This window comes from Prunus persica, chromosome G3 (genome assembly GCF_000346465.2).
Source record: "Prunus persica cultivar Lovell chromosome G3, Prunus_persica_NCBIv2, whole genome shotgun sequence".
In the NCBI taxonomy this organism is placed as follows: Eukaryota; Viridiplantae; Streptophyta; class Magnoliopsida; order Rosales; family Rosaceae; genus Prunus; species Prunus persica.
This window is the reverse complement of record NC_034011.1, coordinates 4,142,606-4,211,657: the sequence shown is the minus strand read 5'-3', so window position 1 is coordinate 4,211,657 and position 69,052 is coordinate 4,142,606. Positions and strand designations below refer to the sequence as shown.

The following is a 69,052-nucleotide window of genomic DNA, read 5'->3' as shown; positions in this document are numbered from 1 at the left end:
TGAAGACTTTGCGAACCACAATGCTTTTGATCTGCTGTCAAAGTATGGTACAACTCATCTTGTTTTTAATGATGACATTCAGGTAAGTTGCTGGGGATTGTTGATATTTGTAGTAATTCAGAAAAAGCGCATCTCTAATGTTTGTGTAATTAATTTATTCCAGGGGACAGCATCTGTGGTTCTTGCAGGACTTGTTGCAGCTTTGAAGTTAGTTGGGGGATCATTAGCTGACCACAGATTTTTATTCCTTGGTGCTGGAGAGGTGAGTACGTTCCCTTAGTTGAGGATACTTTTAATTACTTTCAAAGAGTAATAAAGAAGGGGTAATTCTGTGTATATTCTTTGTGATTGGTGAAGTTGAAAATCGTAAATTCTTGGGACTTAGTGGTTCCCTCATCCAAAATGCACCTCTTCTTTATATATATATTTTCCATAGGAATTCTCTCCCCTGTCCTCTAACCCTAACTGATGTCCCCTGTGCTAGCACTTTGTTGTTGTGTTGTGTCTCACATTCTCATTTGTTTAATGTGTTTCACATTCTCATTTGTTTAATGGTTTCAGGCGGGCACTGGCATAGCAGAACTGATAGCCCTTGAAGTTTCCAAACAGGTTTTTAGCTTACTATTTGTTTGATTTAACTTGTACAATAAAAGATCCTTGGTATCTTACCCAAGAGAAAACAAAAAAGATCCTCAGTAATTATTTATTATAAAGAGTGGTATTAGAATAAATCTTGATACATACAAAAATTGCACCCAAATTATTGCAGACAAATATCCCAGTGGAAGAAACCCGGAAGAACATTTGGCTTGTGGACTCAAAGGTAGGGAGAGCAGATGTAATTTCTTTCTGTCTGAAGTAGAATTTTGTTATCTTTCCATCAGTTTTTTCATTTGGTAAAAAATTTATTTGCAGGGATTGATTGTCAGTTCTAGGAAGGAATCACTCCAACATTTTAAAAAGCCGTGGGCTCATGAACATGAACCAGTCAAGGAACTTGTAGATGCTGTTAATGTGTGAAATCTCTCTCTCTCTCTCTCTCTCTCTCTCTCTCTCTCTCTCTCTCTCTCTCTCTCTCTCTCTCTCTCCCCCTCTCCCTCTCCCACACACACACAGAGATGCTTATATGTTTGACACCATAGAGTCAACATTATAGTGCATATAGAGCAGAAGTTTCTTAGTCACTATACTTTGTTGTCCTTTTTAATCAGGCAATCAAACCTACAGTGTTAATTGGAACGTCAGGAGCAGGAAGAACATTCACCAAAGAAGTGGTTGAGTCTATGGCCTCCCTCAATGAGGTACTCTATTCTCTATATTTGTTATTAGGTTGTTCTATCATTTGGGCGCAGCATCCCTATTGGGTGTAAAATGCTCATGCACTCATAACACTTTTTGCTTTTGTGTTGGCAAGACTTGAGATTTTACATCTTAAGCATGTCAAACATCCATACAGGGCCTATCATTTCAGAATTTTCCTCTGTTATGTATTTGAGAAATTGCATTTTTTTTAATGGCCTTATTGAGAAACTTCACGTTATTCAATGGCCTTGTTGAAAAATTGCATTTACACCCTCTTGAAGGTAAGGGCTGACCATTTTTGTGTATGACCTGCTAATAGAGACCTATTATCCTTGCTCTTTCCAACCCAACATCACAATCTGAATGTACTGCGGAAGAAGCATACACATGGACTCAGGTAATACAACCTTGCATCTTTTGCTTTAAATTGTTTCATTCACTGTGTACTTGATGGTTAGAGAATGATTTTTTTTCTTTTTTTTGGTTCTTATTCCACTATAATTATTTTCAGGGTCGTGCTATTTATTGTAGTGGAAGCCCATTCCCGCCTGTTGAATATGAGGGGAAGGTTTACACTCCTGGCCAGGTATTAATGCTAGAGAATCTGACGATGTCCCAAGTTAACATAAATAAGACTTTGACATTTATTTTGACATTTATTTTCCTTCTTCATTCAGGCAAACAATGCATACATCTTCCCTGGATTTGGTCTGGGTTTAATCATGTCTGGTACCATCCGTGTTCACGACGACATGCTTCTGGCAGCCTGTAAGTGCACAAAAGACATGAAATTAAAGGATTTTTTTGAAAGGATTAATTACTAGTGCCCCTGAAAGTATGATGAGATACTACATTGCCCATAAATATCACAATGATGTACCTTGATCCCTTGGGTGTTTGGCGTCTCGTTGTGCCACCTACTATCAAGTCCCTTAAAAATTATGTTAAAACCGCTAATGTGCCTCCTATGTGGCAGAAAATTATTGGGGCCATGTAGGAGCCACGTCATCGGTTTTGACACAGTAATTGACGAACTTGACAATGGGGGACAAAGTGTGACGCAAAACGATGGGGCACTAGCATAGTTAACCATTTTTCAAATTATATAAACAGTATGCAGAAGTTCTTAGTTTATAGTAAGAATTAACTAACGAACAGGTCCTTGGTCCATAATCAGCCATTACATCTTATGCCATGTTTGTTCCTTGGAACAGCGGAAGCTTTGGCTTCACAGGTATCCCAGGAAGACTATGACAAGGGACTCATATACCCTCCATTTACAAACATTAGAAAGATTTCGGCACATATTGCTGCTAAAGTAGCTGCTAAATCATATGAACTGGGTTAGGCTTTCTCCAGTGGCTCTGCTCTTGTAAGATTTCTTGTGACTGAATAGGCCTAAAAGTTAACATTCTTCAATTGGCTTTTGTAGGTTTGGCTACTCGCCTCCCTGAACCGAAGGATCTGGAGAAGTATGCTGAAAGCTGTATGTACAGCCCTTCCTATCGAAGTTTCCGGTGAATTTTTGAAGTTTCTGTGGGGTTTGTTGTTCCTGGGTTTACGGTTAAACGAATCAATTTTTTTTTTCTTATCTTTCTATGGTTTATTTATTTTTGGTTTCTCCATTCGCATTTGTTCTATTATGTAACCAATTTGTTGGATGAAAAGTAGGATGGGTGCAGGTAGTTGGGTTAGGGCTCAAAAAATATAGTTGGAAAATGATGTGAACCGTCAAATTTTAAATGAAATAAACCTTTCAAGTTACCTCCATACATGATTCAAACTCAGAATATTTTTCCATATTATAATGGGAAATATCACTAAACCAAAAGTTAGTTGATGATGATTACCAATTCTCAATGCTGAGACTAAAATATTTAACCCAAATTTTGCTATGTTGTATAAATCAAGTATGCTTATATCGTGGTTCCTCCTAATTCAACCAAGAAAGTAGTAGCATATCTATTTGTAGATTATTTGTGAGAAATTTTTTGGTGTGACCGTCTGTGCATATTATAACACGTGTTTTATTCATTAATATTATACCCTAAAATATAAACTCAGTGCTCAACCATATTAGAACATTTGTATTAGCAGTACCACATGTATTCATAGGTCCAAGAATTGCCTTTACGCATGTATTCATGTTTTTCCAGAAAGTTATGCCAAAGAAAACCTTTAACTTCATTAAAGATAAGTAAAAGCAGCTTCCTTAAGAGAGGGGGGGGGGGGGGGGGGAAGGGGGAGAGAGAGAGAGAGAGAGAGAGAGGGTTTCTTACAATATCCAAATGCCCCACCAGGAACTCCAGGAGCCCCTCTAAAGTGTAGATTGAAGTTGTTTCAGGAATATTTTCTGTTTTTGGAACGTCCGGAGCTCCAATTCCATGCTTCCACCACTTTTTACAAACTGGTTTTTCAGGCGTTTGAGGGATACTAGCCACTCGAGCAATCGAAGAACCCTGAGGTTGATCATGAGATGCAGTTTTAACCAGAGAAGGCTTCTTATGAAACGTACCTTTAATGGCAGAACCAATCCCACCAACTTCATGACTAATTGCATGAGCAATTTTCATTGGATGTTCAACATAAGTAGCAAATGAGTCAAGGGATTCAGCTCATGATAACGTCACAATTGCTAAATATCCACAGCACTTTCTTGTCATTGAAAACGTAAAGTAAATCGGTTGGTTACAGATGATCCCCCCCCAAAAAAAATCATCAAACATCTTACCATAAAATTCTCATCTTATCCATAATTTCAATCTCATATTAACCTTAGTTAATAAAAATGTTAAGACATAAAATATTTTAAAATGAGATTAAATTAGTACTAGCCTCTCCGCACGCGCTTCTGTGCATGCAAAAGGCTTTTTTGTTTAAATTTAAATTTATTTTAGAATTAAAAATAATAATGGGTAGTTGTGTTCCATAAAAATAGAATCCATTATCTGATTTTTTTTTTATAACTTTTTTTTTTAATATGAAAAAGTGTGAATTTATCATATTAGCCTCATTTAATTAATAATTTCAATTCTTAATATTTGCATTAACCGATGACATTTTCTGGTATTTTGAATGTTTTACCATCCTCTGCCTTTTGCTTTGCTCAGTTCCGATCTCTTGGACTACAGGGGTTCAAGAGATTTGTGGTCACTTACAGTTGGATGCAAATTCAACGGTTCACTCACTCTTATATTCCTTTTAAGAAATTTCCATAACATTTTGAACTCCTGTGGTCTAAGAGATTGGAATTATTGCTTTATATATATATATTTATATATGTTTAAATTTAATTAAATAAAAAATGAAAAGAAAAAAAAAGCATTATAGCCCATAAAATTAGGAGATAAACCACTTCCGAAATTGAAACATTTTGAATCTATATATAAAGCAAAAGAAAGAGAATGGTAAAACATTGAAAATGCCAGAAAATGTCATTGACTAATGCAAACAAAAAATATTTAATAAAACATAAGAAGAAATTCATTTGGACAAGACACTATATATTACTTCCATCATCACAAACTTATCAACGGTGGTGTTAGATTGTTAGTGTTTGAGCCCAGTTGAAATTTGGTCAGGTCAAGCTCAAGATCCAAGAAATGGATTACTATTTGTATCCAAGCCATGTTTGAACGACTCTAAATCAATAAGGATGCCTATTTTTCGTTTATTTAATTTTACTTTACTGTTAAAGTTTTTCTGTTTGTTTTATTTGTTAAAAGAAAAAACAATTTTTTTAGTAACAGGCCTTGCCCAACTTCACAGCATTGGACTCCAATATTACAATTTAGATTTTTGGATTGTCTTTCTGTGATGAAATCATGAACCAATAAACTTAATAAATATTATTAACCAAAAAAACCCTAACTTTGGGGTTGTAGGGGTGTGACTTCCAGAGATAATTAAGGCGAGCAGAGCTCATGGACGAAAAATGGCATTCCGGCAACTGCCAACACGTAGTAATATCACGTGATGGTGTGATGATTAAACTCAACTCTTTTTTTTCGTATTTAGAATTATTACTGCCTTTTAACATCATTCAATTTAGAATGTGAGATCAAACTCAAGAATTTAAAATGACCAGATATAACGTATCATCTAAAATAAATAAATACCAATATAACATTTTATTTATAGACTTAACATATCACTTTACGGGTGTTTTTTTTTTTTTTTTCTGGCAAACACCACATGCAGATTGCCATGAGCAGCAAACAAAGTATCAAAAATCCACGTTCACACTATCCCAAAACTTTATTAACTATTCATGATTGGAAAGTTAGGCTCAGGATTCCTGGAAGTTCATCTCCAACACCAAGATAACTTACTTTATTTCTTTTCTCCCTTCAAATTCAAAGTCTTCATGGAAAAGATAAAAAGTTTGATTGTGTATCTGGGCTTTCTATCTTGTATCTGCAAAGCTTGACTTTGCCTTCATCTCCTATATCTTAGCTTCACGTGTCCGTACAAATCGACTTTAGGCTTTGTCATATGATAATGTTGTTAATGTTATGATTGGAGCTCAACCAATGTATGTGGTCCAGTGGAAATCTATGCCTGCCTGCCTTGTGATGATCCTCGGGAATATAAAAGCAACTCCACCAATTTGCCCTTTACCATGACAATGGGAGTTATGGCAGCTATTATTCATGTGAATAGTGGCTGTCCTTACAAAAAGCAAAGTGTGTTTCCACCTATTGCTATGGCAACCACTATTCACATGAGATATAAGGAGAGGAATTTGTATAGAGTTTTGGTGTGGAAAGTGAAAAATATGACTAAGTATTTATTTTTTAAAAAAATTCTGAAAAATTTAGTATTTTTTAAAAAAATTTCAGATTTTTTAAAATTATTTTTTGGTTGCTGACGTCATCGTTGACGTCAGCAAACCCAGGTTAGACTGATGGCTGGTTTTGCCTGAGGGCCAAACCCCCCCTTTGCCCGGGCACGCTGGAGTTGCTCTAATGGAGCTCTTTGTAGGTGCTGTTTTCTTGCTACAAAACATTGTTCTAGCCAGATTTATCGTAACTTTGTATGAATGTGGGGCAATCTTATCTTGATCAAGTAATTTTTACGTTGTGATGGTAATACTGTCATGTGATTTTATCAGTTCACTTGTATTATTATAACATGTGATTGTAAATATAAGCTTAGCAAAATTGACGGATGTGCTTCCCATTCTGCACTTAAGTACGAATTCTCTTTTTTATAATTTATTTTGAATTAGAATAAACTAAAAATAAATAACACATGATCTTTTTAATATTATATTTCTTCCAATCCAATTTTCTTTGAAAACTGTAACAATCGAAATGTGGAAACCAACTTGCACTCTGTTATAAGCATGCATGATTGGATAATCTAGAAAAAAGAAAATTTCTATTTTTGACCTCCATAATTTAAGGGGTAGAAAAAGACAGACGAAGATTGGCTGGTATAATTAAAAGATGAGATGAAATTTAGCCGCTAAGAGAGAAATCTTTAGATTCGGGTGGTCTTTCTCCCAGATTCTATTGAATCTTCAGTATCCTTCGGTTTTTGGTGGACTTATGTCGATATACTCTTTCCTTGACAAATATATTGTCTCATATATGGATTGACATTGTCTCATATATGGATTGATTTTGGTTGTGCCTTATATTGCGAGGCTGCTATTTGAGGTGTTGTGGCTTGGTCATGGTAGATTCACTTCTCATTCATGCTTTGAGGCACAGGAATAACTAGGTGGCGCTTTCTATATCATGTCCTAAATGAAGACTAGAGGCAGTTGATTTTCCTTTTGCCAACATTGTTTTAGCTTTTCATTTTGGTTTAGTTGTTTCAATAAAGTCTAGAAATTCTATGAGTTTTCCGTTTTTATTTTTTCTCTTATAATTCTAGAAACTTAGTTGAATTTATTGGGTGTTCTTAGTCTCTCTAGGAGAGTCATGCTGATTAGCAGCTAGTTTTTGTCTTTAATTCCCTTGGACTAGATTCAGAAAATTGTGACAGTGAAAGGGGTTATTGAAAAGTTATTTTTTAGAGTCATTCTCATCGTTTAAGTTTTTCGGCTAACTCAGGTTATTAAGAAAGTTTTACTCACGTTTGTCATATTGTTATTGGGATGACTACCTATTCTTTGTACTATTATTCTTATTTATCTAATAAAATTCTATCATCTTTTTATAATTTTTTTATTTATTTTTTTTAAAAAAAGAGGAGATGAATTTTTAGGTTATCAGTTTGATAGCTAATAACAAAATATAATCATCCCTTTTACAAGGTTATAAATTTCTTCCAAATTCTTTCCCAACTCCAAAGTCAGCTTCTTTCCCCTTTCCTCTATGCCCTAATTGACTTCATTAATTGACTTCATCTCTTATAATTATTATTACCGATCTTGATTTGACCCATGATTTACTTAATATATGTATTTCCCAATCTTGAAAGAAGTTCAAAGTTCAAGTCAAACACTCATTTCATAGGAAAAAAATTCTTAAATCCAAATTAAAAGATAAGATATTTCTAACTAGATTATATTTACAAGTCGATAACGTAGCCCCAACAAAAAAGATACACCACTACAATATGACTAATCACAATAAGTATCGTACTTATCTCTTCCAACTAAAAAGAGATAATTATTAAGTACCCCTAGATCAAAGGTTAGACCTTTCTACATGCGACTCTTTGTAAACTTAAGCACTTTGTTGTATTTCCTGTAAAATTTTAGAAAAAGAAAAACTATGTTTGTTTATAGGGAGAGAGTTTATATCTGATTTCCAAAGGAGCTTCACCATTTTATTCCCTGACCATTATTGGACAAGATTAAAGCTTTTTTATGTTAACTTGTTGTGACAATCAATCATATATTTTTGCATCTTTAGGAGACAAAGCATGATTAGAATATATTCTTCTCTTTGTGCATCAGATAAATATGGAAAAAAAAGAAAAGAAAGGGAAAACACAAAGTTTGATTTTGGTGTAACCTATACGTTAGGATCAAACCTACAGCAATGTGGGTCACCACCAATTCCACGTGGCATCTTTTGCATGGCCAAGGGATCTTATCGTGGGCTTTCCATGTCCAAATTGATTTCTAAAACCTTTTATTTTTTGACGGCAATACAACAGATAATATACCAGAACGGCACATTTTTCATTCCATAATTCCAAATGCATCATTTTGGCAATTTGGTCAGAAAACGAAAACGTGTTTTGTATCTTAAGTTAAGTGTCACCAAAATGTTTTTTAATTTTTTTAATTTTGGATAACCTTCGTTTAGGTGTTTATATTCAAGTCATATGTTTTTGTTGATAATCACGCACGAAACTTATCGTTATCCAAGTTGACCATGGATTTGGATATACTAAAAATCATTCAACGTATCTAATACGTTTGAAATTCTTACTAATTTGAAAATAAAACGCATGTTATAACGTAATTGAACAGTCATGATCTCTACATGGGTCTAAGATATTTGTGGTCACTCACCGTTGGATGTAAATTCAACGATTCACTCACTCTTACACTCCTTTTAAGAAACTTTTTTGAACCATTAGATTAATATCCAAAGATGGGTAATCACAATCTCTTGAACTCCTGTGATCTAAAAGATCGGAACTGCGTAATTAAAATCAATACAACACATTAATATGTCACGTAATATAATAATTTAGAATATCGGATACACAATAATTTCTCGTGATATAGTAAATCAAATTTTATTTTCTATCCAAAAATGTACATGATTACCTTTATCTACTCAGAGAATATCCTACGAACATATCAACATCCTCATTTCTCACCAAGAAAAAAGAAAGACAAAAAACCAAAAAAGACCCAAAATTGCAAAAGCCAACACCAACCAAGATCCAGAAAAGAGACCCAAAAAAGTAGAACATTATCCTAAACAGGGATAAAATCGTAATTTAACCGCGAAGACCCCGCCAACAGTAGAACCACCGCGTTCTTCTAACCCTCTACTTAACCCCCATTTTTAATATTTCCTAAATTACCCCTATCCCTTCCCAAATAAAACCCCTCTCTCGTCTTCTCTCTCTTCCCACATTAACACGGACACAATCTCTTCCTCTTCTGTCGCTCGCTCGCCGATCTTTGACTCTGTCCGACCCGACTAGTAATCGCTGACCCGTCCGAGTCAGGGACAATGACTCGGCGGTGCTCGCACTGCAGCAACAACGGGCACAACTCGCGCACGTGCCCGACACGTGTCGGGTCCTCCTCCTCATCCTCCGCCGGTGGTGGCGGCTGCGGAGGCCTGAAGCTGTTCGGTGTGAGGCTCACCGATGGCTCGATCATCAAGAAGAGCGCTAGTATGGGGAATTTATCTAGTGCGGCGCACTACCACTCCTCATCGCCCAACCCGGACTCCCCAAGCTCGGACCCGCTCCACGACCCGGTTCACGTCCCCGAAGGTTACTTATCCGACGACCCGGCCCATGCCTCCTCCTCCGCCAATCGCCGCGGAGATCGTAAAAAAGGTATTTTTCATTTTTCCAAACTTATTTCATATTAATGAGAATGGTTTTGTTCATGTTGTTAATTTAGTTATTGGGTTATGCATACATGCATGAACTAGTCATGTTGTGTTTTCAGAATCAAGTCGATATTTTGATTGGAAATTTGAAATTTATCTGACAGAATAACATTATTTTATGCGCATGTATTTTTGCATTTATTATTGCTTTGCGTAAAATTTAATAGAAATGTATCTGTGCTTTTGTCGAGGAAGATGAGCTGTTCGTTTCGTTGTTTCATGTTGACTTGTTCTTCGTTTCTTCCTTTTTATTTTTATTTTTTAATTTAATTTATTTGTCTTTTCTGGGTTCTTTTTCTCTCCTTTCGTTTTCATTTGGGTTTTGCATGTATTGTCATTGGCTTTGAGTTAGACTATAAACAAGATAACCTTAATTGACGCGTAAAAAAAGTCCTCTTTGAATCGTGTGTTTTACTTCTGTTCCACGTGTCAAAAAATTGATTGTTTTCAAGTCATAAACTTGATGGCCCTCATAGGTAGATGGGGTTTCATTTTTCTTCTTCTTCTTGTCTGTGTGTGTATATTTGGTACCCTTTGCTAAATTTCGCCACTTGAAAATGGGTACTAGATAGTTGGCTTTTCTTGTATTTTTTTGTTAAAGCAGTTTGTGTTTTGTATTGCGTTGAAGCTTATAGTTCAATGGTCTTTCTACAACAATTCTTCATGTTTGCATTTTTCAATACCCCATAAGCTAAGAGATAGTTTCAATGTTAATGTTTATATGATTCATATGTTGGGCCGAAGGCTGCATTCAAGAGCAGAACTTTGGCTTCTAGTACCTCAAAGCATCCTGTGAAAGACTTAACTGAACATCCTCTTTGAAACTCTGACAGTATGTGGTACATTATGTGAATGTTGCTGTCTTGTTCATATAGTAGTTGAAGCAGTTGTCCCTAAATGGAATTTATAAGAGAAAATATATAGGGGTGTTTGAGAGATACTAAACAGCTGGTAATAAAATGTCAGCATTGTTGAATTGCAAGTAGAGTGCCCTTTAAGGGGTGTTTGAGAGATAGTATGACGGGGTTAATTTATTGATTTCATTCTACTACTTCTGTGAATAGCATACTTACTGAATAAACTGCTGCCACGATACAGGATTTTATTAGATTGGCACTTCTTTCTTTTCCTTGATTTTGAGGAGATATGTTACTTGTTTCAGCTCTTCAATTTGCTAAGTCCCCTAATACCCACCTTGATTTTGCCTGCCGTCAAAATAGTGCTTTACTAATCCTGAGTTCGTAACTTCCAAACTCTTTTGAAACTAACCTTTTATCTTTCAAAATGGGTACTCATGAGACTAAAAGTCATGTCATGTTTGTGATTTGTGAGTTATATCTGAACATGATAGTTCTTGGATCACTTTCCTCATAAACGTGATTGGCATAAGTCTATGTAGAGCTCTCGGAGCTGCCTCATTAGAAATTAACCTAGACAGTAGAGAGGTTGCTAAAGATCTTGAAGGGTGACATTATCCGGTGGGTCAAGCTTATGCAGTTAGCATTTCAACTCTATTATGATTTACCCAGGAATATGGTATCTTTTTTATCATATCCTGAACGATGCTTGGAAACTTGCTTATCACTTAAGAGTACTGTCAGTTTTTCACATCTTTGAGCATGCATTAAAAATTTCATGAAAATGTATGCTGGATCCATTGGCAGACATGCTCTCCATCAGGATTATTCAACCAAATTGGAGGCAACTTTTTGCCCTACCCTCTGCAATTTGAGGTGACTTCTGTTGAAAATTTCTTTGGTTGCCGTGCAATTATATATAGATAAATTTATGCGTTAGGTTAGCTGGGCTGCAATTGATTTGAAGTACTAACTTCGATTCCACCCAATTTTTGCATTCCAACTAAGGATTGCAGATGTGTCTGCATTCCAATTGGTTGCCTGCTACAGAGGTGCCCAATTCATTAAGTCTGTCATCATACTTTTATCAACTATTTCGGTTATCTTGTCAGAGCTTGAGTTGACAGATGGTTGCTTGCGTAAAATCATTGTTAAATGTACTAGAAATTGCTTGTGAGATGTGATGTATAATAAGAACAATTACACTGCAGTCTAATCTTCCTAAAACCAACAAAATTTTGTGACCCAATTCAGTTTTTGTGATTGATCAATTGTTGGGGTTTCTAATTATCTTTATTGGTTTTGGTTCTCAGGGACCCCATGGACAGAGGAGGAGCATCGAATGTTCTTAATTGGTCTCCAGAAATTGGGGAAGGGAGACTGGCGTGGAATAGCACGAAATTATGTAACAACTAGGACTCCTACCCAGGTGGCAAGCCATGCCCAGAAGTATTTTATTCGACAGAGTAATGCTACCCGAAGAAAGAGGCGCTCCAGCCTATTCGACATGGTTCCTGATATGGTTTGTCTTACTCTATATTCTTATGCGTTTTCAAATATTCTGAACACAAATGTGAGCAGAGTGTCAAACACAATTTTGTTTCCATGTTAGGCACCTTATGGTTATGGCACCCACCTTCTCTTTCACTACCAGGATGGGATTTAGCTATTGTTTGTCACTTCTTCAGTGCTATTCTGCTTATCACTATGTAATTGGTCAAAGAAAATAGTGTTAGGTTTTGTAATAAAATTTAAGATAATTATATTAAAATTTAGTTTGCTATTTATTTGCCAGGCCATGGATCCACCTCCCGTGCCAGAAGAACAAGTTTTTCTGCCTTCTTGTCCGGAAGAAGAATCTGAAGCTGCAAGTTCACTACCTTCATTAAATCTTTCCCTCAGCTCAGAATGCAAACCGATGGAAACCACACATGAAGAAAAAGTAAAAGAACCTGATCATGAGCCTGTAATGGGATCGAACGGTTTCCCACCAATGATTCCTGGTTTCTTCCCAGCTTATTTGCCATACCCTTTTCCAGTATGGCCACCAAGTGCAGGGCCCATGAGAGAATTAAAGGGTGGGGAGGCCTCTCATCAGCAGGTTTTAAGGCCGATTCCGATCCTTCGCAAGGAGCCTGTCAATGTTGATGCACTGGTGGGCATGTCTCAGCTCAGTCTAGGAGACACACAGAGAGGCCACAAGGAGCCTTCACCTCTCTCCTTAAAACTACTAGGAGAGCCCTCGAGGCAGTCGGCATTTCACCCAAATGCTCCAGCCGGTGAGCCGGACTTGAGCAAGGGCAAGAGCAGTGCGATCCAAGCAGTCTGAATTGGGGAAATGGAGCAGTGTCTCCCTCTCCTTTTTGGGCCGTTTTGTACAATTATAATGTTCTATTAGGCATCCTATTCTATTTCTTCAATGGTCCGAAGTTCTTATAAATAACATAGGTTAGATAAGTTTCGTTGGAAAAAGTTATTCTTTCTAATTGTAAACAGCTAGAATTTTAACATTATTGAATGAATTTGGTAACCGAGTGCTGCTGGCTTTTGTTGAACCCTGAATTTCTTGTCTATCTATTCTTACCATACAACCTGATAGGGGTGGCATTTTAGACCAAAAAACTGAAAAAGCCAACCGACAATTTACTGCAATGGAATCGTGATCGCGGGAAATCAAACAGCATTTGTGGTATGAAGAATCAAACTGCATTTGTCGTTGCGGTTACGGTATTGGATTTTCAAAACTTGCGGTTACCGCAAACCGCAACTAGAGAGTAGCCGCACGGCTATACTCTATACATGCTTAAGTATACTATTGCATTTTATTATCTGTAGCCTTGTGTCTCTAGCCGTAAGATGCGATCAGACCTAAGCCTCTCTTCTCTCCTTATGCGATCTCACTCTCTCAAATCTCTGATTCTCATTCGTCTCTCTCTCTCAACTCTCAAAGTCGGCTTCTCTCTCACAGTCCCGAATCGAACTCATCTCCTCATATCTTTCTCGATCTCAGTTCTGTCTCTTCTCTCTCAACTCAACCTCCGCCACGCTCACTCAACTCATGATGTCTCTCTCTCTCTCTCTCTCTCTCTCTCTCTCTCTCTCTGTGTCTCAAGCTTAACTCAAACTCGTCGGCCACCACTGTCAATAGCCACTCTCAGCCGCTCCCAACCTCTCTCAAGTCTGTCTCAACTCAAACTCAGTAGCTCTCAACCTCTCTCAAGTCTGTCTTGGTTGATCTGAAGGTAAATTATGGTGTTCCTAATTTTTGAAATTGATTGTTTCACAGATAGGGTTTCGAAATTTAGGTTTTAATTGGGAATTTCTAATGTCAAATTGATTTTTGCAGGGATTGTTGCTTAAGTGAATTAACTGTTTGGAGATTTCAGTTTTGAGCTTGGAGCATTTGGTTTTGTAGGCCTAAAATGTGGAAGATTGGATTTTTATGACACAAAAAGAACTTGCAGTTTTAAACTGCTAATTCACGGTAACTGACCGCATTGTAAACCGCAAAAAGTGGTCGGTTTGCGGTTTCAAAAATCACCATACAGCAAATAGTCGGTCGTTTGCGGTTGGACAAAAATTCGTTGTTACCGAACCACAACCACCCCTACAACATGATATAACAACACATGTCAACGTGGCAATTTCTTTTCTTATTTTAATTTAATATTTATTTTTGGTCAAGGCTGTCAGAATTTTTTTACCAAGTGGGAAATTGTGAGAGAATGCATTTTGCTTCCAACTTTGATATGTTTAAAAAAAAACAACCAACCAAAAGCACGCCTACTTAAACCTACAATACAAATATGTCATGCATTGGCAGAAGTGACAAATCAGTATTGAAAGTCGAAAACAAAAAAGAAATAAAACTAACAAACGACAAGAAGCTCCTTAAGAGTTCCTGAAAAATATTAGACAAACAAACTAAGAAGCGGGACCACCGCTCAACATCCTAAAGTTCTGTGAAACTAAGAAGCAGGACCACCATAGCGTCATACCAGTTAAACCTATAGTGTCGTATAGGCTAAATTTCAACCTAACTCAACCTGACATCTTCCCGTCATTGCAGCTCCAAACCCATGTTGAAGGCTGACAACTAGAGCCAAATCCTCTTGCAAGTGAGCTAAACAACAGTGACTATCACGATGACAACAGGGTTTCACGACATTCGACACCACAAAACAAAATAACAAAGCAATATAAAGGGGAAAAGGGAGGGGATGAGAGAGGATAGGAGGAGATGAAAGAGGAGAAGGGAAGGGGAAGGGAGGATGGCCACCAACCCCCAAAAGGGACAGCGGCTATGGTTTCTTTTTTTAAGCTTTTCTCAAAGAGGTTTTTTCTTAAGAGAATACCTAATCTAATTTCTAATCCAACGGGAAAAATATTTTTTAAAGGCTAAATTGTAGCAATGGATCCTAAATTATACCATATTTTACATTTTCGTCCCTGAATTTTAATAGTTAATGTCATCCTCCAATTCGGGTAGCACTGGTAGTTCTTTCCGTTAACTTTGTTAAATTTTTTGTTAAATTCATGGGTAAAAGCCTAATAAAAATGAGATAAGGAAAAATAATTATATATATTAAAATAAAAGAAAAGGCCCAACCCTTCCACCCACCACTCCAAACTATCAATAATCAACATAAGTAATTATGATGTGTTTACTAATCAAGAATTAGAATTCGAATAAGGAATTGAATTCTAATTGTGGAGGATTTTATGTTTACTTCACATTAAGGAATTAAAAAGTAAGTGGGGCCCACATAGAATTTGGAATTGAATTATTGATTTTGGAGGAATTTAATTCTTGGGTGGAATGTAGTATTCTAATTCCTGGAGAACTAACCCATTATGAATTCATTTTTTTACCCATTATATCCACACACAATTTTTAAAATTTTAAAATTGTCATCTAAACCCTAAACCCAACAAGAAGGACATTTTAGTAATTAGTAACACTCCTACCCCAATTCCATATAGTTTAGTAAACAACTTCAATAGGAATCTGGAATCTGATTCTCCTCAATTCAGTTCCTCATAATCTAATTACGAATTAGTAAACATGTTATTATAGTAATTACTAAAAAATAAATAAAAATCTCATCTCAGTCTTGGTGGTGGTGGTGGTGATGGTGGGTTGGCGGTGTCCATGGGAAGGCCATTAAGGTTGGGAAGAGGCAGGATTGTGGATATTGTGACTTAGATGAGAGAGAGAGAGAGAGAGAGAGAGAGAGAGAGAGAGAGAGAGAGAGGACGATGGTGGTCGTTTGGCAGAGGCCATGACACTTTGTCTGGTGGTGGTCGTTTGACGATGACTATGAGAGTGCAAAGCACGACGAAGAACAGTTGACTTCAAAAGTCTTATTTGCCCTTAAAACAAGATCATGTGCCATGCACATGATCAATTTTGACAGTTAGTTAGACATATTTGACGGAAATGATAAGTGGTGCAAGTGCAACGCACAACCTAATTTGAGGACGACAGTAACTATTATTTCGGAATGCAAAACAACGTATAGTTTAGGGACCATTGCTACAATTTAACCTTTTTAAAAACAATGGCTTGTCATTACTAATTTTCAATTTCGGATAGGTCAAGAATCATGTCGAGTCCTAGGTTGTGTCTCGAGTCCCTGTATTTGGGAGTATTAAAGGAAAAATAACAACCAAGGGAAAAAAAACACCCTTCTAGAAAAAGTTTCGGAAATTTAAATTTAAAAGAAAATTGAAAATTGAAAATTTAATGATTACCAAGTCGGTCCTAACTGAAACTTTAACAATGAACATACATAGAGTAAATACACATAATTTGGACTTGTAATTTGTTATAGGTTGACGTGTTAGATTCAATCCAATAAAGAAATCAATGAAAATTAGTAATTTTACATGTTAGTCCGAATCAAAATGTGACAGTTGTCTAAATATGACACATAAGTTGAACCCTATTCATGCATCATTGCCAATTTTCTGGAGCCATAAGTTTTGGAAAGATCATGGGTAACATTATATAAATAAAGTGTCATTTAGGTCTCACATTCACATCCAGGCTCTTCCCCAAATCTTTATGCATTGCAATTTATGTTGCTTTGTAACCGCACTTGTTCTCTGGTTTATGTTCATCATGGTATATGTCTCTATTCAAACCCATTTTTACTCGAACACTACCTCCGAGATGTTAGCAAGAAGACTAATCGAGCCAGCAAAATCAATCGAATCGGTGATTTACCAGAACATTAGCCACACATATGTAAACCACTAACCTTCAAATAAGATTCTTTTCAAAAGCATGTTTGGTATTGTCCAGACCTTTGAAACATCGGACTTGCTTTTGAATTGACCTCATGTGAAAGTTGCAAGCAACCTTAGGCCTCTGCAACAACATGGAAATTGAAGCCAAAAAATCGATGTAGCAGAAACCAAGGCTGGGGAAGTGGCTAAAATACAAGGGAACCTGAGTTGCTTCATCATATATATTAAAGATCATTGATCAAACAAAACACATGTTCGTCTTGGGGTTGTTTTGATGATGATGTGATAAGGAAATATATGATGTAAGGTGCTAAAGAATTTGTAGACTAATTAGTACTACAAATTTTGATGATTTTACAAACACTCATTTTGTTGGTTTTTGTATTAGTTACGAAGCCATGTAAACTTAATTGTCTTGAAGGTGTGCAATATTGAAGTATGAAGTGTCTAATGATTGTACACTTTTTTATTGACCTAATTTTTTCTCAATTTGGGGGTTTTTAAGGCAAGGTTTTAACGAGGCCATAATTGCTCCATCACGGATCCGTTTTTGTTTTTGTTTTTGGGCAGTAGTGTTCTTTTTTTTCTCTTTTTCTTTTTTCATCGTGATTGTTTCAGGTGCGAATCTTTATAAGTTCCCACTCTTGTTCCTAGGCTGTCATGTTGGGTTTAGGATGTTTTCATCCTCTCCTCTGTATAATCTTATGGTGTTCTAATAAAGCATATATTCCAACAAATATAAAAGTGTCTAATGATTTGTAGATTAATAATGAGTATGAATAACTATGAATTCACATAATTGTTCTCTTTTTTAGTTTGGGTTTTTCACATGCAAACCCATAAATAGAGCCCAAAATCTAGAAAAACCCTACGAAATCTTAGGAAAAATTCATTTGACTTTTCAAATGAACTAAATATACCATACAACCCTTGAAAAACCTATAAATTACAACAATGTCATCAATGTTTTTTCTTTCTAAAAATCATAATGCAATGATAATAATGGTATTTCACACATCATTCAAATTATTAAAAAAAAAAAATTACAACTAGGCTATTTTTGGATATTTTTTTCTTCAATAAGTTTTAGGTTTTATATATAAATTCAATGCAAAAAAAATGAGTTTTATTATAAATTTCTCTTTTAGTTGGGGTTTTCACATGTAAGCCCTTTTTTTTTTCTTCCCAATTTGTAATACACTTCTACAAGGGTGGAGCCCAAGTAGGGATGGCAACGGGCCGGTTCGAGGCTGGGTATGACAATATCATCCTTGTCTCTGCTTTCCATCCCTGGTTAGAATTTTCGAGGAACCCCCGTCCCTTCCCCCATTGGGGGAATGCCTCCCAAACCCGCCCCAAATCCCCGAATTTTATATTTAAAAATTAAAAAATATATATTCTACTTATAACAAATGATCAATATTCAAGGTTAATAAAAAGTAAAGAACTTCAGGTGAGTAACAAGAGTAGGCAAGTCTAAATAGTATATCTATCAAGCAGAGGACCTAATTGGTGCGATACGTTCCCGTTGATAAAATAAAGCATAAATTTTTTTATAAAAAGAAAAAGTAGAACTCAATTGGCGTTAATGAAAGGCATGCATATATGTTTGCTCTTTAGAGTCGGCAAAAGTTTAAATAGAATTTTAAACAAACCTGGGTTCTATGAATGAGCGACTAGAGTTCTTTTTTACTTGTTATATTATATTATATATTTATTAATTCGAAATAAATATGACTTATCAGGTCGGGTTTGAGAAATGGGATAACAATATCATTCCCGGCTCGTTACTGATCTGGTATTTTACAGTTCGGGAATTCCCTTACCCGCCTCCAATTTTCCCCTGAAATCTCCCCCCGTTAGGACCGGAGACCCAACCCATTAGGGGTTTTTTCCATCCCTAAGCCAAAGGTTGGAAGGATTATTGGCTTTTCCTTTTTCCCTTCATTATTTTTTTTTTCCCAATCTTTTGACATCAATAAATTTGGTGGCTCCATTATTACCAACTAAGTTCTTTCTTTTTCAGATTTGCAACCAGGATCATGTCTCATTCAGTTTTATTTGGACAAAAATTTGGCAAAAGAAACAAAAATCATGATCAGCAGCGGCAGCCTTATAGTGAGGTTTCTTTCTGCATTTAATAATGTGTTATACCAAATAATGGATTCTTATAATGAAGATGTGCAGAATTGATGCTGCAAGAATATCTGGAGAAAGGTCATCAAGAAAGTAACCTTAAAGCTTAACTTGTGTATGATTGCATCAATGCGCACAAAATTTGGATTATTCCCAGAAGCACATTCTTGTTCAGGACTATTGAAAAAAAGGTATATTTCCCCCACATGGTCCTGTCTTGTAGCAGCTAATTCTTTCATCCCAAATCCATTGCATTTAGGGCAGTGTCATTGTAGCTGCACTCCCATTATAAGCTTAGTTTTGTTTGAAGAGAAAAACTGTAAATTTTCTCACTAACCAAACATGGAAAATCCTACTTGGTTGGCAGAGCAGGATTTTCTCACTAACCAAACATGCAATTACTGATCAAATCTGTCTAACACAGCATTGTCCAAAGTACTTGGGGGGCTTTGAGATTTTTGGTTCCATCTTTTAGAAAAGGAGCCATCCAACACTAACATCAAATGGCTTGTCTTTTCTTGCACTAAATGGAATATTGTGATACAATAAACACAAAATCCAAGAACAAATCTATACTTCATAGAACTTCTACTTTCTTTGAAAAATAGATTTGAACTTAAAAATTTTCTCCTGAACTATCAAATCCTTTAATCTCCTAAAAGAAGCCGATTAGAAGTAAGAGGGACTAAATTCTTATGTCCTTTTGCTGATGTAAGTTTCTTTATGGTATTTGATTAAAAATAATAATAAAAATAAATAAAATATCATGCATGCATGAGCACTGAGCAGGCATTGATCATGTTCCAAGGTGAGATTCTTATCAACATAGAAGAAAGTGACTGGAAAAAGAATCTCAATCTATGCCAGCAAAAAAATAACACATTATAATAATATTCTGATCCCACTCCACTCTTTTAACAAAGCAGACACAAAGGAACAGATGTGACCAGACCTTTTGCAGGAGAACAAAAAAGTTGGAGAGAGAGAGAGAGAGAGAGAGGAACTGTATAAATACAGCTTTTGCTTTCTGCTCTCATTTGGGTGTGGCAGAGGAATAAAGGCAGAATCTCTTCTTAATAAACACGTCTTTCTCCTTTTAACGTCTTGCTGAAAGAAATTGCAGGCAGAGTGAGAGTGAGATCTAGAGCCAGACATGACAAGGACCACTGCAAGGTGAAGTTGCTCTGTCAATCATAATTTTTTGGGATATATTTCTATCAAGTGACATTTTCCTAATTTGGTCACCAATATTCTCTACCCGCCAAATCTTATATTTAACACTGTAACAAGGATTATTCTAGACAGCGACAAATTCAGAATTTGATAACCGATTAGGTGAAATTTACATATTAAATTCAAGTGAATAGAGCCGATCATAGTTTTCTAAGGCCCAAGGCAATTCTAAATTGTGGCCCCGCTGTAATACAGTCAACACTAAGTATGTAATTTTCTTTAAAGAAAAGTAAGACCACTTTTGGGATTAAAAAATATGATTAAATGTTAAAATGATCCACTTTTTTTTTTATTATGTTGGCCAATTTAGTCCTTGTGTTTTTAATTTGGCCTCTTCGGTCTCTATGTTTAAGACCGTTAGCCAATTTGATCCATTCAGTTAAAATTGCCGTTAAATATGAACATGATAATCTTTTTTCTTTTCTTTTTTTGAAAACCTATAAAGATGTTTTATTATTTTTTTAAGTTAGATTTATTTAAAAATATATTAAAACTTCAATTAAACTAACATAACATTAGATTAAAAAAAAGTAAAAACTTGAAAAAATAAAGGATGGGCGTAGTTTGAAAAGGAGAAGGGCTGCTTAGCGAGTGAGTAGGAAGAAAGGGGGTGACTATTGCAGGGTTGGGGATGGTGATGAACGAAGGCGTACGACAGAAGGGGGAGAGATGGGGTGGAACATTTGGGGTCCACGACGGAGGATGGGGCAAATGGCTACGCAATGGTTGGGTTGGGGAAGATCTTGCTGGGAGCTAGTCGGGCAAGGGCCTTTTTTTTTTCTAAAGAGAGAGAGAGGGGGGACCATTTTAACGTTTAAGTCTAAAAAATATCATACATTCATTTGAACCCAAGTAAACCATTTTGACAAAACAAAAACAAAAAAATCATTTCTTTTGGGCTTAAAAGAACATATCAGATAATTTCTCCTACATTAAGGAATCTAATTCACAATTCAAAGCTCTTATTTCACAAGTCCCAATTCAATTTAGAAATCCTAATTCAACAAGCCATAAATTCAATTTATCAGAACAAACCCAAATTCTACAAGAGAGACACATTAAAGAAAAAAGAGAGAATCAGGTAGAAGATGATTGGAAAAAAAAAATTAAAGGAATGAGAGAAAAGTGATGGGGAGAAAGAGAAAAAAGAGAAAATGTTCATTATTTAAAGGAAAGTTTCAGTCTACAAGAAAAGCATGATGAGAAAAGTTTCAGTGAGACAAGTGAAGCGTACTTACAATGAAGATAGAGATAGAATTTATTTATTTATTTTAGCTGGGTAAATAGAGATAGGATTTCAACATTTTTTTTAGGCAAAGATAAACTTATTTAGCTATTTGTCTTTTTTGAAAATTTTGGGCTGGGCAGCAGCTCACTCTGCCCTATAGATAGAATCGCCCCTGACAGAATCACTTCCAAACATGCCCGTAACCATCAGCCTTCCCATCAATTGTTATATATATATATATATATATATATATATATGCATTCTTTTGGCTTTAGTTCATGCTAGCTTTTGGGTTCTTTCAGTTTCAGGATGAAGTGTTTGTCTCATATTCATGCATGCTTGAGGTGGCCACTAAAATATGCGAAAGAGCCGCATCAAACCATGGATTTGCTTCTTTTTTTTTAACCCAACTCTCACTCCTCCTATTGGAAATATGTACCTTTTGATTAATGAGCACCCTTCCCACGTTAGTGAAAGCAGAAGACTTAATTAATTGTAAAGGGGAATATATTATCGTACCTCTTTTTCAGCCAGATTATTCGAAGAATTTAACCAATTCATGACTATAAAAACTCAGAAGAGTATATATATAAATGCAAATTAATTTTGTTATAAAACCTTTACACATAAAAACTGTAATGTCATTATGCAAATGATTCACTAGTATAGTGGTTTAGAGTATTTACTCATTCAGACAAGATCTCGGGTTTCAATCCTAACATACATATAGTGAGTGTGAATTTAATATACTGTCGCTCTCCTCAATATGAAATGTTCTAAAAAAACATTGGAATGTCATTGATATATTTTTTTGAATCATTATATATATGTTGCTATCTAATCTCCCTTTTGGTGTCTCCATTGGAGAATATGGGCATTTTAATTCAACTCATTTCAATTAAAAAAAATGATAATATCTAAAATGAGGGGGTATTTACTATTTAGAATCTGTCTACGTGCAGAAGCAGGTCATTCCAGATTTAACGTAATATTCATAAATAATTAATATCAATAGTTTATTTATTTATTTATCACTTAGTACCAGAATCGAATTTGCCAATACTATCCTCAAACACTCCATGCTCTTCCCTTTTCATGGAAAGTTGTCCACGTTCTACCCTCAGCCTCAGTTCCCCTCCTACATACACACCCAACCAAATATTATATAAACCCTTCCTTGCTCCTTAACAATTTATCTCATCACACATTGTTCTTCCAACTCTTTCTCTCTCTCTCTCTCTCTCCCCAAAATATATCTTCTTTATTATCCTTTGCTTTTCTACCCTTCTAATAAAATGGACAAAAACCAGTCGCGTAGGCAGGTTCGTCTCATGAGGCAGTCCCTCTTTGATCAGGTTTTTCTTTTTATTTTTCATTTTCCCTTTTTCTTTTCAAATTTAAATTCCTCACTTTATTAATCTTCAAACTCGTAATTTATATTTTACAAGGTACTAATGCAGGGAGACATTGTTCATATCGTACCTACATGTAATGCAAATGACACCATTAAGTTCTCCAAAAATAGCAAAATAATCCCAGAACAATAAAATGGATACGTGCATGCAAATTTATATCATCCATTTTCAAAATATTCTTGGGAATTTCAGGGATTTCTGGACGAACAGTTTATTCAATTGGAGGAGTTGCAAGATGACTCTAACCCAAATTTTGTGGAGGAAATTGCTACGTCGTACTACCGAGATTCATATAGATCACTCCAAGCCATAGAGCTGGCACTGTGAGTCAAATTATAATGTTTACTTTTAAAAAAAATTTAAATGACAATACATATATATTGGTTGATTATTTCATATATATATATATATATGCAGAGAGAAGACCCCTCGTGATTTTAGTAAGTTGGACAGCTACATGCATCAGTTCAAGGGAAGTAGCTCAAGGTAAAAAAAATAAAAATAAAACATCCTCATTTTGTTATTATTTCAAGAGATATTAGAAAGGAATCTGTAAGAATATTCTGTGTTGGCTTTTGAGATGACAAGATTTAATCCCAACTAAACATTTCTCTTAATTGGTGCAGCATCGGAGCCAAAAAAGTAAAAGCTGAGTGCCAACAGTTTAGGGAATATTGTAACGCAGGAAATGGAGAAGGGTACGTATGCAATATTAGCATCAATTACTAAAAAACTCTTATTATAATTATATTCTCTTAACTTGAGTTCGAATCCTCTCTCTTTATATTCGTACAAAATATATAATAAATTAATAATATGGAGAATAAATTTTAAAAAAAGGGGGAAAAATGTGTAGATAAAATTGGTAGGTCACTTAAAAGTTTTGATGGTAAATCCAGATGCATGAGGACTTTCCAAGCATTGAAGAAAGAGCATGCAACACTAAAGAAGAGGCTTGAGGCTTATTTTCAGATGGCAAGGCAAGCTGGGCCTATTGAGGCAGCATGTCGCCCCAAGTGAAGATAAAATTATTAACAGCGAGAGAGAGAGGCAGAGGCTACAATTAATATGAGTGGTTGGTGGATTTTGTACTATGTATGTGTACCAACCTCCGTTTAGATTAATGAAGGTGTATTAGGAGACGTAATTAGGTAGTTTTGGATTCTAATATCCATGTAAGCTATATTATATGTTCAATGAAAATGCTATGCAATTAAGTTTTTTTCTGCTTGATTGTCGTGTTTCTTGCCAGAATATGAAATGGGCTTTATTATATACAATGAGAATGCTTCAGAATTTCTGAGGTTGGATCGACTCACCCTTGGCTTGAGGCCCAAATCAATGCCCACTAAATTTGTATCACTCTTACCAGATAATTAGTTTCTTTCTAATATTTTGTTGGGAGAGAAGAGGGGGGTTGGGGGAGGGGGAGGGGGAGGGAGGAAGGCAAAAGCATAGATGAAGAGATATTTAAGGTTCGTCCCGTAACGTTTTACAATTTTCAAGATTTGAGAATGTGTTTGGTAGTTTAAATCGAGAACAATTTTCTACGAGCTAAAAACAGTAAAAAACATTTTTGATACCCGTATTTGAAAATGGGAAAGGATTGTATGCCCCTGATGATTTTGGTAAAGGATTGTCATACCCCTGATGGGATGTATGCTGAAATTGTTTAACGGAAAAATTGATTCCAGTTTTGGGAAACTTGATAATTGTCTCTTGTAATTATGAGGTTACGACCTCTAGTCATATGGCTTAGGTGAGATAGAGAAAGGGTAACTCGGAATTAACATTTTCATACCAAAACTACCCTTAAGTTGTTTTATCATAAATACATAAATGCCTTTTACCTAGTGGCTAGTGCAACACTATCTCGTTTGTTAAATATCTCCTACAACAAAAAATTTAATTATTTAATTTCTAAAGATCTTTTTTTTTTCCTTTTCTTTTGCTAGAGAAGGAAAATAAATATATTGTGTAAAAATTGTTTTCATTTAGAATATAGTGTAAACGAGCAATTAGAAATATGAAAAAATTTGCAAAATATTGTAGTAGGCTTTTCATTGCAAAACTAATTGTTGGAACTTAAAATATTTCAATAATAAGTAGTTGAATAAAAATATTTAGGCCATTTAGTAATCAAATTGATTTCGATTATGATTTCTTTTTATTTCTATTTTTTCTCATCGTGATTCCCGAGCTAAATATGACAATTCAATATTTTTTCGATAGACTTGAGACAGGATAAAGGTCAATATATCATGATTTTTGCTTATTTCTTGTTTAATTAATACCAAACACGGAAGATTCATGCTTGATTTCACCTAATCATCTTTGATTTTAAACTTTTTGCGCATGTGTTTCGTGACTTGGAATGATAGGGCTTCGCAATCTTATGTCTTGTTATGATTCTGCAGCTATTGCTTATATTAGCTTGTAATTGGGGAGTTTTGGTGAGGAGGGGAACAGTGGTAAATTAGAGTTAAGTTATTGTCCAGGTGTCAACAGATTAGCTAGGGGACAGAGAAATTGGGGCCAGAGGATTCGAACTCGAGCTCACCAAACACTCCGTGTGCCAGGAACAAGCGTCTCCTTCCCTCCGATCTATCTCTCCGGTCACTTGCTTAGGGTTTTCGCAGCCTCTCTCCAGCTGAGAATTTAGGGTTTTGAGCTAAAGCTGGGCTTCTATCTCTCTTCTAGGGTTCACATTCAAATCTGGTTTCAGCTATGCCGACTGCTTCATTCAATTCAAATTTTCTATCTTCCAGGTTCTGGTATTTATTTTGTTATGATTCCGCAGCTATTCAAAATATGTAATTGCATATATAGCTTATAATTGGGAGTATTTGGCTGTTTAGAGATTTGAGGCCAAAAAGAAAAAATTGCTGCTTTAGGGTTTTTATCAGTTCGTAGAGGCAATTTGAAAGGGACTGTTTCTGGTTGTGGTTGATTGTTTGGTGTGCTTGAGAATCATCATAGCTATGGCTTCATACAGGCCTTTCCCGCCCCAATCGTCATTCGGGCCGCCGCCGAATCAAAACCCTCTTACACCAACACCACCGCCACCTCCTTCACAGAGAGGCAATCAATATAATCAGAATTGGGGATATAATGCTAGTAGTGGTGGTGGTGGTGGTGGTGATGGGGCTGTGCCTGCAGCTTCTTCTTCGTATCCTCAAAACTACAATTACAATCATGGTAATTACGGCCCTCCAAGAACTCAACACCCTCACCCTCCCCCACAATATAATTATCCACCACCGCCTCCGCCGCCCGAGTCTTCATACCCACCACCTCCGCCCCCTCAAGCTCCTCCAGTGGCACAAAATAAAATGCCTTTACAGCCTCCACAAGCCCCCATGTACTACCAGAATTCTCAGTATTCACAATATAGTCACCAGCCAATCCAGCCTTTACAGCAGCCGCCACCTCCACCCCCACCACCTTTTTCCCCGAGTTCCTCTGTCCCACCACCACCCCCACCCCCGGGTTCACCGCCACCACCCCCTCCACAAAGTAAGGATGGTGGGGTAGATAGAGGATCCCATGAAAAAGGGGCTCCCAGGGATGTGTCGGTGTCGGGGAGGCGTGAACATGGGCATTTGAATCATGGGGTTCCTCAAAAACAGCATAAGCCCCCTGTTCCTTCAATGCCAGTGAAGAAAGCGAATGGGCCTCCAGGGAGAGTGGAGACAGAGGAAGAGAGGAGATTGAGGAAGAAGAGGGAGTTTGAGAAGCAAAGGCAAGAAGAGAAGCATAGGCAGCAGCTGAAGGATTCCCAAAATTCAGTTTTGCAAAAGACACAGATGTTGTCTTCTGGGAAAGGACATGGGTCGATTGCGGGGTCGCGAATGGGGGAAAGGAGGGCTACTCCATTCTTGAGCGGCGAGAGGACTGAAAATAGGCTGAAGAAGCCAACCACATTTGTATGCAAGTTGAAGTGAGTATGTTAACAATGACTTACCTTTGTTTAGAAACACATTTTGCTCTGCTTTAATTGAAATTAATCTTTTCCTGTTTTGATATAAACTGACTACATGATATATCAATAACAGTTTTATTATATATTTTTTATTAATTCCCTTACAGCTTAAGTTTAACTTGTACTTTCTAGAGTTCGTCATGTTTATTAGAACACAATGATCCAATTTTAGCAATACACAATGTTTTGAATTTGTCTAAAGCTACCGGTGGTACGCTGAACCTAATAATAGTTGGATAAGACTCCAAACTTTTTTTATTCAGCCTTTTATTTGTTTATCGTATTGTGAAACACCATTTGAGATGAATCTTATATATACTGTGTGGCTAACTAATGCTCTTTTAGTTCAGGCCAAAACAGAACAATGTAAATTTAGTTAAAAATAGTGTTTGTTCATCTCTCTGCTTGTCAAGTACTTTCATTGTTTACTCCGGTAATGACTCCAATCTAACTTGTATGCTCTTTGAAGATTTCGGAATGAACTTCCAGATCCAAGTGCACAGCCAAAGCTTATGTCTTTGAAGAAAGACAAAGATCAGTAAGTCATCTCTTTTGTTGCTCAACCTTTAGAACATTTGTACATTTAGGCTTATATGTGTATGCAATGCATGTTTTTTGTCCATGGACCTTTGTAACCTTTTTGAGGTTGTAAGAATGAGTAATTGGCATCATATGACTGCAAGCAATCATCAGGGTGGTTTTCAGATGGACGAATTAATCTTAGCAAGTAGAAAATTGTTTAGGAAAGAAGATGAATTTCTACTGCACTTATATGGAAGATGCGGTTAATGGAGATAATTTTGTGATACTATTTTTTACAAATTAGAGGGGGGAGGGGGGGTATTTCAGTAACTGTGCAAAAGGGGAAGAAGCTTAAGAGGAATGAAAAGAATGGAAAAGAACAAGGGAAGAACGATTTACTGATGAGATGACCCACATAGCGTTTATCTTACGGGGTATATGGAAGACTAGAAATGAACTTTGTTAGTCTGGTGAAGCTGCAAACCTATCAGTATTTATGGACTGGATACAGCCTGAAACTGCATGCATCAAGTTGGGCGATCAAGAAAATATGAACAAGCAGAGCAGGTTCACATGTCGTTCTTGATGTAGAAGATAATATCCAGAAAATGTTGGTGTGGTGGTGGACATTGACTTTCATAGGTCAGGTGTTATTTGTTATTTGTTTTTTTTTTGTGGGGTGGGGAGTGGAGAGAGGATAGTCCAGGATGAGTTTTTATCTTGTTTAGCACTCATTACTATGGCATAAATTTGATTGAGAGTCTGGAACTCAGCATACATGTTTGGTTTTTGTTGAAGCTCGCACTATGGAAATCAAATCTGATTGTTGAAATAATGGCTTTATGACACATGAGCAGGAGTAGAATTATTATCCCTTGATATCTTATTATCAAATTCCAAAATCAAATCAATTATTATTTTGTGTTAACTTTTGCAATCTTCCCTCCCTCTCCCAGATATACAAAATACACAATAACATCGTTGGAGAAAACATACAAGCCCAAGCTTTTTGTTGAGCCAGATCTTGGGATACCTCTTGACCTGCTTGACCTCAGTGTATACAAGTATCGTTACTCTACAGCCCTAACCTTTTTAAGACATCAGTAGTTTTTATTGCATGATAATACTGAATATCTGTTTTTTTCATGGATCAATCAGTCCTCCAAGTGTTAGACCACCCCTTGCTTTGGAAGATGAGGAATTATTGCGGGATGACGTAGCAGCAACCCCTGTGAAAAATAATGGCATCAGAAGAAAAGAGCGGCCTACCGATAAAGGGGTTGCATGGCTGGTTAAAACGCAATATATATCTCCTCTTAGCATGGACTCTGCGAGACAGGTAGTCGATTAATGCTTCATTTTAGATGAGCAGTCTTTCTTGAAATATACTGGTGAGCTATGTTATAAGTACGTGCATTGGCATCTGCAGTCTTTAACTGAAAAACAAGCAAAAGAACTGCGGGAAATGAAGGGAGGTCGCAACATTTTGGACAACCTTAATGACAGGTTTGCTCTTTGCCTACCTACCTTTGTGATCGTAAAACCAATGTCCATTACTCATGTCAATTAATTGTCGTGAATCATTTTTCAGGGAAAGACAAATCAAGGACATTGAGGCATCATTTGAGGCCTGCAAGTCACGCCCTGTTCATGCAACCAATAAGAATTTATACCCTGTCGAGATTCTACCTCTGTTGCCCGATTTTGAGCGGTATGGAGTATCTGATTTTCTGTTTAAATAAGGAAAACATTTATTACTTTAGTCATTCGTACACAAGCCCGTTATATGCTGATCTTAATTAGTAAATTTATCATTCGTAGTGCCAATGGCTTATGGTTGAAGTCGAGCTTGAGCTCTCATGAAAAGCTTGTTATTTCAGAGTCCAGACATTTTGAAATCAAAATCATTTATATTCATGCATGAGCATGCATGCATGCAGATTATAGATATTTGTCAATGATGACCAATTGGGCTGGTGGCTGGTTAATTGAAAACCTAAAAACATTTATTTGTGGCAATCATATTGCATTCTAGAATATTCACGCATTAACTTGGGGCTGTTATTGATGATGCTTTTGTAACAGGTATGAAGACCAATTTGTCCTTGCAGCATTTGATGGTGCTCCTACTGCTGATTCAGAAATCTACAGCAAATTGGACCAGTCCGGTCATGACGCTTATGAATCAAGAGTGAGTTGGCATGCAACCAGTTCTGGCCATAAATTTAGATTCTTTTTTTTTTGTTGGTAAAATAAAATCAGATTCTCAAACCTTCAATTTAAAGAAAATCTTCATTTCTAGGATTCTGCAGTCTGCATCACATTATAATAACAAGTGAAAGCCCCAAAACAGTGAACTGGAATTGAATCCAAAAGACTAATAGACGACCATCAAAATTGCATGAATTGATTTAGGTGAAAGGTTTGGAAAACAAACAAAAGAGCTAAAATAATCTGTATCCACCTGTACCCATAATTGAAGCAGTATTCCTTCATTATCTGTTAGTGTGTGTTAGATGGTGCTTATTCATTTAGAGGGAAATAATTTAAGAGTTGCCTTTATCCCTTGATTACTTTAATTTTACCTGAAGTGTGTGTTGAATTGTTGCAATTTACTAATCAAGTTTTCATTTGGGTTGGGAAAATAATTTAAAGAATTGTCTTTGTATTAGGTAATCATGTCATCCCACAACATAATATCCCTTTGTTTACATGAAGTTGAACCTTTCTTATCTATGTTCTTTATGTTAATTTTTCCTGGCCGTTCTACTCTCAAATTGAATGTATCTGTAGATTGAGCGGCTCTTTTGCTCTTTACTTATACTTTATCCGAATCCACCTTTCATGTGAATTGGCCAAAGAGAACTGCCAATAATGCTACTCCTTTCTTTCTACTATCTGTTCATATCCAAATATCGTGTTTTCTTTTTCTTTATTTTTTCAGTCAGACAACCTGGCTTTGGAAGAAAAATATTGAGTTACAGTAAATATTTTGTGCAAAAGATGCGTTGGCCTGACAGAAGTTTTAATATGTCATGGATTTTTAGACTGTCATTTACATCAAACTTAGTCTGCGTCTTGGACATTGTTGTACTTGAATATTTTCATATTTTGTCATTATCCTATTAAGTGGCAACTGGTGCATTATTGTCTCATCCATCATCATCTACTACAGGCCATTATGAAAAGTTATAAGGTAACAGGCGCAGATCCAGCTAATCCAGAGAAATTTTTGGCTTACATGGTCCCTTCTCCAAATGAGGTAGACATGCTTGTTTTGACTTCTAAATCTGAAGAAGATTAGCATTAACAGTTCATAGGCTGATCTCATGGCTCATATATTATTTATTTCAATGGTGGCAGCTATCAAAAGATCCGTATGATGAATCTGAAGATGTTTCTTATTCTTGGGTTCGCGAGTATCATTACGATGTATGTACCATCCCCATGGTTTTGGGAAGTTATTAAGTTAGCTTTTGATTGCATATTTTAAGATATTCCTTTTGATGTCTCAACAGGTAAGAGGTGATGATGTGCATGATCCCACAACATACCTTGTTTCATTTGATGAAGAAGAAGCACGCTATGCGGTATCCCAATGAATTAATATTTTCATCTTTATTACGTGTGCATTTATTATTTGCTCTTTGCTTCTTCTTTTTTTGGTTTTGTTTTGAGGAATAATTCATCAAGATTGTCCTTCTTTATAAATTTTTCCATTCACAACGCAGCCCCTTCCCACAAAGCTTGTCTTAAGGAAAAAGAGGTCCAAAGAGGGAAAAACCAGCGATGAGGTTGAACATTTTCCCGCACCTTCAAGAGTGACTGTCAGGCAGAGATCAACTGTTGCTGCAATTGAACTAAAGGATTCAGGGGTATGGCGATAAGCTATTTGTTGAAATTTCCTTTGGTATCCGGTTTTAGTCATCAAATGATTTGAATAATTGTATATACGCATAATTGGCTTGCTGCTTTCAGGATTATTCAAGGGGATCTGTGTCAAATTTGAAAACAAGACGCTTTGATGTTGAGGATACCCTTGAAAGACCACGGAAGATTGCACGACATCAAGATATTGATGAATATAGTGGTGCTGAAGATGATTTATCTGATTAATTTATATTTTGATGTAAATGTCGCCGACTGTCATGAAGGCTTGTAGACTCGTGTCAACTAATTTGGGATTATTCCCAAACTGCGATCGGATGCTGCTTTAATGTAAAGGCGAGTGTGAACTAATTTGGCCGCTTGTTGGGATGTCCATTCGACTCAAATATCACTGTATCTTAGCAGAAAAACATTTTTCCTTAGATACCATATAAGGGTAAGATGAAATAAGAAACCCTGGTAAAGAAGTTAGGACATGTTAGAATGTCTAAAAATAACAGCAATAGTTTTCTACTTGCAACGTCAATTGTGAATATTGATTTGTTATGAATAATATTCCATTCTTTACGGTTAGTTTTCTACTGCCCCATCAATTTGTGAATTGTCAGAATCATTGTACATTCTGAAAATGTCCATGAGCATAATCAGTCCATCTTGCATTGCATGGTATAAAATAACAGCAAAAGTGACAATTCTTGACACAACGGGAGGACACGGCTGAGTGATGAACCCAAAAATGAGAAAATCTTGATTTGGATTTATTAATTTTGAACCCGAAAATGAGAGCTTATTAACACAAATAATAAACAAGTTGAGTTAGTGATGGTTTTGATATTGTAGCTTCTTGTGTTGGGCCTTTCACCCCCTTGTTTACCAAAAACAAAAACAAAAAAACGAATTGGGTTATTTTTCAACACTTTTGACATGAAAAAGGAAGAAAATTAAAGGGTATTTCTTGGTCCAAAGTAAGGTGGAACACCCATTTGTTGATAGAAATGGTCATGATTTCAGCAAATGAGAGAATCAATGTAGCATCTGAGGAAGGATGAGAAGTAAATAGATTAAAGAAAAAAAGTGAGACAAAGTAAGGAATCCACAAAACATTAGACCTTTTAGCTGCTATGTAGGTAAATGCTCGTCAATGCTAAAATAATAATGGAAAGAAAACTGCGAAGGACCCATAAGTGTAATGGTTTAGAGAAATTGCTACCCATAAAAAAGGTCCTAAGTTCGAGTCCTAGCATCCATATAGTGTGTGTGAGTTTAGTACACTTGTACCACCCCTTTTAATAGAAAAAGTCCTAAAAAAAAAGAAAAAGGAAAGAAGACTAAGGAATTTGTCTCACTCCCAAATGACAGCACATCTTTAGTGCCCTTACTATATTAAACAATGTAAAGTATTCTACAGAAAACTATGTTGCCTTGTTCAGATAATCACCTAGCTACCAATCGAAGTACATCATGTATTCCCAATATTTACAAATACTCAAAATGGCAACACTTGATAAGAGCGATCCCACATGGTGAAAGCTGTAAGTATTGCATGGATCTGTGCCTTCCTTTATATAGTTAGATACAAAATATCTATTTTTGAAACAGGAATTGTAGTAGTTGATTTTCAGCCCCTTTGTGAAGGTAGCCTTGGCGAAAACTCTATAACTCTGCACCCTTCTTTAGGAATCAAGATTTCTTTTACGCAATTGATGCCCTGCTCATTGTAAATGGAGTCAATGCTAGTGAATGGATAAAACTACAAAAGGAGTAAAAAATATATTTAAGGCTACAAAAGTATTTATTTAAAGCACTAACCATGCTCGCCTACACCTAACAGCTTCCTGACGAACAGCCCTCTTTGGATCATCAAGAGCCTTACATATTGCTTGTAGTACCTGAATAAATATTACGCATAAGATGCAAGCATGCACACACATGCGCACACACAAATTATAACTAGAAAGGCAATTTTCATCAATGTCAGACAGACCCAAAGTTGGGAGAACTTTTGTATCATCCACTCACCAAGAGAACTAATGATAAAACACCAACTAACCTGTGTTCTCATGGGAAAGATTCTTGCATATGGCAGCTCAGATGTTGCAATAAGACATTGAAGTGCAGTCTCTCTAACAAACTTAACATGTAAAAGAAAGATATATCAGCCAAAACATATAAATTTCAATTTTAGCCATTTGGTTTTTCAATTCTGGCTTTATTCACAGTACCAAGGCTACTGTGGATAAAGTAGGAAATGGGGTGGCAAACTGAAATTGACATTTTATGACAGTTAATATTGATGCCTGAAAGAAATACTGAAACAGAAAAGGTGTGGCCGCACTTTCAAGAGCTCAAGTAAGCAACAGAACAAAGTTGGTATAACGAAGATTAGGTACCATCATATGTGGGTAGTCAATAAGTCTGGTGAGGCAATTAACTAAAATGTGTGCATTCTCTATGACAGCCACTTGTCCTGCATGAACAAGAAGGAAATGAACACTAGAATTAGGTTCAGAGTTGGGGAAACATAGGCAATGAAGCAGTCACATATCAGGAGAGATTCATCATTACATATTTAATTTGGCTAGTCCATGCAGAGAGATATATATTATATACACTAAATGGTACATGTACATGCACACACAAACAAACAAATGCAGGCCTGCAATGACACAGTTGGCATTACCATTTTTATCTGTCAATATTCCAGAAAGGACTAGCAGAAGACTATATAGCTTATCTTTATCCAGAATATCTTCACTAAGCAGGGACAATCCATCCAACAGTACTGGCATAAGCTGCAAAATTTTTATGGTAATGTCACAACAATGTTTCCAAGATATTCAAATGGCGCCATAAAATGTAATTTGTTATTTTTAATTACCTTCTTGGCTTCACTCAAGATAACAATTAATGGAGCATTAGATATAAGGTGCGCAGATGCCCGAAACAGCATAGATCTGAAATAAGGCAGTAATTTGGGGAGTAAAGCTTTAAAAAAATCAACAAGATTTCTTCCAGCCATGTGCAATGAGTAATATAATGAGTATATACCTGCATACTGATGAATCAGATTTTATTATACAAGACTGCAGAATAGGCATCACTGTAGAGAAAAACCGCTGCTTGTAGAGTGGTCGTGCTATGGCATGAAATTTTCGGTTCAAACAAACTTCAGAATCACTCATAAGAATGTGAAATGCATCTGCTGCGCTTCTCATCACAGAGTGCTGCTCGTAACTGTTTTCTAACAAACCTTGCTTCAACTCCATGGCACGTATTCTGCCTTCTGACAGTAAGCACTCCAACAAAATTTTGGTTACATCTTTTACTTTTTCATGACCAAGTAGAAGCAAACCTTTCCCTATCCATGCTAGTCCAACAACGGCATGGACTCGAAGCAGTTTATTGCTCGAAAAACCAAGGCATAAATCAGTAAGACCAACTTTACTGCCATTACCTGATCCACATGTCCGTAAAACTCCATTTTCATTGAGATTCCATAATTTTGTTCTAAAAATCATATCCACTGCTTCTTCTAAGGTACAGTCAATTGAATTTGCTGTTTCATTGGATTTTGTACCCAATTTGTTGATCACAGAACCCAAAGCCTGAGCTGCTGGAACACAACCTTTAAGAACGGTTGTCATAAACAAATGCAATATTCCTTTTACATTCACAATCTGCGCTTTTGGACGCACCGCTATGATCACTGATGCAAAATGTGAAAGAATCCATTCATCTCTAAGAGAAAATTTGTCTATCTGGTCATCCCTGTGAGAAGAGTTGTCTATCTGTTCAGAAACGCTCAATTCTTCAAGCTGAATGGAAGAGGTGGCATCCAGGGATTCCTTAAATGGAATGGATATGCTTGATGAAATAACACTGTAAGCCTTGTGGATTATAATGTTCTGGCTTTCTTCTGAACAACTCCCAATGGCAAGCTTCATTGCCATCATGGTTGCATCAAGAAGTTCCTGAAGTAGCATTATAAATATTATTGGGTTTCATGTTGTAGCATTATAACCTATCTTTTCAGCAATTACTGACTATGGGTTAGCAATGTGGGAAGGAGCTGAAAGATATTTCTAATATATTGACTAAACATCATAATGGGAATTGATATCATAATATATTATATTCTCTTAAAAATAATAAAATAAAATAAAAACTCTACACACTTCTTCCTGGACTTGAATGCTAAAATCTTTGCAACTTTCAACGCAATTCCATATATTAATGACAAACCGCAACAGAACTTCCTCGAGACCTCCCGTTTCATTGATCCTGAGCCCATTTCAACAAAAAATTCATATCAACAACAGAAAAGGAATGAAAAAGAAAGAAAAACGCATTACACTGGGATCACAAACTAGCAATAAAATCTCACGAACGCAACACAATGCCCTACTATGTATGAAACTTCAACTTATTTATTACTTTATGTGTTAATAGAAGAGGAACACATATATGAGGTAGAGAAGTGAGGGGTAGTTTGCTTGGAGTGGTAATGTTTACTCAAGCGTAAAAGGCCAAAACGAAGAAATATATTATATATATATAACGCGTAGCTCTAAATATTCACCTTAAATAACTTATTTAGTGTGATGGCTCAATATTGTCAGGTTTTTCATGACTAAGCATGTAAAAGAAACTTATTAGAAAATTACTTTTGATATCACCAACTGTCAGCAACTTTCTTGACAAGTTATTATATTTGATTATGGAAAATGGTTTGATCATCAGAGAGGGGATTTCACTTTTTATACCAGTTTCTTTCATTAATTATCTTCACATTCCTAAGCAGTCGTTAATTATGCTAGTTCCCAAAAATACTTATGAATGCTCTTTTGTTTACCAAAAGAAAAAGAGCAGATCACTCTTCATATGTCTAGAATGAATTATATGAATTACTCTCCAAATATCTAGAATTCCCTAGAGAAATTAGACGTCTGCATCATGGCCCCAAGAAACACGAATAGCAAATTTGTAAACTTGCTAGGTTTTGAACTAATGGTTGTTGAACTTGTACTCCAAGGGCATAATGGTTGTCAAAACCAAAGAGTAACAATAACCAATCACAATTATCAAATTGGACATAACTTTACAGATTGAAACATTCGGGTACAAAAGCATACCATGAAAGAATCTTATTACAGTAGCATTCCAACAGTTGAATTGTTTTTTCAGCTGACTTCAAATTTCCATGGACCTAAGCAAACAAAATGCAAAGACAAGAGTCATTAGATAAAGAGAGAAGAATTTCTTGACTGCGGGTGTTCCATGAATTTATAAACGAATAGTTTTAGTATGAAAAACACATAATTTATAGGCTGAACATACATAATCAGATAACTTGGCCACTATTGCCTCTTCCATCCCTTGTACAATTTTTAGCATATGATTTCGCCCACTTGCACCAATCTCAGAGGCCGCCTCCAGTTTTAGTGAAAAAGGCATTTTAACATCATCACGAGACACCAATGAAACAGTCTTGTCAACAACAGCACCCATATAGCCTAGTGCCTTCTCAGACTCATGATACACATCAACGAATGACCCAATGTGGACTAAAGCTTTCAACACTAGTTTCCATAGCAATATCTTGTTGAAATCCACTAAGATGATTGACATGAGTATCGTCAGAATATTCGCAAACAAAAATTTAGATATTGGCAAGAAATCTCCAGGGAATGTAGCCAGAATCTGTAAACCCTTCACTGCATATCAATTTAAAATGAAAACCACAATCAATATAGTTGGACTGGGACTAAAATTTCATATTTAAACATATAAATGCATATCAGTCACTCAATTGGGAGAGAAAATCAATATAAAGGATAGGAAGGGGATATTAAAAAAAAAAAAGGAAGAGAGAGAGAGAGAGAAGAAATATATTACCATACATATATTATAATTACTGATTTGGAACTTCGAAAAATTATCTAAATTTTGCTGTACTTTATTATTTGTTTACAAAAGATGTAAAGCAGGTTTGCAGGAAGCTGATTAATCATTGAACCCCTAATATACGACTTAGTACCCATTTAAGGCCTAGCACAGACAGGCCAAGAAGAGATACAGCATGGAACTGACTCAAAAGACAGAACTCTTGTTTTAAGTGTCAAATAGGAACTCTGGCAAGAGAGATACTGATTAGAAGACTAATATTTCAAACAAATGCACACAATAGATATTCAACAAAACTCATCATTCTAACGCAAGACTCAACAGCAGAGGATTTGAGAATTTGACAAATGCCTCATGTAAAAAAAAAATCTCACTACAGCGTACAGATCTAACCAAGTTGGTACAAACAAAAGAGATGTACAATTCTTAAAAAGCCGCTGGGCTCCCCTAAGTGATAACTTCCTACTTAAGGCATGCCCAGGTTCGCATAACTCAGATTGTCAGGATTAACTCATCATAAGCATCTTGCATTATGGAAAAATTAACCAGATGAAACTATATAACAATGACATGTTCAAACAGAAAAACTTTCCAGAGCACAAGAAACCCAAAGCACTAACCTTTGAAATAAATATCTGCACCATGAGCAACTTCATTAGCATTCGTGGCCAAGGAAGAAGAAAAGGCATTGACTAGTGAATCCGCAAAGCTCTGAAGCATGTAGCGACATGTCTCCTGTGGAGTATCAGGCTTCGGAGCAAGGTCTTTCGATCTCATAATTAAATCTCTGCATGCCGCAATTAATTCCACGCAGAGATAAAGAGCTCCAAAATTAAACTTTTTTGAGGGAAAAGTATTCTCATTAAGAGTGCAATCCCCAGCCGAATTTGTCACAGAAATCTCGAGAGTATTCATTAGGCGGGGGAAGAAACTTTCAAACACACTGTTACAGGAAGCCATGGAAGTCTTGGATATTATATAAAGGATGCGACCAACGGCATGTAACCACTGCTTGCCTTGCAAGGGAATATTATTATAATGTTCATGACTGGCTATGGAGTTGAAAACTATGTTTATACCTTCATCCTGAATAATCAAACTTAAAAACAAAGCCTCATTTTGCAGGGTAACCTTCTGTAGAAGCATTAGAGCTTCTGTTGCAATTTCATTCTCTTGAAAGCCAAGACCATATAGTGGTTCTGAAGTAAAGGACATATCAGGCTTTTCCAATGAATTACTTATTGCATCTTTCAGTGAAATCCAAATAGCTCCAGCATGTTTTGCCATTCTGTCAGCTCCATATTTAGCTGTGCAGTGGTTAAGATACTTCAAAGAATCAACCTGCATGCATACAGAGGCAAACAACAAAAATATAGTTTTTTAATAAATGCATTTTCTCAAAATTACAGTGAAAATTGCTGCATTTGCAATGCAAAGCATAAAGATGCATTCAAATTGCCCAAACCTTTGCTAATGGCAGAGACGAAGAAAGTTTCTCAAGAAGCAATGGAATGACAAATGGTTCGAATAAAGGCGTGGACGAGAATGCTGACTGCAGAAAGAAAAAATTTAGTTTAAATATTCGTAAAAATCACATAGATAGTCGTATACATAAGTAATAAATAGCTCACATAGTTCTGTTCCCACCTTAATTGCCTCATTGGAAAAGGCAAACATTAAGCAATAAAAGATAATTTCCCCAAACAAACACAAAGTATAGTTTTCCTTCACTTCACATCCCTCTATGTTTATGACAAACTTGTATGTAGGTTCTGAAGCTGGCTATTCATATAAAATTCTGCATAATATATAAAACCTCGGGGGTAACTATGCAAACTGAGATGAAAAAATATTAATAAGAGAGCGAAGTTGTGAATGATTAATTTCTCATTTAGGGAACTAAACTGCAATGTGCAATTCTCCAACCAAGTAAATTTTCCTAAGCCAGATGAACCTGTAAAACCTGGTACTCATGAGGATTTTTAGCCTAATATATAAACCAGTTGCAGGCTTTATGTTTACTTGAGCTCATTTACACTCTTAAAATAAAGGCAAAGGCTGGATTTTACTGACTCACTTTTCCCTATTGACTCAGTAGTCTGTCTCACTGCTTTATTAAATATGTGTTTTCAGACTCAAAAGTTCTTGGTGGAAACTACTGTAGAATGTAGAGTTTTTTTATGAATGCAGGTACAAAAAGAAAGAAAAGCTACCCAGAACTGCTTTACGATTCTATCCAGTAGCAATTTCCTATAAATTATTGGAAAAAAATTAATGTGATAGACAAAGCATTCTCACATGCACCTAGAGTGCTAGTCCAAGCTAAGTCATAATCAGTTACGATGAATGATCCAATCTCTGCCTTGAAGAACAATGTGTATCATCATGGACATATATCCATCAGCCAATATCAATTTAAAACAATTTCATATTCCAGCAAGCAGTGTCAGGAAAAAAAAAATTCAAGCAAAAGATGGGAAGAAATAGAATCAGTAACAGTGAAAGCATACCATTAGTGCCTTTGAAAGGTCATCCCTTTTCACCTCAGCGTCCTCATCTTTGAGCTGGACATTGTATAGAAGGGGAAAAAACCACACATCACATATCAATGAAATCAAAGAGTGTGAGATTGTAAAGAACTGATAGAAACACATGGAATATTAAGCCAACAAAAAGATAATGGTCTATATCCTAAGTCAAAGGGGGGAAAAAAGCAACCAAACAGAAACCTCAACTATGATTATCTTTAAAGGCATACCATTTGATAAGAATGTGACAAGCTAGAATTCATAAATTTGGATCGTCAACGTTTAATTAGAAATTGAGCTTTTGATGGAAATCAACATCTATAAATAAAAAAGATTATTTTCATTTCAGTTATCATTAGTCATTTTCATAGCATTATGACAACCCAATTGTCTGGGTCACTTTAAGGAGACATCCTAATTGAAAAGGAAACATCCCACTGGTTAAAAAAAAGGCTTACATGCATCATTAGTCATTTCCAAAAGGTGGCTTCAGAGAAGATCAAGATATCAAAAAGTTCCGTCACATCTATACATAATGCAATTTAAGAAACTAATTTTAGAATTTTCGTGCATGCTAAGAAATAGTTTACATAGAAACAATTTCAAAATTACAACTATACTTCAATTAGTTTACACTGAAATGCAACCAACGGGTGAAAAATACGCTTACATGAGTAAAATGAATGGGAAAGTAAGATCCCAATAATTCAAATAGATCTCCACAAAAACTTGCAAGTGAGCCAGATGGGTCTGGATATATTCGCACCAGAGTCTCAACAATAGGAAATGTTAACATTAAGCAATGAGGATCCTTTTCTCCATCCATAGCTTGACAGATCCCATAAAAAAAGGTTTCACCCTACACAATGGAGAACAAACTGATTAACGTGTAACCAGAATCACTGAAAAACGAAAAAGATTACTTTTGGGAGGAGTTGACAGAAATTAAAACCTCCATGGTATATGGTGCGCACACATGCATGTGTTTCGCTGTCTATGTGCATATGTGTGTGGAATTTCGGTAGATAGACATTCTCATTAATTGGGCATGTTCCAGGTTTGTAACGTGACCATGATAGATAGATAGACATTCTCATTACATGCACGTTTTGTAACATAACCATGATATTGAGTTCCAGGTTCTAATTGGGCACGTATAAATCAATCCAGACATTCTCATTAATTGAATAGAAGTCCATTGAACTCAGAGTGTTTATATAGTTGAAGTTAATCTGCCACGAATTCTTCAGGTCATTCATAAAGTTGCAATGAAATTGGAAACAGTACGTATTGTCATCAGCCAGGGTTAAGGTGATAGTATCGGGTATCGTTCCTGATTTGCATAACTTTCATCATATACGGCTGGAAAAGGATTATAGAAACACACGGACAGAACACAAACAAGCTGAAGAAAGCTAAACAGAAAAAATACCAGTGAAGCAATCTCATTCGGATGGCGCTCTAAAAGGCATTCCAAAAGCTCAAAGCAAAGCTGCAATAGAATTTGGACATGGAAGTCAAGCAGTTTTGTTCTTGAAAAGGCATTGGCTATACATATAACAGATATTAGTAATTTTTATTTCATTCAATTTCCTGGGCATTAAGGATGGCATCCATTATCCTACCTTTCTGTCATGCTGCCCTAAAGATTGCACCTGTAGGGACTCTATGTAAGACTGAGCAACCAGTTTTCCGTCACTGGCCGAGACCATTCCAGCATTAACTTTCCTCCTCAGCAGTGCCAAGCAACCAACAAGTGCACCACGTAAAGCTCTCCAATCTGCCTGATAAAAGAATAATATCACTAATTGCCTTTTGAGAAAGCAAAGTATGAAATTGCAAAACAGAGGTTCCAGAACAAAAAAAGCCAACGCACCAGTCTGTCTGTGAAGAATCCTATCAAACTATGAATAGTTGCATTATCTAGTGGCTTTGATGCAAGACCTGTAAGAACTTCTGCCAGAAGAAGTATACCTGAAGAAGGATACAGTGTGCCATGAAGCTTTCAGATTTTTGTCATGGAATTTAACCATTTAGGTAAAAGTACAATCTGGGGTAACACTATTTGAAAAACACAAAATTCGTCAGAGAAAGAATAGACGATGTAATATAAGTATATGGGCAGTATAAAAGAGAACTTATGGTGGAACTGGCAGAGCATGGCCACGAATAAATCTCTTGCTCAAAAGAAGACTTTATTGTCTAAGAATAAGAGTCAGTGGTAGTTAATTATGCCATTAGTGATTTGTTCTGGGTTTTCTTAAAGTTTCTAAAGTCGGGTATTTTACTGACACTTTCATTGCTGAATATGGGTTGTGGGTCGTGGATTATGAGTTTTATTTTATTAATAAGATAACATAATTAAACAAGAGGCATGACATGTGACCTTAAGCTTAGTTTACTTGCGGAATTAGGAGTTTGTTTTATAGTTTCCCTTAAGAAAAAGGTGAGAGAATTTATAACTACCAATACAACCTATTGGATTCATACAGCTTTTCATGAATTGAGTATTCCAGTTATTGAGCTGCATGCCCAGTTTCTCTCTCTCTCTCTCTCTCTCTCTCTCTCTCTCTCTCTCCTTTGTGCATTGTTCGTGTGGGTACTGTTTATAGCAATCCCAAGTTTCTTCCTTCTCTTGTCCATTTTTCATCTCAAATTGAAACCCCATTTTTCCCACATCAAAATGGCAGAACCCCAAGTAAAATTCACATCTTTTATCCCTACCAAATCCTTTTAGAACCCTTCCCTAAAACCAGGAATTTGCATATTCAGCCAGAAAATTCCTGCATCAATATCTTGAAAACCTGCCCTATCATCTCTTTAGCCTTTCAAACCGCAATTTGTGATACCTAGACCCCCTAGTCCAAAACACAAATTTCCTAAACCTTATAGCCCTTCATATAGCATATGTAGGCAAGAATTTACACTCTATCCTACATCTCCTAAACTTAGAGCAGAATAGAAGAATCAATACAGATAATTAAGAAAGTTAAAGTACAAAAACGATCTAGAGGAACATTACTGAATCTGAGATCATGAATCTCATAGCCAAAGGAATCATCCCAAATCACCATATATATCCAAAATCAGAACTATCATCTACACAAATGCATTCTTATCATCAAACCGAAAGCCAGCTGCACAGAGAGTCACTTGCGCACAAAAATATGCATAAAAATCTTTAAGCTACTACCTGATACTTAGACTTAGGTCCTCACAGGATAACAATCTATCATTCCATTTAAGAAAAATAAATAAATGACATAAGAGTTACCCCGAGCACGGATCACATTATCCGTAGTGGTCAAATACATCCTCATTTCTTTCACCTATTTAGAAACACAGAAATTAGAGAAAACAGACCAATTGAATCTAACCGAAAGATGATGGATAAAGAAAAGTGAATCGTACCAGCACTTCAATAGTTAAAAAGTCACTCTTCACGAGAGAAATGATTGAATTCAAGCTCGCAGCCTGTAAAGCACACACATTTTGAGCTTCAAACTATCCTAACCCAAAGCAGAAACATGAAAGAAACTCATGCATAGATTACAAAGTGCTACAGTCATTTAAATTGATATACGCTGCAGAATTTGATTAAAGATTCATAAATTAGTTTGAATTTTGATTGTTTATTTGTTTTCCTTAATTTTCCAAGCAGCAAAACACAGGATTAAGGAACTCAAACTAGTAGAGACTTTTCACTAAAAAAATATTTAAAAAATCGAGTAGAAATTGAATGGAGCGTGAACCTGCTCGGTAGGAGAGCGAGACGTGTCGACGTACAACTCAATGTGCTGAATCAATTCGGTGGTTTCGGCCATTGCTAGATAATAGAGAGGTTTCAGGGTTTTAGGAAATATTGAAGAAAGGGGAGGGTTTTGTAAGTGGGAAGTTTGAAACAAAGTCTTTGAGTCGGAAAGCCGGAGTCAATTGAGCTCAAAAGGGTTTTCTTTTCTTTCTTTTTTTCTTTCCCTTTTTTTTCTGTAAATAAATGGTTTGTTGTTGTAAGTTGTACTTGTAACACCTCGTATTTCAATAGATGATGTTAGGCTGGTTGATCGGGACTTGGGGTGAGCATCAATTCGGCCGAACTGATGAAATTGGCCGAATTAAATCATAATTACCGGTTTGGTTTGGTTTTGATCAAGAAAAAATCAAACGGTTTAAAAACCAAACTGAACCATATATGGTTTGATTTGGTTTAATTTTGAGCTTTTGTAAACTGACTTAAACCAAACTGGACCGTTTATATGTATATTTATTTATTTATATTTTATTTTACATGTGTAATACTCTAATTAGTTAATTACTATATTTGAATATTTGAATTGAGCTACATTAGTTAGTGAAATATGAAGTTTTATGACATTTTGAGCTTTAGGATAGTTTTGTACTCTAAAAAATGATTTATGTATGAAGCAAGTCATGAATTTGTTGGTTAAAATTGGGCTAACAATGTTGAAAAAAATACAAAAAGAAAGAGAATAGGGCTTAGGCCCCAATCGGCCGAACCAAACCGAATCAAACCGTCTTAAATTGGTTTGTTTTGGTTCAGTATCCTTTATAACTTTTATCCAAACCAAATCAAACCAAACCGTCATATTGTAATTGGTTCGGTCGTGGTTTTGAGGTGAACTGATCCAATCCAGACCGTGCCCACCCCTAATCGAGATAGTGAGCTTTATATCACAGTTTGGTTTCATTTTCCGTAAATTGATTGTATTAAAAATAAATTTAAAAACCCTAGTTTTCCCCCAAAAAAAAAAAATTGGTCTATAATTTTTCAACAATTTCTTAGGTTTGAAAGTGCTTCATGTCTTGTGGTATATTGTTGTATTATGACTTGTTTAATTAGTCGTATGAGATTCTTTTACACTATGATTTTTTTAATTTGTTCGACTTTATTCATAGATTCTATGAAATATAAACTAAAAATTCATTCTTTTATTTTTAGGCTAAACCTTCTTACTCATCACTCCCCATAAAATAAAAATACACATGATTTAGATGCTAGTAAAATCAAGAAAAATAATTTTAGCGATATTTAACAAGCATTGTTAGTTGTTCTTGTCGGATAATACTTTGTCTTGACCTGTTAATTTGTGCTAGATTCAATTTCAAATCACATTATGGTATGGTGGTGTTAAAAAAGTAAAAATCATCATCTCTATGTACATGAAAGAAAGGCTTACAACAAACGTGAAAGAAATTATAATTTATAAGCCAAGAAGTCTGAAAAATTACATGTGTTGCTGGTGGTTCTAGTTGTAGGGATACAAAATTACATGTGCAAAGCTCCTTATACTTCTAAAAGATACAAATGAACCCACCTTGTACAAATCAGAATTTAAGATCATGAAACTATTTATTCAAAAGCCATTTGGTAATCTCCATCTCAAGAAACCTCATCCAATCGATCAAGAAATCCTTTATGAGTTACGCAGTCATTAAACAGAAGCTCATTTGAAGAAGCTGCTTCAAACTTTGTCCACAACTCCCTCTTTAAGGTATTCTCACCAGGACGCTTGCCCGTTCGAACAACACTTTCAGCTTCTTTCCAGATCGGGGTGCTTCCTATCAGTGCAAGCCTGCCCCCTACGGTTTCTGTGACAAAAGAAAAAATTTGAATCAAAACATGTCCAGTATGCTCTGTGTGCTCTCACACATAAAACTAGTAAAAGGAGCAAACAATGAACGGCCAACACCTTGAAGACAAGATGCTTTGACTTGATGAATGCCTCCTTGTCCATCATTTCCTTTTGATACATACAAATTCATTTGCTTATCTAGAAGATGACTGGTTTGTGGCAATTGGAAATCAGCATTGTCTGAAGACTCTACATCAGGTGGATTTAGTAGAACACAAGTTCTGGGAGGTGACATACACCATTCTGGTGACGCTTCTACATGTTTCTTTCTAGGTCCCGATTTATAAGCCTGTTGTAGCGCCAACAGCTCTGGATACCTGAAAGCAAGATCCTCAGAAACTTCACTACCAGAGGATTCACTGCAATTTGTGAATCCGACAGGAAACGGGGTAGACTTATGAACCCTGCGATGGCCCTTAGGAGAGGACTCTGAAATGGGTTCAAGCAAAACACAAGATTTAGGAGGAGACGTTTTTAGGCATGGAGTCACCACATTCACGACCATGGAACCCCTTTGTTTCGAAAACATAGGCGGAGAAACAAAACCAAACTCAATATTGCTTCCTGGCTCAATACCAACTGGTCCAGAAGGCTTACTTGGAGTTTGCTTTGTTGCCACAAATTCAAGCAAATCATCATTTGCATCTCCAAAAGTAGCATGAAAAAAGGGTATCCTATCAGAAGTACCAGAAGAAATTCTCTCAAAGACTGATGATTTAGAAGGGATTGGGGGTTTGGAAGACAGAGACTTTGATATGGGAAGAGGGGTAAGTTTAAACAGATGTCTCCCTCTTTCGATAGTGCAGTCGGCACGCCAAGACACAAGGGGAGAAGGTGAGATAAGGGAGCCTAGTGGACTCTCAACCTCTACACTTTCAACTTCATTTACAGTAGACTCCACAGGAGTGGAGAGTGACTTCTGAAGCCTGGGAACCCATGGCTGCAAGCAGTTGCATAAAGTGCAGGTGAAAATGAAATTCAACATCAATTGGGAAAAATAGGATGTATCATTATGCAAGTGGGATACTGAGAAATGAATTGGGTAAGAATTCTACTGACCTTCATAGAGGAAAGTATCTCAGACAAGAAGTTTGTGAAGGATTCAACTTCTTTGGTTTCTGTTCCTTTGCATTTAAATGCTTGCACAACTAATTCATCAATCTGCCATTCAATTTCAATACAAATCACATTCTAACAGATTCATACAACCCTAAAGAAAACAGAATTTTCAATTTTCAATATAGATGAAAACTTTAACAATTCTGCAGTGGCTTCCAGTTGTAAATAGAAATCTCCAGAGAGAAATGTTGGTACCTGATGAACGAGGGCAGAGAGATCGGACTGAAGGAGCAAGAGCCGATCCAGAGTTTCTTCGTTTTGATCCTTTCCCTCATCTTCTTCGACCCTAAGCTTGTGTGGTTCCTTGTCTTTCTTCTTCGAGGTGGCAGAAGATTTCGAGAACCTTCCGTTCTTCTTCGCGGTGGCAGAAGATTTCGAGAACCTTCCACCGCCATAGTTGTTCGCTACGTCCCTCAGCGCCTTCCTCACTGACCTCGCTTTCTCTTCGTTCATCGGCATCTCTCTCTCTCCCGCTCTCTGTCTCCGTTACTCTCTCTGCTTTTGAATTTCACAAATGACCGCTCATTTTCGTTTAACTCTAGAATTCTTGGGCCCATCGCATTATTGGTCCACATACCAAGCCCATTATAATCCGGCCCACCACATAGACACTTTTTTTTTGGTCCACAGGCCAAGCCCATCTTATGACATTTGCTTCTCATGAGTGGTCAACACATGGATTATTGTAATCATTCTAATTACCGATTTCCCATGCGTTTATTAACACATGTGAATTGCATATTAAAGTCTATAATCTAACTCTTATCGGACTCATTTCTTTATTTCATATTCCTAACTTCCTCAATTCATGATTTCTCTACATTTTTCGCAAGTAAACTTACCGGCCGAAATCTTTTCCTCTCTTGGTATTCCAATTTTCATTCCGACGAGTATAATCTGTCCCTCTTCTCTCTTTTATTTTTTTATAGATTCCATTAAAATTCTATTCGAATATCCCTAAATTTTTAAAATCCTCAATTTTTCCACATTAGTATCATGTTATGACAATTGTGTAATGCATGGCCATAAAGGGAATTATTGTGCCGTACATAGTTTCGTGAGCTCTACCTAAACTGAACCTAGACACAATTCCGGACCGGGTATCCATATCATCACTCCCCAAAAACCCCCTAATCCAGTGACAAACTCTCCACAACACTGCAAGCCGGCGCGTCAACTCCACGCGCCACCACCGCACACACAGCGACACTATGGCGGGTAGTTTTGTGGAAATCCAAATCCCGCAGCAAAAGCTCTACAGCGGAATTCAATTCCCGGTAGTCATAACTCCGAGCCCCGCAGCTTCCTTCACTCTCTCTGCTTTCACCAAAACCATCCAAGCCCAGAAACCCTATCTGGAGGCCCAGCTCCGAAAATCAGGGGCCGTGCTCTTTAGGGGCTTTCCTGTCAATTCAGCCTCGGACTTCAACGACGTCGTCGAGGCTTCCGGCTTCGAGGAGTTTCCTTACGTCGGCGGAGCCGCTCCCCGGACTAACGTCGTGGGTCGGGTTTTTACCGCCAACGAGTCCCCGCCAGACCAGAAGATTCCATTTCACCACGAAATGGCTCAGGTATATTCGCATCTTCTGTTCGTTTTTAATTGCACGGCATGTCGTTTTTATGTGTCTTTTCTTTCTAGTGTGGTGTTCTTGCGACGTGTCGTTTCAGGTGCCTGAGTACCCAGCGAAGTTGTTCTTCTTCTGTGAAGTGGAGCCTGGAAGTGGGGGAGAAACTCCCATTGTTCTGAGCCACATTGTGTACGAGAGGATGAAAGAGAGGTACCCAGAATTTGTTGACAAATTGGAGGAGCATGGTTTGATATATAACCGGGTTTTAGGCGAAGACGACGATCCTTCTTCTCCAATTGGCCGTGGCTGGAAGTCCACCTTCTTGACCAAAGACAAGAGCATAGCTGAGGAAAGGTATATTTAGGTTCAAAATTATACAACAATCCAGTCTAATGCAATTAATATAGTTCTGTTTATCTATACAATTTAAGATGGTCTAGTCTAGTACTATGTGTACAAATTTTAATAGCATGAGTAAATTTTCCAATTGTAACTCCACATGGCATGTCGATATAATGTTATGAGTTCAACTAAATTATAAAACGGGTGCAGTTATTACCATCTAAAAGCTAAACAGTAAATGATCAATTCTATATTAATTGCACGTGTTATGATTTGAGTGAATTCTAAGACCATGTGTTATAATTTGAGTGAACTTGTAAGACCGTGTCCTTATGCCACGTGATATTAGGGTAACATACAGTTGTCATCCAATATGATCGCTCAAATGAGCCCTCAATGTTTTGTTTAAGGTTTGAAGTTGTTGCACTGATTGTTCAGTTAGTTGAGTTTATGGGTTTGTAAAATTGAATTATGAACAACTAACAATGTGGTTCTGCTAAAACTTTTGGCAGGGCTGCTAAGCTGGGCATGAAGTTGGAATGGTTGGAGGATGGAGTGAAATCTATCATGGGGCCAATCCCAGCCATTAAATATGAAAGCACAAGGCGGCGGAAGATTTGGTTCAATAGCATGGTAGCCGCATATACAGGGTGGGAAGATGCAAGAAATGACCCTGTGAAGGCTGTCACCTTTGGAGATGGCAGCCCATTGCCCGCGGAAACCATCTACGACTGCCTGAAAGTTCTTGAAGAGGAAAGTGTTGCCATCCCTTGGCGCAAAGGCGATGTTTTACTGCTGGATAACTTGGCTGTCCTTCACTCCCGGAAATCGTTCAGTCCACCTCGCAGAGTCCTAGCTTCACTCTGCAAGTAGTTTAGCTGCATCATGTATGTGTTCTTATGTGCTGTCACTCCTCCCTTTTGGAGAGAAAGGGTGCTAAAGCATGTGTTCTACTTATTTGCCCATGTCAGGTTAGGGTTTATGCAGACGGAGCTTGTTTGTACAATCCTATCTTAAAGAGTATAATCATATAATGATATAGTAGTTTCATACAAACTCTTCATGTTTCTAAATAAATTTCCATTGCTTTTGTAATTATTTTTTTTTCCTGACATCTCCATCAATGTTTCCGTGAATTCGAAGTCTATCTAACATGACACTTGTAAAGGGAAGAGAAAAGAAAAAGAAGGGAGACAATTTTGGATCAAGAAGCTCAAGGCTCCTAGAGATTCAAGATGAAAATATTTGCTCGGTCATATCAGCATTTTGTCAAGTAGATAATACTGCATCCATATGCATTGACCATTGTCTCAGTGTATTTCTGAGTATACTGTATATGTTTATAATAGAAAATCCACGTAAAATGGGATCAGAATCAAACAACTGAAAAAATTATATATATAATTAAGCTACTGAAAGCTCACTCGTATTGCAAGGAAACAACACTTCCTCAGCTCCACCATCACAATATTTCACATTAAATCAAAAATTTCCCACAAATGACACTACAAAGAATAAAACATCTAAAATGGGGGGAAACAAACCAAAATGGAAGAAAGAAAATATGATGTATAAATACTACCACGTTACCACTATATATGTGCCACTATACACAGCATACAGATAAAAGAAATGCAAAATAATGAAATCTTTGAAGGCATCGGGTTGAAAAGGAAGGTGCTGTTCCACTATCTTCCCTGAACAAGGCCACTGAATACCTGGCTGCTCCCTGCAAGAGTGGCTTCCCACTCCACTGAAGATAGGAGGATCTGTGACAGGGAAATCACGATTCCTTTCATGTCAGGCCGTAGGATGGGGTCATCATCTACACATTGCTTCGCTATCATGGCCACCTATGCACCAAGAAGAAGAAATTAACAGGCTACTGATAAACATTGAAAAACAGTTTCGAAGGTAATTAAGTGTTTTTATTTTTCTTGTTTACTCTGATTATATAATTACTTGTACAGGAATAATTCTAAGGTCTACATTTAGCCCTTTCTGGCCCTGGTCTGGGTAGGTGCTCAGTAATGGGACATCTCCGGATTGAGTAAAATAAGGTTTCCTCTCCCAGAAAGTTGGCAAAATGTTAGCTTTGAATGAGAGAGAGACAAAGTAAAGTATTAACAGCCACTCTGTAGCATGATAGCTTGATAAACAAAGCTTGGGATTACATAAAATCAATGTCAAATTTTCATATTCAAACTAATATACTATAATTGGTTTCAAATTAATTCTCACATGACCCCTGTTCCCACAGTCCAGTTAAGGAATAAGTGTCACTTTTTCACTCAGATTTACGAGTAATTTTTATGTTAATTGTCATCAGAAAATTATATGGTTTATCTTTCAAGCACTTTCTTGTATCAGAGAGGTACAGTCAGTGAAAGCAGGCAAAAGTATCTGCCAATCTGTTTTGAGTTCAAAAGGTGATTACAGTTACCTTGAATAGACAATCATGGGGGTACAAGTCCATCATATTTGGATCAATGTAATCTTTCAAGCTTGACATACTCATGGAGTCCGGAGCACTCCTAAGAGCTGTTTGCATCTGCAGTTCAGACAAAAATTAGGGATGTATCATATAAGTAGAGCTGGTTAAATTATATTAATTTGAATTGATAACTACTCTAAAGAAATGTTTGTGCCAAAGATTATTAGATTTCTTATATCTATACAGAATATGAAATTATGTCTCCTAAGAAGAACTTACAATAGATACCAGTGAACGTCTTTCAGAATTTTTTGTAGCTGTGCCTTCAGTTCGTATAACAGCCTCCTTTCCTGATATAAGCTCAAAAAGAACAACTCCAAAAGCATAAATATCACTTTTGGTAGTAGCACGGCCATCACTCAAGTATCTACAAGGAAGCATGAGGGCAGTAATTAAGACTTGTTGAATTTTTCAAGGAAAAAGTAGTCAGCTGAAAGTTCGGTTACTTACTCTGGAGCCAGATAACCATATGTACCAACAACTTTGGTTACCGTAGCTTCTCCCTCACTTGTTTTACCAAAAATTTTTGCCAACCCAAAATCTGAAATCTAAAATACAAAGAGAACAAGTTTAATAACTGACATGGACAAAATGCATACATACACAACACACCTGAAATCACTATAATATATTGAACCTTTGCCCTGAAGGTACCATCAAGCAAGATGTTGCTTGTCTTGATGTCGCGGTGGACATAATGAGTTTTAGTGTGCTCATGGATGTACTCAAGACCTCTAGCAGCATCAAGAGCAATCTGGACCCTCATGATCCAGGAAAGTGATGTATGACCTATGAGCCAGTTAATCATTCACAGAGATTAAAGACATATGCACGGCTCAACAAGACAACGGTCACATACAAACTGGAAAATAAAGTGGATAGCGGGCCAAATTTTAACAGAAGTATAGAACCTAACCTGGAGCAGATATTGGGCCAAAGAAAGAAACAAGAAAAATATAGCTAATGGCATTCTCTCAACATAGCATTAGCATGTAAGTTGTAACTTACCCTTGTTCTGAGGATCATGCAAATGACTTTTAAGTGAACCTTTTTGGGCATATTCATATATAAGGAAGAGCTCATCATCACTTGCAGCATAACCAATCAATTCTACCTTGACACAATTAAACGTAAATAGGAGTCAGAGTTCTGAAACACTGAAAGCAATAAGCTCCAAAGCTACAGTGAGAATTACCAGATTTGTATGATGAACCTTGCACAAAACTTTTATTTCTGCCAGAAACTCTTTAGTTTTTGTAGCAGTCATTCTTTTAATTGCAACTTCCTAAAACAAAATTCAAATCCATATCAACAAAGATGTGACAGGGAAACTTACTCTAGATGGTAAAAGAAAATGTAGAATATGGGAAACAAAGTACAAAGCTGCAAACCTGCTCGCGGAGGAGGCCATAATACACAGAACCATATGTTCCATGCCCCAGAAGACGTGAATCAGAGAATCCGTCTGCTGAGGAAGAAATTTCTTCATATGTGAAAACCACAGGCTTCTCCATGTCAAGTACATGACTGCCGAGAGCTGCAACAAGTAAAAGGAGAGGATCAGTCAGGCATTCCCAGATTGAGGAAGACCACATTTCGGTACATAAAGATTGGATAAGGAAGCAGATCACACAAACACACTTACCCTGACAAACTGAATCAGAGGGCAAGAATAAGGAGGCATCTATGTGCATTTAGAAGTTTTAAATATAGGAATAAAACTCCAAATCATGACATACAATAATCTATTACATGAAGATTCTTTCAAGAAAAGTTGTTACAGAAGCTCCAATTTATAAGTTCTAATTTATCCCCCGCCTTTCTATGTTCTCTTTTTTCTCCTTCTACAGATAATAATCATCAGACATTTAGAAAAGCAGAGCTTCATATTGAAATCTGAGGAATAAAATACGATGAGATAAAATAGTTCAGACAGTAAACCTTTGGGAATAGTTATCTGCTGGTTGTTAGAATCCCCATTGGTTTGCTTCCAATCTGCAGACGTGCAACACATGTACCTTCCTGAACCACAACAGAAACTTGGCTTCCCAAGAATATGAAACCTAATCTGGCCATCAGGATCTTTTGAGTGACCTCTTCGTTCTTCAGTTAAGCACTTTGATGACCTTAGGCAAACATATAAAAGTATGCCTAATACTATCACAACAAGAATGATACCTAAACTCCCTACAATCCATAAATATGGCACATGCGCCTTATGATCCACTTGATTTGCTGCAAACAAATAGCAAACAAGTTGTTAGAATTCTTGAGAAGATGTACTTGTGTGCAGTATGTTGTGCTTGAGTGGAGGAATCCTGGGAAAGTTAGGAAGGCTGGGGGAACCATGAAAGAAGAATCAGAAATATGAAGGGTGCTGGAAAAACCAGTAAGTTCCGAAGAACTATCTACTTCGATTCATATTCTCAACAAACTAAAATTTTGCCCCAAATGAAAATTTGCAACAAAATTAAATAAAAATTTGTCACCAGTGCTCCTAATGTGTGTTGAAATGATTAGCGATGTATGACAATCAAAACAGAAAACACATTCTGTGAGCTTACTGACATGGCTTTCTCAGCAATAATTGAAACATCAAAGGTAATTGCAAACATAATATAATTTAGCCAACATTTTTTCACAAGGCTACCAATGAGATATTGCACGGAGAATCTTTTTTTTTTTCCTTCTAATTATCTTGAAATTTGAGCAACTTTCAGTTAATTCAAAGAAAGGCAGCATAAACTTGAACTTAGGTCTCTTACAGAAATCACTTTATCATGTATACTCAATGGTTCCACTTCTTTAAAGTTTTCAGCTCTTCTTCTACATTAAGCTCAAGAAAACATGTTAACAAGCGGATTACTCACCAAAGCAACTAGTTTTCAACTTTTAATTTTGTACATTATATCAACAAAACTAGCAGTTCATCAATTCCCAGAGAAATATAATGTTATAATTCCTTGTAATATATCAAACCATACCTGAAGAACTGTCAATGGGTGGAGAAGGAACAGGAGCAAGAGGAATACTCTCCAAAGGATAAGGCTCACCAGGAACTAGAAGCATGATAAAAATAAAATAAAGTTAATAAGTAAAATACACATTTACAATAAGGGTGTTTAACTCTAATCATAATGCTTATTGGAAATTGATTGGAAATCATCCAAGAACTAGAATATCCTCAAAAGAGATAGGCATGCATAAGACATGATAACATAATGATTTCTACTCGCAAATTTCCCTAGTGAGCACTGTCCATTTGCCGAACAAAACATTGGATATTTTACTTTTCATAACAGAGCATACAAAGGAGTTTACAAAAGGGTAGAAACGATGACAATGAACATTGGCAGCAAATGGGGTAAAAGGTCCACTACTTCTTCAGGCACAATCAAAATGAACTAATGGCTGCTCCAATGAAGATAACACGGCATCAATAATCGATAGACACGCACTATGCCTCGACATGATGTGACGAACAATTCACTCATCCATTCATTACCAAGAGATGTAACCACAGCTCACAATTCAAAGTTTAAATGAATTGAATTTGCCAACTTTGGCAAATCTAATCAATGACATGATTACAATGAAATAGAATTCATGTTTCCCAACAATCACACCCAATGAAAACCTCACCACATTGTAAGTTTCTAACCCAAAATTCAACAACTCAACCAAATCACACAAACAGAATAAATCACAAGCAAACCATATGAACCAAAAAGAAAAACAACTGACCTGAATTCAAAGGTATGTAATATACAGCACCGACAGTCACATTATCAGGGTCATCAATCCCATTAACTTTCTCAATGCTATCCATACTAACCCCGAACCGGCTAGCCAAAGATTCAATGCTATCTCCATCCCTCATCACATAACTCATCAAATAGTTCCACAACCCACTTGAACACCCACAGAGCAGCCTCAACGACACAACGGCGCCGTATCTGGCCCGCCTAGTCGTGTTGGGCAAAAAAGTCAGCCCACCATAGGCCTCCATAACCATGTCATAAACATACCCATCTCCTGATTTCACAGTAAACGTTGTGTTGGTCAAGTACTTCTTGATCCCATCAGCACAAGAACAGTTCTTTTTTATAAACACATAGCCCCGCCCATCACCGCCTTCCACCGTCACGTCTTCAGGTAACACATCGAACATGCTCTGAATCACCGAAAGGGTCTCATTGGCTTCGGGCTTAAATGCTAAAAAAGATGTGCACAAGCGAGTAGTGTCCGTACAGTTCATGGGTGCTGGGGAATAAGCCGTGGAAAAGCTAATTGGGAGGAGAATAAGGTAAAGCAGGATTGGCATAGGGGTCCATTCAAGCTTCATGGTCAAGAAATTGGTAGAGAAAACAAAGAAAGTGCAAGAATTTTGAAATAGGTTATTCTAGTTAACTCAACTTAGGCAGGTCTCATGGGTTTGGATTATTAAAAATGGTGGCTTGGTCACTTGGTGGAGTGAGATCAAGATTTTGACAAATTGGGTTGAGTTTTGCAAAATGATTGGAAGTGGTTGATGGAGAGCAAGTTCAGCTCAACTGCTTTGATGGGTTTTGACAAGAAATAGTAGATGGTTGGACTGAGATCAAGAACAGACAAACTGGTGTAACTATTGCTCAGGGTAATGGAAGTTGGTGGTACAAATTTTAGCTGCAAATTACAATCTAAATGGTTCTTAATGTTATTGTTTTGTACAAGTGGTAGGTTGGAGGAGTGAGAGAGAGCAAGAATTGGCAGGTTTGGAGGAAGTGAGGGTTTTGAAGAAGTGGGGTCTTCTGGAAAAAATTAGCAGAAGCAGAGTGAGTTTGGAAATGGAGGAATAGTGACCTAAGGGGGTTTGAAGGACAGGAGATGACAGGAATGAAGGGATTGTAAACAGAGCATGTGTGTGTGTGTGTTGTGTTGTGTTGTGTTGTGTGGTAAACTCACTGACCCACTAGCTTTTGGCTAAATTTGCTTGCAACACAATACAATACAGTGAAAAAAGGAAAGTGAACATCCAAAGAGATACAGGGCTTTGCAGAGAGCCACCCACCTGGAGATATTGGGGATCATGTTTTATGACTAAATTACCCCTACTGTGGCCTCTCTAATCCTTCTTTAAATTTAAGGTTTTTTTTTTATCAATTAAATATTGAAATGTTAAAAATTAAATGATTTTTAAAAATAGGAAAAAAGTATTCTACTTTAACGCTTTGATTTCATGAAAATTTGATGAAATGAATAAAAAACTTCAAATACTTTGATGTATGAGGGTGCAAGTTTGGCAAGTTGAGAGGTCTAACTGAAGTTAAAACTCTATATACTTGATTTTGATTTGAAGCATGTATTTAATCTGATCAAGTTCAAATGAATTCAACACAAACCTAATTAGTACAAAGAGCTTAGCTCTAGTTGCTTAAGTTAATTTGGTTGAGCTGGAACAAAGAGCTCAACTTACTAATTGAGCATACTAAATTTGTTTATAAACTTATGTTAGAATCGAATTTCGAATTTTAGTACTATTTGGAGAACATCACACGAGAAAAACTAGTATAAGTGTCAAATTTAAGTTTTAGTATCATTTGGAGATTGAGGTATATTGCACATCATATGAGTGTTTAAAATAGTTCTTGCACTAGCGCTAATTATTGTGTGCAAAGTTTTTTTCTTTTTAATATTGGATATAAAGTATCTTCACATATTTTAATAAAAAGGTATTTTTGTGGTCCAAAAGGAGTTAAGATAGATTTTTTCGGTCGAAGATTATATTTATTTATATTTAGATGTAGACTGTTGTATTTTCCAAAAGGAAGAAAACGTGCATGTAGATTGAAAATGAAATTTATTGAAGATATTTATACTTTTGGTTATTATACCCAAAAAATAAACTAATTCTGAAAGGGAATAAAAGGGCAAAATGGGAAAGAGATTTCACGGGAATGGTAATGAAGGCTGGTTTTGGGAAAAGTATGGGCACAAGTTGCGAAGAGCTGGCAAAGAAAACGACAGTGTTGTTGGGTGGGTCCCACGAATATGGCGCCAATATCTCAAAAGCTCGCCGGTAAATTGTCTTGTCACCGGCGATTCCCACATCAAAACTCGTTGACTCCTCTGACCTTTTGACTCCCGAGTAACCGACAGTGACACTTTGTTAAGGTGTTGTTTGTATACATCAATGTACTTGTAATTAAACTAAGTACATTTAGAGCCGTTTGTTCTTTGTTGGGCATCTCTCTTCTTTGTATTTTCTTTTTTATATTCTCCAATAATTCAAGTCTTAAATTTTTAGATCTATAAATACTAATACTTTCACATGGTTATGAGTCATGACTCATGACTACGAGCAAGGGCGGATATAGCCCCTTTTTCGCTAGACGGCCGCCCAGTCGAAAATTTTTTAAAAAAAATGATAGATATGTAGCTCCAAAAAAAAAAAAAATTATCTCTCCAGATGTCCAGCCAAGCAGCAACATATTATCTTCTCCTTGTTACTTTTTTTGACTTTGTCCACAGAGAGGCAGGGCATAGGACATTTTAAAGGAGGTAATCGAAGTAACCTAAATTTTTTTCTCCAATACCAGCAAATAACCTATAAATTTGTTTGCCTCATCCTTTGCCTTTCTGTGGGTGGTATTATAAACAATGTGGAAATGAGCTCGGTTATTTAGTTCTTGTATTATATGGAGTTTGTTTTTTTGGTTTGTTAATAAGCATTTTATTATATGAAAACAAAGTAAAATTCAATTTAACGATAGAACGAGGGGAGATATTTCATAAATAAATAAATAAAGTCAATTAATCTTGTAAATCAATTATTCATTGTGCATGCATGCATGTGAATGAAATGTTATTCAATAGACCAAAAATAATTTAAAATGTATTGTAAAATACAAATGCCCTTAAGTGATTCTTAAAAATAATTTAGAGAGTAAAGAGAAAGCATTATTCTATTAATCTATATTTATGTCTACGTTGTAATATATTAAGATAATTATCCGTGTCATCTAGAAGATGTGAAATGTCAATATTATCTTTTTAGTATAAATACGTTGCATCAAATTGTATCTCACTATTGGTATTTGATCTTCGTATTCTCCATATATATTTCTGTAAACCTTGATATTTAACAGATCGATTGGCTAGAAATTTTTCGATAGCTGGTCACTTAAAATCGGAGGTAGCAGTAGATTATAGATGGGAGCCCAATGCTCGGCGATTAGTTGAGCGAGCGGTGGCGCTTAAAAATAAAATCGGAGACGTGGGGTTTTGACTGGGTAGGGCCGCACGTGGGTAGGAGACAACTGTAAATATAATCCTCATATAATCCAAGAGCTGCTGAGTGCATGGGACAGAGTCACAGAGAGAGGGGTTAACCTGGAGCAAACGCCAAAATATGCAAAGCCAAACCCCCAAAAAGAGAGACAATAATTATTACCTACTATAACCATAACTCGTACCTGCCTGCGTTATTTTATATGTCCTTTCAATCTTCCACTTTTCTCTTTTACATCCCAAAAATACCATAAAACTTATTTGTCTTACAATACCATCATGCTTGGAGTGGATCATAATTGGTCAAAATCCAAATTTGTAAAAAGCTAAATACCATTAGCAGATTTGTTTACCACACTCAAAAGTCAAAAACATTTGTAAAAAATGTGTGGATTGTAGTATGGATAGGGTTCCTTGCTTGTAAATTTTTCGTTCATGTTGCAATTAAGGCGACGTTTTTTTCGTTGCCAAAATTAGAAAAGAAGAAGAGGGAAACTCAAACACGCGCACACACACATGTATCATGAGGGTATGAATTCAAGACCAATTAAGAGCACATCAGAAGCCTGAGTCAATTCAACTAACACTCTATTAGTAAGATGACATTAATTTGAAGTTCATATTTAACTAATTTCTTCTCTTATATTTGAACACCTTTTAACATTAAAAAGAGAAACCGAAACCTATCCTAATCGAATCAGCATATAGCTTAAACAGGAAATAAAAAATAAAAAAAATCAAAGAATGATGATGGGACCCGCTGCCATGCTGGATGCGTGTGGATTTGGTTAGTATATCTATCTAAATACCTAAATTAGGTGACAAAATGAATGGATTCTGTATGAACCTTTAGTTGTACGCCACCAACTATTTTATGGTCTAAATGAAAATGAATCATTATTTTTGTAGGAAATCCAGACTGGCTTTGTCGTACAAAATATGCCAAAGCTACATTGCTGATTGCTTTACCCTCTTTATTTATTTTGATGTATCAATGAATCTCTGCCCAAAGGCCCACTACCCTTGGATCTTGTCTATCTTTGGCTTTACAGTTCCAAGAAATTTAGCCCTTCTTCTTAATCACCAATCCCATTCTTAATCACCTCAACTTTACCCATGTCGAAGTTTGATGCTTCTTTTAGAACGACTAAATGCTTTAAAGAAAATGTCAATGTTGTTCTTATAAAAGCACTTATGAACAGAAATGCTTCATACGGAAGCAAAGTCCCAAACGGGTTCATATTCACGAACATCGTAGTACTAGAGAGTCAACTATGTAGTGGTTTGGTTCTTCAATTACCTTTGCTTGAAGCTTTATGTCTGCAAAAAGTTACCAAATATCTACAATTTAGGTGAAATTAATCATTTGATTTCAATAACTTTAAGTTTAACATGACATCTCCTTTTCTGCGGGAAGAAAAAGAAACAAGCATATCACATTACCCTATATCCACTTCAACAAAAATAATGGATGTTCATGGGCCAACCATTTCCATTTCACCTTTAGCAGAGCATATGGGCTCTGCTCTAGCAAGCTATTTATTACCTAAATAAAAGCCCAAAGACTAATTTCCTGGGCTACCTTTTCGATGTGCTTGCACGGTTTTTCTTCAAAAATTCCCATCAATCTCAACTACAGTTATAAAAGAAGTAACCCAAAAAAAAAAAAAAAAGGTTTTTTTTCTTCATACTTGTCTATGTATGTTACTTAAGTTTAGTCAATTTGATTGTAATTACCATGATTGATTGAGAATTTTTAATAATTTTAGAAAATTGTAAGGCATATTGCTCACATAGTGAGTTTTTGTCGTTGTTGAGACGAGCGATAATCTATTTACGCCAATTGGGTTGCATATGTGAATTAAGCCAATTGGCTAGAACAATGTGTTCACCTTTTTGCACCGGAATTCAAATCCGTTATACTTGTCATAGGTGTTTGTTTATCAATAAACTGAATGTTAATATTGCTTGTTTAGAGTTCCAATGAAAGTACCGTGAATTTTTTTTGGAGAACCTTTCCTATTGAGAGAAGCGATAATATATTAAATTCACATACAAAAAATGGATGCTAGAATTCAAACTCGGGACCTTGCCTAAAGGAGCACATACTCCAAACTACTACATTAGTGATCATTTGCGAAAGTACCATGACTTAATTGTGCAGGAATTGATGGCTTATTATTGAGTTGTCATTAATAAGTTCACAATGAACAATTTATCGTCTGATCTTATGCCCAAACACCCCTTATATTTCTCCAAATAAAGCTTTCTTTGTGTTGGGCCAAATATGTAACTTAAGCTACTGCAGCTAAATAAGATCTTACAAGTAGCCCAAAATATCAACAAAAGCCTGCCCACATGCTGCAAAATGCATCTTCAATTAATTTTCTTTGTGGACTTTTGGGGCTTTAAAGATTAAGGATTTCATAGGTTCAACATTTCGGGCTGATTTGCTAATTAAAGAGCATCTACAATTATGCTCATGTTTTTTAGTTAAAATTTAGTTAAAAATACACAAAAGTGATTTTAGGAACTCTCTATAAAATTTGAACTCCAATTATACTCCATAGTTTAGGGAGTTATAAATACTATAGTTTTTTTTGTTTTTTTGGGGGGTATAGAGGAGGGCTAAAGCCCCAAACCAAAAAGAAACTAAACAGAGACTAGACGAGGTCTAACAACACTTCGAACATCAGCAGCTAACATATCACTAAGAAAAGCTGGAGCCTCCAGAAACACATGGAGACCAGGAGCAAAATCATAACTCTTCGCAACCGGAGCATCCGCAACAAAATTTTGTTCACGGAAACTATGCATCACAAAGCAATACCAATCCTCATGAATCTTCATTTTGCAGCAATTGATAATACTAAAGAGAGGGTGTGTTGACACAATTGGACCTTTTAACAAAGCCACATCAAAAGTAGCATCACACTCAATCTTCACTGTGCGAAAACCAGCATCCCAAGTCATATTAAGCCCCCAAAAAAACCCCAATAACTCAGCCTCAATGATGGAACTATAGCCCAGATTCACAGAGAAACCCTTGATCCAACTCCCACAAGAGTCTCTTAACAAACCCCCAGCCCCAATAAGACTAGAGGAATTAATTCTGCTACCATCAGTGTTGACTTTACAAACACTAGGAAGAGGGGTCATCCAATGGAGATGAACAACACTACACTCAGGGGGAATAGCCATTGGATTACAAGCTGAAAACCATTCCAAAGCACACTGATAAATCATCAAATGAGTTTCAGTAGACAAAAGAAAATTCTGGTCAAAAACCACTTTACATCTCCATTTCCAAATAAACCAGAGAAAGATAGCAAAGACCAAATACCAGGGTAGGCCATGGACAACAAACCTCTTAGATTTCAAGTTATGCAGCAGCCAATCATCATAATCATCCATCAACTGACCAGCTTCCACTCTCCCAAACCCAAGTTTATTCCAAATCACAAGAGTGGCAGTACAATCCTTAAAGAGATGAGCACAAGATTCCAAAGGGCAATCACATCTAGGACAACCAGCAACATTAGTGAGCTTTCTCTTCAATCTTTGAGCATTCGTAAGTAACTTCTTATGACACAGCAGCCAGAGGAAGGTCTTAACCTTTGGCGGAACATGAAGCTTCCAAATAAAATCAAATTTCCAATTAGCACTACCCTCATCCAGATAAAAGGTGCTATAGGCAGTTTTAACATAAAATTAGCCATTAGAGGTAGGCTACCAAATGCATTTATCCACCCCACTACCATTATAGTCAGCATGAGTACTAAGGATCAAGTTGACAATATTTATAGGCAGGCATTCCATTAAGCAATTGAAATCCCAACCCCATCCTCCGAAAAATCACTAACATTTAATTGAAGCATGTCCTCAGATAAATCAATCAAAGCAAATTGCCGTAAAGGACCACAACTAAGCCATCTATCAGTCCAGAACAAGATATCATCCCCAGACCCCACACGCCATTTAACACCTGTAGAAATGACTTGAGCACCATATAAGATACCCTTCCAAACATTGGAGCTACTCTGGAACTACAGATCTTTAGCCGTAAGGATATCGCAACGCTTTAGATACTTAGCATTAAACACTTGAGCCCAAAGGCCTTGCTCACGTTGCAGTAAGTGCCAACGGGTTTTAGCAAGAAGAGCTTGATTCATCCAAGTAGAATTTTTAATACCCAATCCACTAGCAATTTTGGGCTTACAGACAGTGTCCCAATTAACCAAGTGAACCTTAGCTTGATCAGTAGAATGCCCCCATAGAAAATTTCTGTTTAACTGATCAAGTTTCATACAGATGGAAACTGACAGTTTAGCTGATTGCATAGAATAAATAGAAATAGCAGAGGTGACTGATTGCAACAGGGTTAAATGACCAGCCATAGAGAGAGTATGAATTTTCCAAGAAGATAACCTCCATTGGACTTTATCAATATCTCTTTGTAAGTAGCTTTAGTGACTCGTGTGTGAATAAGAGGAACCCCAAGATACTTGCCAAGACAAGTAGTGAGAAGGGAACCACATATAGTTGCAATAGCTTGAGCCAACTAAGAAGAAGTATTTGGAGAAACATAGATCATAGATTTCTCAAAACTCACCTTCTGATTGGAGAGACTATAAAAATCATCTAAACATTTCTTCATAACAATAGCCTGATTGACAAAAGCTTTTCCAAAGAGAATCAAATCATCCGCAAAAAAGAGATGAGAGATAAAGACACACACAATCATGCTCCTGTTTTTTAGTTAAAATTTAGTTAAAAACACACAAAAGTTATTTTAGGAGCTCTCTATAAAATTTGAACTCCAATTATACTCCATAGTTTAGGGAGTTATAAATACTATAGTTAGTTTTTAATTCAATATGATTAGTCCATCTCTATAAGAAATAATAATAAAAAAATAGTTAGCATTAATTAAAAGTTTAAATTACCCATAAAACAAAGCAGCATTAAATTATAGAGAGCCACTAAGAGTTCTTTCTCTCTCCTCATATTTAGAGCATCCACAATGGGCTCCCTAAACCACTTCCTTAGATAAATTTTAAGGAGGAATTGGAAAAATACAATTATAACCGTACTCCCTATACACCTCTTAAAATAGGAAGGCCTCTAGACGCTCCTAAATCTGAGATGAGAGAAATGACTCATAATGGTTCTTTATAATTTAATGCTGCTTTATTTTATCAGTATTTTAAACCTTTAATTAATGCCAACTATTTTTATTATTAATTTTTAAATATAAATGGACCAATTAGAAAAGAGATATAGCATTAAACTAGAAAGAATGGTTATAGCATTTAGGGACCAATTATATGTTTTTAGCTAAAATTTAACTAAAAAATAGGGAGCGTGATTGTGGATGCTGGAGCTGATGGATAGGGAGTATGGTTGAAGTTATATTTTTCCAATTATTCCCTAAAATTTGTCTAAAGATGTAGTTTAAGGAACCATTATCAATGCTCTAAAAGGCGTTTTTGCTTGTGCAGACATGCCACTGCAAACTTTTGATAAACTTTCTTTGTCAACATAAAAATGCATACTTGTCAAACTCGCAGAAAAATATGTCAGTCCATTTTAAAACATATCTTTGTCGATCCCCTGCAAATTAACCATTATATTATGATTAGTGTTGCTAATTAACCCAAGTCAATGGCCCGTGCCAACCGTTAATCATCACCTAATTAAAGAAAGTGGAAAAGTTACGGCACTCGTGATTACTTTCAAGACTCTTGTCATAGTGACCAAACAATAGGACAAGTTAAGATTAACCTTCACATAAGCTTTCAAGCAGACCTTGAAAACTAGAAATCATAAGTGTTCACAAAACCACCAACATAAATTTCCTTTCCTTTGACGATAGCTTTGGACAATCGTCAAGCACGCCTAAACCACTATCCGTTGTTGACGTTATGTAGAACTCATTGTGACACATATCTTACATACATCAATGATTAATTTATGGTATAATTATTTGAGGCATTTTGTCAAATTGTATGTCGCGTCTCTTAAAAGAAAAAAATAATAATAATAATTAAGAATATTCAATTTACCAAAATGTATTTTCACTTTTTTCCCCATGTTATTAACGAGATAAATTATGATCAAATCATCAAAACCCTTCTCATGAAAAGAACCATATTTGCTGGAGGGTCCTCAAATACTGATTTTGCCACAGTATTATGATAAGCTTCAGCCTGCAATAAAAAATTAAACAAAATACTCATTCTCTTGCTTTCATTTTCTTTCTTATTGGCAATCATTTTCTTGGGCCCTAAAATAGTGTCAAAGCCACGATTCCTGGATGTCCAGATTAAATTACCCACGTTTATTAGGGGAAGAAATGGGGTCCTTCATTGGTCCATCTTGCTTTCCTCTTAAATTTCCTTGTCCTTGATCAATTTTTTTTTTCCCAGGTAGAAAACTTATGCTTATAAGCGTTTTTATTAGAAGTACAGTGAAATTTTTATTACAAGTACTTTTTTTATAATGTATATATATTTTAATTTTAGTGACTCCATACAAAACACGTAAGTTTTTCTGTCAAACAATGTCATAAACGCTTTCAATATTTGCGGTTAAGGGAGGCGGAGAGAGAGAGAGAGAGGATTGATGAGAAAGATATGCAGAAAGTGTGATTTTGGAGTCATTTTTTCTTTTCCCTTCAATCAATTTCAGCAACTCATGTTTCAATTTCAATATTGTCATAATTATTTAAATTTGTTCTTCTTGTAATTGGAATAATATCTTGCTGTCTCATCTGCTTTGTCGTCCAACTCCACTCCACTTTGTGTGTGGCTCCTCTGAAAACGAATAATATAACGGCGCATAATGCGTTCTCACTGGTCTTTTACGGGCATGTGGGCTTTTTTCACCAAAAAGTCTAAACGCTAAATCAAGATAGATGCTTTGTTTCCCATAAATATCGTTATCATATATATCAGAAAATTAATCTACAATTTCGGTTTTTTAGATATTTACAATTCATGTGAGTCGAACTTGAGACATCATCCAATTAAATGAAGACAAATACTACTAAATCAAAGGATAGTTGGTATAGGTAAAATAAAATTTCGTTTAGGGTTTTGTTTTCTTATTGTAATCCTGACTTAATCTTGAATTAAGACCCAAGATGAAGTGCATGCATCTTTATATTTAAAGTATGCATGACTCTTCAAACCATAATTAAAATCAACAATTAATTATGGAATAAACTAAGCACGTTTTTTATGAAAACCTGCCTTTTTCTCTCAAAAGCTTTTGAAAGCTCCCTTTAGCCCATGGCAATAATTAACACAAGAGGCTTCGTGATGGTTGTTATGAACATTACTTTTTAGCCAGCAACCTCATGCTTGGAATTATCACAAACATGAAACGTCCCCTCCTTCAAAAATATCAAGTTGGGGCATTTCCCTAGCTCTTAGTGCTTTATTTGCATTGCAAAAGCAAAATCTAATTGTGCTTTATTTGCATTATTTGAATTTACTTGATACGTGTAGTTTACAACTAATTACATAATTATTTATTCGAAACTTTTGTATGACACCATAATAGCACCATTATCATGCGGATGCGGTGTTACCAATCCATCTAAACTACGACACGTTGTGATGATAGATTTACACACTAGGTTACTGAAGAAAAAGGCTACGTTATGGTTTGGCAACCTACTCAAATGCAAACCTGCCATTCATTTATGGAAGTGAGGAATTGGGTTCCATTCTATAATCGCAAATCAATACCCCTACAAACCCAAAGAAAATATATCCACGCACAGGCCAAGAGTGGTCCTACTCCTACACCACAAATCACACTAGTCACAGTATAGCAGCCAGTAGGGCAAATTTTAAAGTGAAGGCAAACAAAAAGAACACAACAAAACTATCCAAAGGATATTTGATGGAATGTAGCAACAAAAAAAATAGGGAATTAAGACACTGATGGAATGGAAGCAATCAATGAATTGAAGAAAAAAAAAGGCCAAGGAATAGATGGGGGGCCATATTTGTGAAAAGTGGGCTTGTGTGACAAAGTTGAGTTTTGATCACATTGTAGGAGATTTGAAGTATCAGTACTAGTGGGGTCTGCCACCAAAGCACAAATAAAGTTTGGGATATATATCTATTGGGTAATAATTTTATTTGAGGAATGTCATTTAGGATATTCTATAATTTTTTTTTTAAATGTTGAAATTATCTATTTTTTTAAATCTTCATTCATAGATAATTATTGTAAAAAATTAGACAAATCGGAAACCATTTAGGCATCTAATTGTGTCATACAAAATCAATGAACAAGATATTTCAAAAAAAAAAATTTGAATAATTTAATTGAGTAGTTAAATGATATCGGATTCAAGTGATTTTTTTGCATAGATGATCTTCAAATGAATATCTACAAAATAGATGGTTTGAATTAATGAAATACAATGTATGACGGCCCTATAAAAATGTCACTCAAATAAACTTATTTGAAGAATTCCTCAATTTTAGTTATATATATGTATATGTATATATGGTGATGGTTGATTGTTTATATGGTTTGGTGGTGTTGTGGATATGGTTTTGGTGTTAGAAAACGCGGAGAAAACTTGGTTGGAAATGAGAGGCAAAGCAGCCCATTTGTAATTTGTAGAGCCCACACAGTGGCCCGCGCACTCAATCTAACAAGTTTTTTTTATAAATTAAATAATAATAAAAAAGAAGCCGTAGGCATAAAGAAATAGAGACTAAGGTCATGAAAAGAAGTTTATGGTTATTTAGGTTGAGATTTGCTTGTCTCGTTTTTGTTTTATTATCAGTCGAAAACGCATTAGATTAGTATATAATCTTTGGATAAGATCCCAAATTAATGATTTGTATTTCTTTTTTCCACTAAAAGTTGGTGTCAAAATTCAGAAATTTGGTGTGTGGCTGTTATATTGTAATGCGATATTAGTTGTTTATGTGTTATAATATTAGTAGATATCATGATTGATATATATCATGAGAAAATTCTGAGTGTACGATGGTCACATCGTCACGTGATGTTACTAATTCATATGTTCTAATACAAGTGGATAAGAGAGTTGATATTTCAAGAATCTACAAGTATAATATGTTATAATATAAGTGAATTAATAACACCACGTGAGAATATGAGAATCATAACGAAAAATCACTCATATATCATGACCTAAAGTATAAATTAAATCACGTATTATAACATGATTTGCAACACAAAAATAAATATTCGTCAAAGTTGTCAAAATACGATGAGAGCATGTTCATAATTAATTGAGAACGTCAAAATGACAAATTTAACCAAAGAACTTCATACCACTCAACATTTTTTTTTTTCTTCTCATTTTTGGGGTGCTACGGTTGTATAGCCTAAAATAAAAAATGAACAGTAAAAAAAATGATGAATCAGACGGTCGGGATTAAAGCATCGAAGTGACTCCCATGATTTGACTGGCAGCCTTTAGTGCGCCATGTCTGATTTCCATCCAATAAATTCTTGTTATGTTTTGAGGACAAAGGCATCATGACCAGTACGACCTCCTGATTTGACGTCTACATCACGAGCTGTTCCTCACCTTCCATTACAAGATCAACGGCTCACGTTTTTTTACAAATTATCATAATTTACAAGAACACTTTCTTTTAGTATTTTTGCAAAACATAAAAAACAAAATTCGAAAAATGGCTGATTCGATGCAGATCACGAAATTATTGTAAGACCTCCCGTACGTAATAATTACGTACTCCGATGACTCACAGTCAGAGAGGGCGTTAAACGTCGAACATGTTGGGTTGGTCGGAGGCCAAGAGGTCACGTGCACCCCCACGCGAGGGTAGAAAGCGACGTCGTATGCCCCCACAAACACAAAAAGCAAAGGGCTTTAAGCTACCGACACGTGGCATTCAGTCCTAGATTCACACAGCCCACAGTTAGGCTGTGTACTTTTGGGCTCATACAAAGTATGCGTTTCGCAGTATCCAACCAGACCAGCCGACCGTGGCTCCATACCCTTCGGTCACAGTGTAATTACTAAATCGCCGATTTTTTTTATTTTTTTCCTTTTGTGTACAAAAATATTGTCCGTTAAAAAGACCATATAGTCCAAGTTCAAGGTTAATATTGGAAAACTGCTTTGGTTTCAAGCCTGTCAATTTTTTGGGGGGGTACATTTTCACCAAACCTCTTCCTTCAATTCTGCAAATCTTTCAAAATTGTAGCTTACTCATCTGAATCAAATGAAAACCCAAAGAAAAAAGAGAGGAAAATATTGAAAACTTGTACCCTGAAAACAGTACATTTGAATGTAGTTTTGTCCACGGTTTTGATGTATCCATCAAAATCACTTCAATTTATGTAATTTTCTTTTTGGTGTGGTATTGCCGTATTGACCAAAATAACTTATTTTTACGTGAAATAATATATTATAATTTGCATGGCAATCACAAATCTATATATTATAATTTGCACACATTATGCATCTACACATATTATGCTCAAGAAAGATGTGATTTTCACACTGTTTTTTTTGGTCCCGTTTGATAATCATTTTATTTTAAATTTTAAGTTTTTATTTTTTATGCTAGAATATAGAGGAAAAAAAGGAAGAATAGAAGTGAGAATGAGAGTGGAGATGAGATTGAGAGGGAAAATAAAAGGGAATGATGTGAGGAGAGGTAGGGTATATTTATATTACTTGTCATTTCAAAATGAAGAAAAAAAAAGGATTTTAGTAAGATAACACAATAACAATTTGCCCAACTAAGTGGACTAGTAATAGTTCATTTTAGCCATAATATAAGTCTTT

At 36.1% G+C, this 69,052-nt stretch overlaps 8 protein-coding genes across 11 annotated transcripts in view; 5 read left to right on the top strand and 3 right to left on the bottom strand.

Annotated features, from left to right (window-relative positions):
* Positions 1–3,072, top strand: part of LOC18782274 (NADP-dependent malic enzyme) — a 6,753-nt gene extending 3,681 nt beyond the window's left edge. The window contains exons 10-20 of the mRNA XM_007216922.2: positions 1–82; positions 164–262; positions 562–609; positions 770–823; positions 916–1,014; positions 1,212–1,301; positions 1,622–1,699; positions 1,814–1,888; positions 1,980–2,070; positions 2,517–2,645; positions 2,735–3,072. The exon at positions 1–82 is cut by the window's left edge and continues 2 nt beyond it. Of these exons, the coding sequence (XP_007216984.1) occupies positions 1–82; positions 164–262; positions 562–609; positions 770–823; positions 916–1,014; positions 1,212–1,301; positions 1,622–1,699; positions 1,814–1,888; positions 1,980–2,070; positions 2,517–2,645; positions 2,735–2,823 (934 nt within the window). The 3' untranslated portion in view covers positions 2,824–3,072. The remainder of the gene's footprint in view (positions 83–163; positions 263–561; positions 610–769; positions 824–915; positions 1,015–1,211; positions 1,302–1,621; positions 1,700–1,813; positions 1,889–1,979; positions 2,071–2,516; positions 2,646–2,734) is intronic.
* Positions 9,315–13,260, top strand: LOC18784192. Its single transcript, XM_007215532.2, has 3 exons — positions 9,315–9,789; positions 12,016–12,224; positions 12,498–13,260. The coding sequence occupies exons 1-3, from the start codon at positions 9,456–9,458 to the stop codon at positions 13,029–13,031; spliced, it is 1,077 nt and encodes a 358-aa protein (XP_007215594.1). The 5' UTR covers positions 9,315–9,455; the 3' UTR covers positions 13,032–13,260.
* LOC18784296 (histidine-containing phosphotransfer protein 4) lies at positions 22,574–24,231 on the top strand. The gene is made up of 5 exons (XM_007217497.2): positions 22,574–22,906; positions 23,159–23,289; positions 23,384–23,452; positions 23,593–23,664; positions 23,866–24,231. The coding sequence occupies exons 1-5, from the start codon at positions 22,847–22,849 to the stop codon at positions 23,984–23,986; spliced, it is 453 nt and encodes a 150-aa protein (XP_007217559.1). The 5' UTR covers positions 22,574–22,846; the 3' UTR covers positions 23,987–24,231.
* On the top strand, positions 25,400–31,709 carry LOC18784174 (protein PAF1 homolog). Of its 2 annotated transcripts, none has more exons than XM_020559255.1 (12): positions 25,400–26,906; positions 27,418–27,486; positions 28,427–28,534; positions 28,620–28,809; positions 28,900–28,976; positions 29,062–29,181; positions 29,556–29,661; positions 30,646–30,732; positions 30,834–30,902; positions 30,989–31,060; positions 31,202–31,345; positions 31,449–31,709. In XM_020559255.1, the coding sequence occupies exons 1-12, from the start codon at positions 25,948–25,950 to the stop codon at positions 31,584–31,586; spliced, it is 2,139 nt and encodes a 712-aa protein (XP_020414844.1). In that variant the 5' UTR covers positions 25,400–25,947; the 3' UTR covers positions 31,587–31,709. The 2 variants fall into 2 exon arrangements, with proteins under 2 accessions (XP_020414844.1, XP_007217663.1); XM_007217601.2 differs by having other exon boundaries at positions 25,401–26,906; positions 28,629–28,809.
* Positions 32,534–44,070, bottom strand: LOC18782197 (MMS19 nucleotide excision repair protein homolog). Of its 3 annotated transcripts, XM_007217479.2 has the most exons (20): positions 43,543–44,070; positions 43,202–43,264; positions 43,065–43,119; positions 41,667–41,764; positions 41,416–41,574; positions 41,223–41,282; positions 40,461–40,649; positions 39,773–39,826; positions 38,728–38,814; positions 37,883–38,603; positions 36,696–37,072; positions 36,491–36,564; positions 35,534–35,639; positions 34,407–35,329; positions 34,237–34,312; positions 34,039–34,150; positions 33,749–33,825; positions 33,409–33,489; positions 33,168–33,247; positions 32,534–33,066 (listed from the first exon to the last, which is right to left on the bottom strand). In XM_007217479.2, the coding sequence occupies exons 1-20, from the start codon at positions 43,612–43,614 to the stop codon at positions 33,051–33,053; spliced, it is 3,480 nt and encodes a 1,159-aa protein (XP_007217541.2). In that variant the 5' UTR covers positions 43,615–44,070; the 3' UTR covers positions 32,534–33,050. The 3 variants fall into 3 exon arrangements, with proteins under 3 accessions (XP_007217541.2, XP_020414842.1, XP_020414843.1); XM_020559253.1 differs by lacking the exons at positions 43,065–43,119; positions 43,202–43,264; positions 43,543–44,070 and having other exon boundaries at positions 41,416–41,570; positions 41,667–41,756; XM_020559254.1 differs by lacking the exons at positions 40,461–40,649; positions 41,223–41,282; positions 41,416–41,574; ... (2 more) ...; positions 43,202–43,264; positions 43,543–44,070 and adding an exon at positions 40,249–40,296.
* LOC18782346 lies at positions 44,994–47,057 on the bottom strand. The gene is made up of 4 exons (XM_020559073.1): positions 46,756–47,057; positions 46,501–46,602; positions 45,499–46,381; positions 44,994–45,397 (listed from the first exon to the last, which is right to left on the bottom strand). Exons 1-4 carry the CDS (start codon positions 47,017–47,019, stop codon positions 45,189–45,191), a joined length of 1,458 nt encoding a protein of 485 aa, XP_020414662.1. The 5' UTR covers positions 47,020–47,057; the 3' UTR covers positions 44,994–45,188.
* Positions 47,382–49,568, top strand: LOC18784263 (clavaminate synthase-like protein At3g21360). The gene is made up of 3 exons (XM_007215609.2): positions 47,382–48,131; positions 48,229–48,482; positions 48,983–49,568. The coding sequence occupies exons 1-3, from the start codon at positions 47,772–47,774 to the stop codon at positions 49,341–49,343; spliced, it is 975 nt and encodes a 324-aa protein (XP_007215671.1). The 5' UTR covers positions 47,382–47,771; the 3' UTR covers positions 49,344–49,568.
* LOC18782271 (lysM domain receptor-like kinase 3) lies at positions 49,846–55,986 on the bottom strand. The gene is made up of 11 exons (XM_020559212.1): positions 54,709–55,986; positions 53,949–54,023; positions 52,906–53,199; positions 52,356–52,501; positions 52,160–52,249; positions 51,973–52,078; positions 51,602–51,753; positions 51,415–51,512; positions 51,184–51,331; positions 50,914–51,021; positions 49,846–50,323 (listed from the first exon to the last, which is right to left on the bottom strand). Exons 1-11 carry the CDS (start codon positions 55,307–55,309, stop codon positions 50,159–50,161), a joined length of 1,983 nt encoding a protein of 660 aa, XP_020414801.1. The 5' UTR covers positions 55,310–55,986; the 3' UTR covers positions 49,846–50,158.

What these genes read in the sequence shown, in the direction of transcription:
- LOC18784263 (XM_007215609.2), top strand. Translation starts at nt 47,772, where the DNA reads ATGGCGGGTAGTTTTGTGGAAATCCAAATCCCGCAGCAAAAGCTCTAC. An exon ending in TTCACCACGAAATGGCTCAG is followed by an intron (nt 48,132 to 48,228) that starts GTATATTCGCAT and finishes GTGTCGTTTCAG; the next exon opens with GTGCCTGAGTACCCAGCGAA. An exon ending in AAGAGCATAGCTGAGGAAAG is followed by an intron (nt 48,483 to 48,982) that starts GTATATTTAGGT and finishes AACTTTTGGCAG; the next exon opens with GGCTGCTAAGCTGGGCATGA.
- LOC18782346 (XM_020559073.1), bottom strand. Translation starts at nt 47,019, where the DNA reads ATGCCGATGAACGAAGAGAAAGCGAGGTCAGTGAGGAAGGCGCTGAGG. An exon ending in TCTCTGCCCTCGTTCATCAG is followed by an intron (nt 46,603 to 46,755) that starts GTACCAACATTT and finishes ATTGAATGGCAG; the next exon opens with ATTGATGAATTAGTTGTGCA. An exon ending in CAAAGCATCTTGTCTTCAAG is followed by an intron (nt 45,398 to 45,498) that starts GTGTTGGCCGTT and finishes CTTTTGTCACAG; the next exon opens with AAACCGTAGGGGGCAGGCTT.
- LOC18784296 (XM_007217497.2), top strand. Translation starts at nt 22,847, where the DNA reads ATGGACAAAAACCAGTCGCGTAGGCAGGTTCGTCTCATGAGGCAGTCC. An exon ending in GGCAGTCCCTCTTTGATCAG is followed by an intron (nt 22,907 to 23,158) that starts GTTTTTCTTTTT and finishes TGGGAATTTCAG; the next exon opens with GGATTTCTGGACGAACAGTT. An exon ending in TTCAAGGGAAGTAGCTCAAG is followed by an intron (nt 23,453 to 23,592) that starts GTAAAAAAAATA and finishes TAATTGGTGCAG; the next exon opens with CATCGGAGCCAAAAAAGTAA.
- LOC18782197 (XM_007217479.2), bottom strand. Translation starts at nt 43,614, where the DNA reads ATGGCCGAAACCACCGAATTGATTCAGCACATTGAGTTGTACGTCGAC. An exon ending in TGCAGATATTTATTTCAAAG is followed by an intron (nt 37,073 to 37,882) that starts GTTAGTGCTTTG and finishes ATTGATATGCAG; the next exon opens with TGAAGGGTTTACAGATTCTG. An exon ending in GCATTCAAGTCCAGGAAGAA is followed by an intron (nt 35,330 to 35,533) that starts GTGTGTAGAGTT and finishes ATGCTACTTCAG; the next exon opens with GAACTTCTTGATGCAACCAT.
- LOC18784174 (XM_020559255.1), top strand. Translation starts at nt 25,948, where the DNA reads ATGGCTTCATACAGGCCTTTCCCGCCCCAATCGTCATTCGGGCCGCCG. An exon ending in ACATTTGTATGCAAGTTGAA is followed by an intron (nt 26,907 to 27,417) that starts GTGAGTATGTTA and finishes TGCTCTTTGAAG; the next exon opens with ATTTCGGAATGAACTTCCAG. An exon ending in ATGACGCTTATGAATCAAGA is followed by an intron (nt 29,662 to 30,645) that starts GTGAGTTGGCAT and finishes CATCTACTACAG; the next exon opens with GCCATTATGAAAAGTTATAA.
- LOC18784192 (XM_007215532.2), top strand. Translation starts at nt 9,456, where the DNA reads ATGACTCGGCGGTGCTCGCACTGCAGCAACAACGGGCACAACTCGCGC. An exon ending in CCGCGGAGATCGTAAAAAAG is followed by an intron (nt 9,790 to 12,015) that starts GTATTTTTCATT and finishes TTTGGTTCTCAG; the next exon opens with GGACCCCATGGACAGAGGAG. An exon ending in TCGACATGGTTCCTGATATG is followed by an intron (nt 12,225 to 12,497) that starts GTTTGTCTTACT and finishes TTTATTTGCCAG; the next exon opens with GCCATGGATCCACCTCCCGT.
- LOC18782271 (XM_020559212.1), bottom strand. Translation starts at nt 55,309, where the DNA reads ATGAAGCTTGAATGGACCCCTATGCCAATCCTGCTTTACCTTATTCTC. An exon ending in ATGGTACCTTCAGGGCAAAG is followed by an intron (nt 51,513 to 51,601) that starts GTTCAATATATT and finishes TTTGTATTTTAG; the next exon opens with ATTTCAGATTTTGGGTTGGC. An exon ending in CCCATGATTGTCTATTCAAG is followed by an intron (nt 50,324 to 50,913) that starts GTAACTGTAATC and finishes CTTGGTGCATAG; the next exon opens with GTGGCCATGATAGCGAAGCA.